This window comes from Engystomops pustulosus, chromosome 3, assembly GCF_040894005.1.
Source record: "Engystomops pustulosus chromosome 3, aEngPut4.maternal, whole genome shotgun sequence".
NCBI lineage: Eukaryota > Metazoa > Chordata > Amphibia > Anura > Leptodactylidae > Engystomops > Engystomops pustulosus.
The window spans coordinates 91945229-92017317 of NC_092413.1; positions in this window are offsets into that span (position 1 = coordinate 91945229).

Genomic DNA, 72089 nt, shown 5'->3' on the forward strand with positions numbered 1-72089 from the left:
ATACTTTTTCATTGGTAAGAAAAGGAAATTTACAGATCAAAGATTGTCAGGGAATTTTACACCTCATATACTTCCTGATGCTTTATTTAAAAAAAAAGTTGTTATAGCAGGTGCTTCCTAAGACTTAGTTAACAACTGTCAGCTATGATTGTTTCCTTATTTTAGTTTTATGTCTTTTAAATGATTCTATCCATAATTGGTGATTATATTTTTGATTACTTTGCTGTATATCATTGCAATGCTGTGTGTGACTTCCAGACTCCAACAATATTTTTAGGACATCGAGCAGATAAAGCATAATCTTAGAGTTTCCCAAACATTACTAAAAATACCTTAATGACAATAATTGACTATAAATAATTTGTGAAACTATAGCCGTAGCTTATTGAAGATGCAAATAGAAATACTGTATCTCCAAATAAGTGCTTCCAGTCCATGCAGACCACAAATTAATCTTAGACTATAATTTTGATACAAAACATATAATAAAAAAAAATTGGGCACACTGTGTGGCTGTGTGAATGTGGAGACAGTCACTGAATAATTTTACCACCAAAAACTGGGAAAACCTTTTGCCTCGCGTAAAAGCCTAGGGTGGGAAATGCATTGGTCACAGCATCCCCAGTATATAGCCAGCCCCATGCAGAATATAGCCTACCAGCCCCTTATAGGAGGCAAGTTGTAGAAATGTATAATTGAAGGGATGCTATATGCTCATTAATAATTTGGAGGGGATTATATGTATAATAATAATTGGGACATGGTATTTAAATCATATTAGTACATTTTGTATAAAATAATTTATGCATCATTGTTATATAACACATTTTTTCACTAGCAGAGATGGAGGGAGAAGGGATTAGCTTATCCTTTGTTTCACTGCCCCCGCTAGTGCTTAGAAATTCCCTTATCCCAAAATATTTCTATGTAGTAGTAGGTGGACCCCCAAAATCAATTTCACTGGTGGGCCCCAGGTACCCCAGTCCGACCCTGCCCAGTGGGGCACATTTACTAACAACAGTGCAAAATGCTGTTTGCCTGTTAAGTGTGAAGGGTGCAGCAGATTCTGAATCCATGGCGCACATTCTTCATGAATCTGGCACCCTCTGCACTGCTCCAACAGAGTGCAACACAATTTTTTTTTTGGGCACCTATAACATGGGGCTTTCAACACCACAAAGTCGGACTTTGCATGTTAAATCTGGCTCATGGTCCAACAGGTAGTGCAGCTGCGACACAAATATGGTGAAGGCACTACTGCAATGCACTTTTAGTGAACTCGAGTGACCTTGTTAGTAAATGTGCCCCATAGTGTTGACAGGCTTGGTGATGGTGGTAGTGCTGGTGGTATAACATCAAGCCTTTGGAGGTGGTAGAACAGGCTGGGCCAACTGAAGTAGCAGTGGGAGGCTCAGTTTTTTTTCAGGCTTTTTTGGTGTCTCAGCCATTACAGCTCATGTTTTCTCTGTAGGTGCCTGGTCATACATGAGGTGCTCAGATTGTTAAGGCTTTGGCCACGCTTTATGGACTGGTGGCACAGTGTGCAAATTACACATGTTTTATCTCCTGCATTCTGTGAGAAAAAATGCCACACTGCAGGCACACTATGCAATGGCCTTTGTTTCAGTGAATAGTGTGCACTTTTTATATTTTTTTGTTTTTCCATCAGTGTCATGTATCTTCCAGTGTGACCTCACTTTCCCTGTCTCTGACTTGTTTATTTTTGTTTTATGCTTTTCTGTGTACTAGTGTGAACACTGATCTAACTCTGATTTCCTCATATGCTCCACCATCCAGTGGCTGCCAGACGACATAAGTTTTCTGTGTCACCTTGCAGGGTCACTTGGGATCTGTTAGTTAGGTTCCTGAGAGCAGGTTTGCCCTTGTCATGGCTGTTTTATCTGCTGAAGGTAGGGTCATAGCCCACAGGGACATCGCAAGGTTAGTTCGCCACCTCTTATCCAGTCTGACAGTATATCTAAAGGGTAAAGGGTAACTATATAAAAGGGTAATTGATGATTTTGAGACGTCCCTGTTGATCTGACTGACTCAATGAAGAGCAGCAACCTCTCCCTTGCTCTGTCTCCTGAGGACATGCCTGTGGTTGGTAAGGTGCTGCAAGCTACTCGACTGGCTTCCTTGCAGTCAATCAAGTGCTTTGGCGTTTTGTTCCAAAGAGGGACCCCGATTCCGAACAGCAGTGCTTGTTCAGGCTCTGGGTTCATGGGTGCAGAACCCACAAAATTCAGTGCAAACCTGAACTTTGTGGTTCTGGTATGCTCATCACTACTCATTAATACAGGCATTAACATCTTCTCTAGACTTCTCAGGTAGACTCCAAAAGGTTGTTTCTGATCTTATTAATGAGGATCAGACAGGGTTTATCTCTAAAAGATATACAGGCAGTCCCCGGGTTACGTACAAGATAGGGACTGGAGGTTTGTTCTTAAGTTGAATTTGTATGTAAGTCGAAACTGTATATTTTATAATTGTAGATCCAGACAAAAAAAAATTTGGCCCAAGGGACAATTGGATTTTAAACATTTTTTGCTGTAATGGGACCAAGGATTATCAATAAAGCTTCATTACAGACACCTTACAGCTGATTATTGCAGTCTGGGACTATAGTAAAGCATTCAGAGACTTCACCAGAGGTCAGAGGGGTCTGTCTGTAACTATGGGTTGTCTGTAAGTCGGGTGTCCTTAAGTAGGGGACCGCCTGTATATTAAAGAACTTTAGGAAGAATTGCCTCGGAAGAAGCTAAGGTGTGAAACCCAGGGTCGGGCAGTGACTTGCACAATTTTATTTGATTTTATGTGAGTAGATTCGATAATAAACTACTGAATTTTTTGGAACTGCCTACACTATGTTCGCATTCTTTTCTCTGTATAGTGGGATACGCTACTAGGAGAATCTTAAGGACTATACACTTGAGCGGTTCCGTGTCTGGATGGTACCTTATTTTCGTCTGGGACATTAATGGTCCAATAAGTCAAGCGATTTTATTGAAAGATATACACATAATACGTATGAATTTGGATTAAAACTAAGTGACTTGACGATTATAGAGAGCTATGGTCACAATACACTTCACAATATACAGAAGGGTAGCTTCTGCTACAGATATCAGAATAAATATCATGGCCTGTTATGCTTTTTTTCTGTTATAAATAATAGAAGCACATACCTAAATGATCAGTACACTGCAGCCAGCAGGTGGTAGATGAATCTTAGCAGGGCCTGAATGATACAGTTGCCTAGAGTTTCCACAATGATAGTTTAAGAATGACTGGCCAAACCTCTCCAGGAGTGGGAGATTAAAGTATGAGGACCAGACCACTCGGCAGTTTTGGGAGCCCCCTTATTGCAAACTGCCTGTAGACAGTGCTTTCCATCCTCCCCATCTCACTGCTAGACATTCATCTTCACACTTGAAAATAAGGTGTCTAATTGACCAAGTTTGAAAAGGGCCCATTATTGGATTAAGGATTCTTTCTCATGACCATATGCTTACATTCAGCTGGAGATGTTGAAGGGTGGGCACTTCTTATGCATCCTCTCTACATAGTGAGGCGTGCTGCTGGGCTGTGCGTACAGCTGGGATCCTGTTCCTTTTTGGAAAAGACAGACACACTGGTTTTGCCAGGGCAGAATGAGGGTCCCTGTAAAGGGCGGCGAAATTCGCCGCTCTAAAGTGGGCGATTCGGGCGTCCATTAACGCCCGAATCGCCCACCAGTTAAATAAATCGCGCCTGTCTCTTTAAGACACAGGCGCGATTTATATGCGGAGTGACGCAGTGCCTTTCCGGCAGCTGCGTCGCTCCGTTCTAATCAGTGACACAGGCGTCATGACGTCATGCGCCTGTGTCACTGTGCGGAGCGGCGGCTGCGAGAAGAGCCGCGTGAAGACTGGACCCGCGCGCCGAGGGAGCAGCTGCCTGCAGGTGAGTATGATTTTATTATTTTTCATTTACTGTCATTTATTTTATGTGGGGGAGTTATATGTGGCCATAATTGATGTATACTGGGGGGGGGGGTATACATCACATGGGGCCAGAATTATTTTATACTGGGGGGGGGGAGTACTGTATATATTGTATAGGTCCAGAATTATTTTATACTGGGGGGGGGGGTACTGTATATATTGTATGGGTCCAGAATTATTTTATACTGGGGGGGGGGTTACTGTATATATTGTATGGGTCCAGAATTATTTTATACTGGGGGGGGGGGGGGTACTGTATATATTGTATGGGTCCAGAATTATTTTATCCTGGGGGGGGGGGGTACTGTATATATTTTATGGGGCCAGAATTGCTTTATACTGGGGGGGGGGGGCACTGTATATATTTTATGGGGCCAGAATTGCTTTATACTGGGGGGGGGGCACTGTATCAGAATTGCTTTATACTGGGGGGATGCAGTATATATTATATGGGGCCAGATTCATTTAAACTGGGGCGGGGGGGGGGGTGCTCTATATATTATATGGGGCCAGAATAATTTTATACCGGGGGGCTGTATATATTGTATGAGGCCAGATTATTCTTTTCCTGGGGGGGTTATATATTTATATGGGTCCAGATTTCAGCTGGGGACTGTATATGGGGTACAGTATATTACTAAGCTGGGGGGATGTATATGGGATACAGTATATTACTAAGCTGGGGGGATGTATATGGGATACAGTATATTACTAAGCTGGGGGGATGTATATGGGATGCAGTATATTACTAAGCTGGGGGGATGTATATGGGGTACAGTATATTACTAAGCTGGGGGGGCTGTATATGGGGTACAGTATATTACTAAGCTGGGGGGGCTGTATATGGGATACAGTATATTACTAAGCTGGGGGGCTGTATATGGGGTACAGTATATTACTAAGCTGGGGGGCTGTATATGGGATACAGTATATTACTAAGCTGGGGGGGCTGTATATGGGGTACAGTATATTACTAAGCTGGGGGGATGTATATGGGATACAGTATATTACTAAGCTGGGGGGATGTATATGGGATGCAGTATATTACTAAGCTGGGGGGATGTATATGGGGTACAGTATATTACTAAGCTGGGGGGGGGCTGTATATGGGGTACAGTATATTACTAAGCTGGGGGGGCTGTATATGGGGTACAGTATATTACTAAGCTGGGGGCTGTATATTAGGGGATGCTATATATTCACATTGGTCAGGGGAGCACTGTATGTAAAATCATGTAACATAATAACAGGGTGGGATATATTAGTTATAGGATACAATAGATTACTTTTCATCATTTAAACTAAATGTTAGGGGTCTGTATTAATAAATTGGGGGTGTTGTATATTGATTGGTGCTGTGTATGCTATAATTCCAGTAGAATATATATAATGAAGGGATGTTTTATATGTGTGGAGAGTGCGGTCAGTTGTGTTGTGAGAGGTATATACTTCATACTGTAAGTGACTGTGGTATTTTTAGGGACGCCGGGTGGAGATGTCCTGCACGGAGCTGAAGACATCCGGCCGTGAGCTCAGCAGTGATACGTCATGGATTGGAGAACCCGGAATAAAGTCTTCCTGATGGAAGAGATTGTCATCTATAAGGTACTAGATGTCACTAATGCCTCTCAGATCCTGTAGTCAGTCACACAGTGTCAGGGAGCTGCCTGTAGGGTTGTTAATTGTTAGTAAAGTTTTCAGCATTTACTTAACAGGGAGCGGGGGGGGGGGCAGCATTTTAATATTCGCCTCAGGCAGCAAATATGCTAGAATCGGCCCTGGGTTTTGCTATTATCCCTCATCGGCTTTATATACGGCTTTATACCTCCTATTTGCACATGCCCCGTGCAGAAAGGATTACCATATATTCCGGCGTATAAGACTTCTCTGGGGTCGTCCTATACGCCGGTAATCCCGACCGCCCGCCGTGTATTCACGGCGGCGGTCGGGTCCCGGTGCATGGAGAGGGCTCATGGGCTGAGCCCTCTCCATAGCCGGTAAATCTTTGCTGCATATTGCAGCAAAGGCTTACCGGTAACACCCGCAATCGGTGCTAGCACAAATTTGTTTATTTTGTGGACTTTTATGAAAAGTAGCGATAATAATTTTTATTATTAAATTATATCTTTTTTATTATTACATTTAAAAATGTGTAAGTTATTTAATGGAGATCACTGGGGTCCTATACTTCTTTCCTGTATAGTGTACAGAGCCATAAACAGAGTGGGACAGTGTAGTGGCATGACTTTGCTATTGCAGGGTTTCTTCTGAGAAGACTCTGCTCCAATAATTTTTACCTGCCCCATGCATAGAACTTAAATGTAATCTGAGACCTAAGATTTTGCATTTATATCCTACATCTTGTGATACACAATTCACAGCAGACTGTGGCAGATTTATAAAATAGAATGTAGAACAGAGTAGAGTTAGACTAGATTTATGCTGTACAAGATTTATCAAAATGCCTGATGCTGGATTATAAGTCTAGCATAGGCTAACTTTATACCTCCTATTATTTGGCTTAGTTTATACCAGAAACATCATTTACTAACCCGTTCGCTGGAGTTCACCAAAAGTGCATTGTCCGACGATAATGCACTGTGCTGCAATTCACTAAGATTGTGCGCTCTGGCAGAGTTCAACCTCTTCTTCCTGGTGTATGTAAGTGCACTAGCTTGTGACACAATTTGAAAGCTAAATTCTGTGCTCAGTCCTGATCAGTCGGAGTGTCCAACGGCACGCCCCCCAATTTGTGTTGCATGGAAGCCAGCGCAGCTGCACCAAAAAACTATTGCGTGTGACATAATCCCAGCGCAGACACTTGTTAAATTCCTGTCCAAGCCTTGCAATCCCCGAAAACGGTGAACAGTCCAACAAAAGTGCGATCCGTGACCCTTAGTAAATGCGTAAAAGGCAATCTACCATCAAAATCCTGTTCAATGCACAAGTGTTGAGGAAGCAGGACATAGATAACAAGTAGAAGCAGATTATCACAGTCACAGTGCCTGGATCTATTGTCCCTGGTTTATCACGCTGGATTTTGTTGGTAGATTTCAGAGTTAAAACATAGAGTTGCCGGCAGTAATTCAACCCTTCATAGAAAAATATAGTGGTCAAGATTTGTACCTTGTAGCCATTATTAAAATTAGAATGTTATTTAAAATACATTTTTTTCCACTTGAAAGTTTTAGACACAAGTCTGGGGGAAACCCTACCATACGTATGTGATAGTTTCATGTTCTTTTAGTGATATTTAATAATGAGGGTTTTCCTTACAATTTGCAGAGTTCTACATGAATCTTTTGATTAAGAAAGGTCAGTGAACTGTAGAACGAAGTAAGAGATAGTCAGCTGACTTCTGTGGCTCTGTACCAGCATCAGGAGGGGAAGTACACAGTATTCTTTTTTCTTTCATTTTTACCACTAGAAACCCATCCTACTTGGTGTCACAAGTTGTAAAGAAAAAACACGCTTATTCCTCTCCGTGTGATCAAGTTATTACGTAGCCCACATTACATCCTATTCTATATCACTTTAGGAAACTACAAAATTAACCCAAGCTTTTGGTGACCTTAAAGTTGACTATGATCTATATCAGGTTCATTAAGTTCAGTGTTTGGGGAATTTTCTTTTAGTAGTTTTTTTGTAGTGGAAATTTACAGTACAACAATACTTTCTATGAAAAGATGAAAATAATGAGGACAGAAAATAGTTATATGCTTGACAAAAAGTACTAGTTATTACTTATGCATTTAATGATATTTATAGTGACTTTCTAACTCCTTTAAAGCAGTTGTCCCATCTCTTCTATTTCTCATTTTACTCGTCCCCTACTGACTTTAGACGTCAGCTGCTGCGAGGCCCGAGTCTGCAGTGACATCTTTCAGCATTGCTGAAGTCTCTCCCACTTTTGTGCAGGTCACAGGAGTGGGTCTGCTTTTGTCAGAGACAAAGACCCTGGAGAGAAGGTAGATGCTCTTTTCTACTGCTTCTACTTTAATAATAAATTATTTTATTACTTTATAAATCATAGGGGACATATACAAATATAATATTACATTACAAAGAACAAACAGTCATATGGAACAATAGGAGTGATGGCCCTGCTCACAAGAGCTTACAAGACTATGAGGATGAGAGGGTGACACGACAGGTAAAAGAGCTTGTATAATGGTCCATCCATTCTTTATAAGGGAACAATATAAAATAATTTAATAAATAAAAATTCTGCTGCTTGAACCAGCCATCAGCCGCCATCTTATTTACAGGGTCCAAGGTGAAAAAGACTGCAGAGAAGCCTGCATGAGTGGTGGGGAAGGGCTGGCTCAAAGGAAGAGGGTGAACAAGGTAAGGTACCAGAGGGAAGGAGATTAGTGGGGTGAGTGGATTGAGCAATTATTTCCTGCCGAATGCAATCAATTTTGTCCTTAAAGTAGGTGGCCAGATCTGCAGCCCCAAGGTCTGTGACAGGTTTGGTGTTAGTAAGGAGTGAAGAGTATCAAAGAGCCTTTGGGGTTGTTAGAGAGAGAGGATATGAGGTTAGTAAAATAGACATGTTTAGCAAGGTGAAGGGCAGTGTTATATTTTTTTAGCATAAATTTGAAGTGTAAAAAGTCTGCAGTTGTGTCAGGACTTGCAAATTGTACTGAATGGATCAGGTTTCAGGCCTTTTGCTGGAAAGCCACACCCAGAGCTGCCTGTGATTGACAGCTGCATTTCTGATCCTGGGAAAGCTGGGTGTGCCTCTGAACTCGTTTTGCCTGCAGCTGCGGTTTGAGTGATGGACGGCTGAGCCAGTCAGAGCTGGAGGCAGTGTCCATTACTGCCTTATATTCTGCTCAGCCCCTTCATTTGGTGCTGGTTATTGCAGTCTATCTGTGTATCTAGTGCTCTTGCGTTTCTGGCTATTCTGTGTACTGACTTCTGCTTTGCCTACTGACCATTCTATTTGCTATATGAATCTGTACCTTTGCCGCCATATTGTTTTTGACCCGGTTTGTTTGACTTCGCTTATCTGTCTGTATCTGTTGTTTGTTCCTCAGCATCGTTCATCTCCTAGTGTGACCCCACCTTCCTGTCTGTCTAGTGTCGGTTTCTGTTACCAGTGGGAACGCTGACCTATATCGTATCCCGGTTACCTGTGCACTCCACCATCCAGCAGCAGCTGCCAGACAAAGTAGGTTTTCCCTGTCATCTTGTAGGGTCACTCAGGGACCGTCAGTTAGGTTCCTGATAGTGGGTTCGCCCTTACCAGGGCGGTTTATCTGCTTTAGGCAGGGCCTTTGCCCGCAGGGACGTCGCAGGGTGAGTTCGCCACCACCTACCTAGTCTGACAGCTAGCGCCAAGCCTGGTTGTGGTTGCACGATTGCTGGACAGGTGCTGACAAGTTGTGTGCGATTTTCTCCACAGACGTTCGGCAATCCTGGAGAACTGCTGCTGCTGAAGGAAACAAGTTTGTTCGGTGTGCCAAGGTTGCCTGCGTGTGTGTTGATAATTTCAAATAGTGAGTGGTGCCATCGCATCTAGCGCACTTGTGACAGTGTGATTATAGTGGTTAGTAGCCAGGTTTGGACAGGTGAAAGAGGAGATGAGGGACAGTGCAGACTGTAAGTTTTCTGTGAGTTGATGAGTATCTATTGCACGTGGGTTCCGCTATGAATGATGGGTGGAAGGATTCTGAGAAGGTGAAGAATTATTGAAAGTAAAAGAAAGAAGGTTATGGTCTGAAAGTGGAAAGAAAGAATTGGTAGAATTATATATTGAAGATAGTCGGGAGAATACCAAATCAAGGATGTTTCCCTCATTGTGAAAGGGGGAATCGCAGAGTTGTGAAAGACCTAGAGAAGTAGTTAGTGCTATGAACTGAGAGGCAGGAGGGGAAATGGGCATGTTAATAGGGATGTTGAAGCCTCCCATGATTATGGTTGGAATGTCACAGGATAGGAAGTAAGAGAGCCAAGAGGCAAAGTGGTTCAAGGAACTGATAGGGTGAGCCAGGAGGACGGCATACAACAGCCACACGAAGAGAGAATGGGCGGAAAAGTCTGAGGGTGTGATCCTCAAAAGATGGGAGAGTGCGAGAGGGTACAGGAGGAATGACCTGGAAGGTGCAATATGGAGAGAGTATCCCTCCTCCTCCCTCCTCCTCCCTCCTCCTCAGGTCTGGAGCAGTGAGAAAAGTGTAAGCCCCCATAAGACAATGCCGCAAGGGAGGTGGAGTCATTCTGCTGGATCCATGTTTTTATGATGGCCTGCAGGTCAAAGGATTTAGAAAGAATGTGGTGAACAGATTCTAGTTTATTACACACAGAGCGAGCATTCCATAGGGCAGTGATGGCGAACCTTTTAGTTGCCGAGTGCACAAACTGCAACACAAAACTCCCCTTATTTATTGCGAGGTGCCAACGAAAAATTAAAGCCAGGGACGGCACTATGGGTATGCAAAGTGGGCAGATGAGAATCCCTTCTTTCAAATGAATCTTGAATTTTGTTTCAAGATGTTATGGATCCAAAGATATTCAGGTTTAAAGTGAGAATATCAGGTGCCATTTAACTGTTAATATCTCAGTTTTCCTGACACTTAGAAACACAAATTTAGAGTAATACAAATGAGGAGACTCTATGGGGCAGATTTATCAAGCTGTCAGAATATGTTGAGTTGCCCATGGCAACCAATCACAGCTCAGCTTTCATTTTACCAGTGCTCACGAATATTTTAAAGGGGAGCTGTGATTGGTTGCCATGGGAAACTAGAAATATTCTGACTTTCAGACAGCTTGATAAATCTGCCCCTAAGTGTCTATGAGGTTCCATGTGTCACAGAGCCAGAGATACAGCCACCTGAATTGTAGCCCCCTCCATATTCTCAGCTACAGGGAGAATTTGCTGCACACAGGAGCTGCTGCACCTCACAGATAATGGAAATATTCACTTTATATGTTACTACATTTTGAGAAGGGTAATATAAACTATATTCATGTTTTTAACCCTTCTCTATGCAAATATATGTAAGTACATACTTTCTCTCTTATTGCCTTTTATTTCGTGAGGTTTTTTTTTGCGAAAATTGACTCATACGATGAACATTTGATCCTCTTCACCTACTGTCACTATTATATATTAACCCCTTAACGACTTGGCCTTTTTTAGTTTTTTCACTTCCATTTTTCACTCACCAACTTCAAAAATCTATAACTTTTTAATTTTTCCACATAAAGAGCTGTGTTATGGCTTATTTTCTGCGTAACAAATTGCACTTCATAGTGACGGTATTTAATATTATATGGCGTGTACTGGGAAGCGGGAAAAAAATTCCAAATGCAGTGAAAATGGTGAAAAACCACATTTGTGACATTTTCTGGGCTTGGATTTTACAGCTTTCACTCTGCGTCCCAAATGACATGTCTACTTTATTCTTTGGGTTGGTACGATCATGTGGATACCAAATTTGTATAGGTTTTATAATGTTTTCATACATTTAAAAAAATTAAAACCTCCTGTACAAAATATTTTTTTTTTATTTTGCCATCTTCTGGGGCCAATAACTTTTTCATACTTTGGTGTACGGAGCTGTGGATAGTGTCATTTTTTGTGAATTTTGATGGCGTTTTCATTATTATAATTTTTGGGACTGTGCAACCTTTTGATCACTTTATTAATTTTTTTATATTTTTCAAAATGGCAAAAAAATGCCATTTTCGACTTTGGATGCTATTTTCCGTTACAGGGTTAAGCGTAGTGAAAAAACATTATCATATTTTGATAGATCGGGCATTTTCGGACGCGGCGATACCTAATGTGTTTATGATTTTTACTGTTTATTTATTTTTATATCAGTTCTAGGGAAAGGGGGGTGATTTGAATTTTTAGGTTTTTTTATTATAATTTTTTTTTTAAACTTTTTTTTATTTTTACTTTTACTATTTTTCAGACTCCCTAGGGTACTCTAACCCTAGGTAGTCTGATCGATCCTATCATATACTGCCATACTACAGTATGGCAGTATATGTGGATTTTACTCCCCATGCATTACAATGTGCAATTAGCACATTCTAATGCATGGGTTAAAACGAAGTAGCCGTCATCGGGGAGCAGCGATCCACGACAAGGTGGCGGCGCCCATGCGGCGCCATCTCTTTGAAGCCGCCGGCAAAATTCCAAATGCAATGAAAACGCATTTGCGCCATTTTCTTGTGGGCTTGGATATTACGTCTTTCACTGAGCGCCCCCAAATGACATGTCTTCTTTATTCTTTGGGTCGGTATGATTAAGGGGATACCAAATTTGTACAGGTTTTATAATGTTTTCATACATTTACAAAAATGAAAACCTCCTGTACAAAAATTATTTGTTTGATTTTGCCAAATTCTGGCGCTAATAACTTTTTTATACTTTTGTGTACGGAGCTGTGGGTGGTGTCATTCTTTGCGAAATTTGATAATATTTTCAATAATATCATTTAGGACTGTACGACCTTTTGATCACTTTTTATAGATTTTTTTATATTTTTCAAAATGGCAAAAAAGTGGCATTTTCGAATTTGGGCGCTATTTTCCATTACGGGGTTAAACGCATTGAAAAAACGTTATCATATTTTGATAGCTCGGGCATTTTCGGACGCGTCGATACCTGATGTGTTTATGATTTTTACTGTTTATTTATATTTATGTCAGTTCTAGGGAAAGGGGGGTGATTTGAAATTTTAGTTTTTTTTTATTATAATTTTTTTTTTAAACTTTTTTTTTTATTTTTATTTTTACTATTTTTCATACTACAGTATGGCAGTATATGGGGATTTTCCTCCTCATTCATTATAATGTGCTATCAACACATTGTAATGAAGGGGTTAAAACAAAATAGCCTCGGGTATTCGGAAGACCCGAGGCTACCATGGAGACGGATCGCCGCCCCGATGACGTCACGGGTAGCGGCGATCCCAGGTAAGATGGCGGCGCCCATGCCGGCAGCCATCGCTGTGAAAACACCGATCGCGGGTGTTACCGGTAAGCCTTTGCTGCAATATGCAGTAAAGACTTACCGGCTATGGAGAGGGCTCGGCCCACTAGTACGGCGCGCGTCGGGAAGGGGTTAACACCGCGACCCAGAATGTGTCCATAAAGTTATATGTAACACCAAAAACACACACATGTTCTGGAATAAAGTTTTTATTTCACACCGTCCTCCATTATTTACACCTATGTTATGACGTTCTCACTCATATTCTTATGAACCGCGGAGGGATCTGTTATTGTGCAGATAATACAATGGCGCACATCTAAACGGGACTTTTATTATCTCATTAGCTTGTTTTATGGATATATAGTTATTTATTTGGGTTACCATTGTGTAAGGGAGCATACAATGATAGATCTGTGTGAAGCTCAGTGCAATTTTCTGTAAAAATAGTTTGGTGTCCCCTGTGGATTTAACTTTCCCTTTGCTGCATATTTTGATGATTACACACATGTGGGGTCTGTATGATCTCCTCACATCTTTATATAATTATTCTGGATTTGTACATATTTTAGAGGAAATTTTGAATGTTAGTTTCCAAAAATGGGGCAAGTGTCTGTTTTCAGAAAATATATGGTTTGTTGGGTTTACCTTAATTCTTTATGCTGTAATTTCGATTTTATTTGTAAACGTCAATATTGTAAAAATTGCTCTGGTCAATAACGTGACAAAATATCCAGAAATGCCCTTGGTTGAATTCTGGGGTGAAGATGCTTATCATCTATCTCCTGTCCATATATCTATCTCATATAATCTGACCATTTATACACCTCACTTTTTCTCTATCTATTTTTCAATCAATCTTCTATTTCTCTTCTACTGTATTTATCTCTCATATCCATCTACTGTATATAATCTACTTTCATCTTTCATATTTATCTTCTATCATAATAATTATAATTAATAATTCCTCTATTTATGTAGCACACACAGACTCCGCAGCGCTGCACAGAGTGGCCAGATCAGTCCCTGTCTCCATGGGGCTCACAATCTAATCAACCTACCAGTCATTTTTTGGACTGTGGGAGGAAACTGGAGGAAACCCACACAAACACAGAGAGAACATACAAATTATTTGCAGATGTTGACCAGTGCTGCAAGGCTGTAGTGCAAACCACTGAGGCACTGTGCTGCCCATCAATCTCCCTATCATCTATCTATCTCCTATAAAATTCTCCCACATTACAGTTTTTTTTACCATACTAAATGGAACCTCTTACTACTACCACAGAAATTCTACCTTGTGTCCTTACTACAGAGCATTTTACATTCACCTACATAAAAAAGCAGCTCAACCTACTGTGCCTGGTGCAGAGTATGTCACCCTGAATTTGTAACTTCTGCAGTGTCCACCCTCAATAAGTTACAACACATCTAAACCTCCTCCTATACCTAGGGCAGTGTTTGATCGATGCAATATAACCATCATACAATATTTCTTAAACTGAGTAAGAAATTAATAAATAGAAAGATGAAATAAAAATAAAGAGAAAAAACATTTTCTGTCCACCTCAACTTGTAATTGCTACAAAGCATCTACCCTCAACTAACCACTATATCATCTCAACCACCTGTGCCTGCTGCAGCATATGTCATCCTATAGCTCAGTGGTGGCGAACCTATGGCACGCGTGCCAGACAGGGCACGCAGAGCCCTCTCTGCTGGCACGCATGCCATCATCCTCCACGTGTGCAGAGGCCCGCAGGTCCACAGTTTAGAAGAACAGCATCTGCACCTTGCGCTCAGATACAGAGCAGGCAGGTCACACTGCACGAGGTAGATGCAGCTCTTCTAAACTGAGGACCTGCGGGCCCCTCAGATGCAGTCCACAGCCGGGTGCAGGATGTCTGTGCTCCTGTCAGAGGAGCCGCTGCTCTATAAGAAGATCCCAGTGCAGCGCTGGGAGCAGGAAGCAGCATGGAGAGCTTGTACCTCCCCCTCCTACTAGGAGACCTGAAGTGGAGCCGGGACAGAGAGAGAGGGGGAGGGGGATGCTGTGACCCGGAACATCCAGAGGCTGCTGTGTGCCTTCCTCATAGATAACTGTAAGTTGTACAGTGTCTACAATTTGTTTATACAGTTCACATATATATATACCTGTGCTATGCATATATGTGTGTGTATATGTGACATTTACACACATATGCATAACACAGATATATAATATGTCTTTGTTATGCACATGTGTGTGTGTGTTTATGTCTGTGTTATGTGTATATAAGTATCTGTGTGTGTCTGTATCTGTGCTGTGCATATTTGTGTGTATATGTGTATATATATGTGCCATGCATACTGTATATATGTGTGTACTGTATGTCTGTGTTGTGCATACTGTATATATGTGTGCACTGTATATGTCTGTGTTATGCATACTGTATATATGGCTGCACTGTATATGTCTGTGTTATGCATATTGTATATATGGCTGCACTGTATATGTCTGTGTTATGCATATTGTATATATGTGTGCACTGTATATGTCTGTGTTGTGCATACTGTATATATGTGTGCACTGTATATGTCTGTGTTATGCATACTGTATATATGGCTGCACTGTATATGTCTGTGTTATGCATATTGTATATATGTCTGCACTGTATATGTCTGTGTTATGCATACTGTATATATGTGTGCACTGTATATGTCTGTGTTATGCATATTGTATATATGTGTGCACTGTATATGTCTGTGTTATGCATACTGTATATATGGCTGCACTGTATATGTCTGTGTTATGCATACTGTATATATGTGTGTACTGTATTTCTGTGTTATGCATACTGTATATATGTGTGTACTGTATATGTCTGTGTTGTGCATACTGTATATATGTGTGTACTGTATTTCTGTGTTATGCATACTGTATATATGTATGTACTGTATGTCTGTGTTATGTGTATATAAGTATCTGTGTGTGTCTGTATCTGTGCTGTGCATATTTTATACTGTATGTCTGTGTTATGCATACTGTATATATGTGTGCACTGTATATGTCTGTGTAATGCATACTGTATATATGTGTGCACTGTATATGTCTGTGTAATGCATACTGTATATATGTGTGCACTGTATATGTCTGTGTTATGCATATTGTATATATGTGTGCACTGTATATGTCTGTGTTATGCATACTGTATATATGTGTGCACTGTATATGTATGTGTTATGCATACTGTATATATGTGTGCACTGTATATGTCTGTGTTATGCATACTGTATATATGGCTGCACTGTATATGTCTGTGTTATGCATACTGTATATATGTGTGTACTGTATTTCTGTGTTATGCATACTGTATATATGTGTGTACTGTATATGTCTGTGTTGTGCATACTGTATATATGTGTGTACTGTATTTCTGTGTTATGCATACTGTATATATGTATGTACTGTATGTCTGTGTTATGTGTATATAAGTATCTGTGTGTGTCTGTATCTGTGCTGTGCATATTTTATACTGTATGTCTGTGTTATGCATACTGTATATATGTGTGCACTGTATATGTCTGTGTAATGCATACTGTATATATGTGTGCACTGTATATGTCTGTGTTATGCATATTGTATATATGTGTGCACTGTATATGTCTGTGTTATGCATACTGTATATATGGCTGCACTGTATATGTCTGTGTTATGCATACTGTATATATGTGTGTACTGTATTTCTGTGTTATGCATACTGTATATATGTGTGTACTGTATATGTCTGTGTTGTGCATACTGTATATATGTGTGTACTGTATTTCTGTGTTATGCATACTGTATATATGTATGTACTGTATGTCTGTGTTATGTGTATATAAGTATCTGTGTGTGTCTGCATCTGTGCTGTGCATATTTTATACTGTATGTCTGTGTTATGCATACTGTATATATGTGTGCACTGTATATGTCTGTGTAATGCATACTGTATATATGTGTGCACTGTATATGTCTGTGTAATGCATACTGTATATATGTGTGCACTGTATATGTCTGTGTTGTGCATACTGTATATATGTGTGCACTGTATATGTCTGTGTTATGCATATTGTATATATGTGTGCACTGTATATGTCTGTGTTATGCATATTGTATATATGTGTGCACTGTATATGTCTGTGTTATGCATACTGTATATATGTGTGTACTGTATTTCTGTGTTATGCATACTGTATATATGTGTGTACTGTATATGTCTGTGTTGTGCATACTGTATATATGTGTGTACTGTATTTCTGTGTTATGCATACTGTATATATGTATGTACTGTATGTCTGTGTTATGTGTATATAAGTATCTGTGTGTGTCTGTATCTGTGCTGTGCATATTTTATACTGTATGTCTGTGTTATGCATACTGTATATATGTGTGCACTGTATATGTCTGTGTTATGCATACTGTATATATGTGTGCACTGTATATGTCTGTGTTATGCATATTGTATATATGTGTGCACTGTATATGTCTGTGTTGTGCATACTGTATATATGTGTGCACTGTATATGTCTGTGTTATGCATATTGTATATATGTCTGCACTGTATATGTCTGTGTTATGCATACTGTATATATGTGTGCACTGTATATGTCTGTGTTGTGCATACTGTATATATGTGTGCACTGTATATGTCTGTGTTGTGCATACTGTATATATGTGTGCACTGTATATGTCTGTGTTGTGCATACTGTATATATGTGCACTGTATATGTCTGTGTTGTGCATACTGTATATATGTGTGTACTGTATGTCTGTGTTATGCATACTGTATATATGTGTGTACTATATATGTCTGTGTTATGCATACTGTATATATGTGTGCACTGTATATGTCTGTGTTATGAATACTGTATATATGTGTGTACTGTATGCCTGTGTTATGCATACTGTATATATGTGCACTGTATATGTCTGTGTTATGCATACTGTATATATGTGTGTACTGTATGTTTGTGTTATGCATACTAATAGTGGTGGTAAACATGTGGCAGTATTATTTGGCCCTTATGTAGGTTATATTGCTCTAAATTACCATGTTGGCACTTTGCGGTAGATAAGTGGGTTTTGGCTTGCAGTTTGGGCACTCGATCGCTAAAAGGTTCGCCATCACTGCTATAGCTGCTGCAGAGCATCTATCCTCGACTAACTACAGAGAATCTCAACCATTTGTGCCTGCTGCAGCATATGTCAATGTCATTCTGTAGCTGCTGCAGAGCATATATCCTCAAATAGCTATAGAGCAGTGATGGCGAACCTATGGCACTGGTGCCAGAGGTGGCACTCAGAGCCCTTTCTGTGGGCACTCAGGCCATCACCAGAGATGACTCCGGGTATCTTCCTGCAGTCCCAGGCAGCCCAGGACTTGCTGTGCACAGAGCTATTTTAAAGTGACATCTCTACCTGGGACTATTTTCTGCTGTATTGGTGTCCTCAGGAGGCTGGTATCAATGAAAACTGTGGCAGAGAAGGGAGTATAAATCACAAATTAAATTTCTATGTTGGCACTTTGCGATAAATAAGCGGGTCTTTGTTGTAGTTTGGGCACTCAGTCTCTAAAAGGTTCGCCATCACTGCTATAGAGCATCTCAACCTCCTCCTGTACCTAGGACTGTGTAAGGTCCATGAAATACAAGAACCATACAATGTTTCATTGGCTTAGAAAATAGTATTTTACTGTAGTAATAGTATATTACTTTCAACTACAAAACATCACAACCTCCTGTACCTGCTGCAGACTATGCCATCCTCCTCCTGCAGCTGGGGCAGGGCTTGGTTCATGAAATACGACCACCATACAATGTTTCTCGAACTGCATAGATAGTAAAAAAGAAGGACAAAAGAAAGAATGAGAGCATAAAAATAAAGAGTAAATAAAAAAAAGAAATCTTTTCTCTAGTACTTGCTGCAGAGTATCTTACTCTTAACTAGCGACAAAGCATCTCAACCATCTGTAGTGCTGCAATGTCTGTCAACCTCATCCTATAGCTGCTGCAGAGCATCCATCCTCAACCATCACCATGAAAAGGAAGAAACAAAGAGAAAAAAGAAAAAGTAGAAAAAAGAAAATGAAAAGACAAATAGCCTTCCTCGTGTACTTACTGCAGAATATCTTACTTTCTTTTAACTGCAAATTATCTCAACCTGCTGTACCTGCTTCAGAGTATTTCATCCTCCTTCTGTAGCTGGGACAGTGTGTGGGTCATGAAATGCAACCACCATACAATGGGGCTCATTTACTAAGGGTCCGCGGACCGCATTTTCATCAGGTTTCCCGACGATTTCCGCGTTGCGCAGCATTTATCAGGTATTATCAGTGCAGGATTTAAAATTCAAATTATGTTGCAAATAGAGATGGGCGATTCTAATGATTCTAACTTCGGTTAGAATTTCAACAAAAATTTGATTCGTCACAAAGCCAAAGTTTATGCCGATTCGAGGGAACGAAGTTGTTTTTTTCCCCTCATGCAGGGGCGGACTCAGTCTGGGGCCGGTGTGGGCTGGTCCGGGGCTGGAGGGGCCGGTCGGAAAAAAACAAACCACGTTCTGTATCCTTTTTGAAGGAGTCGAGATAGGTGTTGACCTTGGTTTTGAGCGAGGTGAAGTCTTCTGTTGTAAGAGTAGTTTGTAATTGAGTTTCGATGTTTTTCACTTTCACTTCTAGATCTCGTATTTCCTTGTGTAGAAAGTCTATGGTGAGGGTTATGAGGTCTAAAGAGCACTTATTCAGAATCTGTTCATATAATGAGCAGTATTCCTTATTCTCCTTGAAGAATGTAGGGCGTAGTGGGACTCTTAGTCCTCTTGGGATGCGTTGAACACGTAGGTATTCCGATAATGTGGCGCAGTGGAGTTGAGAGTTAAGAAGTTGTTTTGATGAACGTTCCAAATCCCTTGATTTAAATTCGTTCGTCGGGATCTGTAAGAAATTGGTTGGTAATTGTGTTTGTGCAAGTATGCCGGCAACCTCTTCTTGATTGTAGGAAAAAGTTGGTAAAGACATAATAGGTGGGTGCTGATACTCGTATGGGTAATCAGATTTTCGTATAGGAGTTGTATCGCACACCTTAGGTTTTGTTGTTCAGGTGCTCTGGATAGGGTCCCAATCCCATTCAAACATCATAGTACGGAATCCAGTCACACTGATTATGAATTTGAATTTTTTATTTTGCACACAGTTAAATTTAAGTGACGTTTCGGTCAATCACTGACCTTCTTCAGACACTGTGAATGTTAAGGTGGGATAACATAAGTATTTATACATGACAGTGGGGAAGGAAACAAAGGGATATGTACAGTGGGCATATTAACATATTTACACAACAAGTATACATGATACATATACAGAGAAGGTCAGGATAATTCCTGTGACAGCAAGGGTAAATCATGTATCAATTAACATAGTATATCAATTCATATGGTAATGGATGAGCAGGGAAACTTTGGGAATGCTATAAGATTCAATAGTAGAAGGCTTGACAGGGTAATCAAGTAGTAATGGTACCTGTAAAGGAAGCATAAGAATATAAGACAGTGCTTACCAGTATGCAAGTTTAGTCAGAGTTCAGAAGCTGCTATGCAGGCTTGGCGCTTAGGGGAAGAGCGGGAGTCCGCTTGTGTGGTAGAAGCGCTGCAGTGGTAAGTGTTGTGAGGCTTTAAATAGAAATATTAGGCGCGCGAGCGCCTGAAAACGTCACTTCCGGTCTGGACCGGAAGTGCGTCATAGCTTACGTTCCACCCGTTGCCGCGAGGTGGAACGCATGGGCTGTTATATGCTGATTGAAGCAGAGATGGTGGGGGAGTGGTTGTAGCAAGAATTAATGTAATGGATGTGCTACACGATAAGAGAAATTAGGAGAATGGCGCAATGATAGTATCAAAGGGAGATACTATTAGTAATATGGGATAATGGGAGTAATTAGGCTAAAAAGTAAATGCCTATATAATAGAATAAATTGAAAAGCGCCAAATATTGAAAGTGATATGTAGTGTATCTCATGCTACAATGGGAGTAGATGCAATAGTATGGAATGGAATGTGAGAATATGGAATGTGAGAAAATATATGGCATATGTAGATGTACAAAGTGATAACTTAGCAATAACACAGATTAGACATATATCTACTATATTGCATATACAATACCATAGCGTTGATGATATGTATTGTTTTCAGCGTCTCTGTAACAAAAATAGAATTGTTCATGTTAATAACAAATCAGCAGAAGCTTTGGATATTATAGTCCCTATTCATTCCTTTAGGTGACAACGTTTGTAGTGTGTGAATCCAAAACGACTCTCTTTTTTTCAGAATTGATACTCGGTCCCCACTGCGTCTCGGGGTCCCTATTTGTTCGATAACCTGGAATTTTAGTTGGTTAATGGAATGCTTTTTTTCAAGGAAGTGGGCAGGTATTGGGAGTAAAGTGTTCTTTAGTCTGATGGTAGATTTGTGTTTGGAAATTCTGTCTTTGATGGGTAGTGTGGTCTCACCGACATATGCGAGGCCACATGGGCATTTGATCATGTAGATCACAAAATCGGAGTTACATGTGAAGAAATCATGTATGGGATAATTTTTCCCGTTAAGGGGGTGTGAAAAAGTCTCGCCTTTTTGTACATTGTTGCATTGTGCACAAGAAAGGCATGGGAAGGTGCCTTTTTTCTGAGTTTTCAGGAATAGTTGTTTTTGTAATTTAATTCCCGAGCCTATGTCAGCTTTAACTAGTCTGTCTCTTAGGTTATCGGGACGTTTGAAGCAGGGTAGAAATGGTTCGTTGAACTCTGGGATATTTGGGTGTCCTTTATGGAGTATGGGCCAGTGTTTCCGTATGATTTTATGGACTTTAAAGGAAAAAGGGTGATAGGTATGGACAAAAGATATGCGACTTTGGGCGGACCTTTTGGGTCTCGAGGGCGTGTTTCTGTATTTTGTGAGTGTGTTGGAAGGGTATCCTCTTTCTGAGAATTTAGCTTGCATCTCCTCTAATCTAGTGTTTAGGATCTCTGGTTTGCTGATGATCCTTTCAAGTCTTTTATACTGGGAGATGGGGAGTGAGTTTTTTGTAGATTTGGGGTGACAGCTAGTAAAGTGAAGGAGGTTGTTACGATCGGTTGGTTTGGTATAGAGATCTGACCATAAGGTCCCATCTGTCTCTTTGGTGATCATGGTATCTAGGAAAGTGACGTTTTCAGGCGCTCGCGCGCCTAATATTTCTATTTGAAGCCTCACAACACTTACCACTACAGCGCTTCTACCACACAAGCGGACTCCCGCTCTTCCCCTAAGCGCCAAGCCTGCATAGCAGCTTCTGAACTCTGACTAAACTTGCATACTGGTAAGCACTGTCTTATATTCTTATGCTTCCTTTACAGGTACCATTACTACTTGATTACCCTGTCAAGCCTTCTACTATTGAATCTTATAGCATTCCCAAAGTTTCCCTGCTCATCCATTACCATATGAATTGATATACTATGTTAATTGATACATGATTTACCCTTGCTGTCACAGGAATTATCCTGACCTTCTCTGTATATGTATCATGTATACTTGTTGTGTAAATATGTTAATATGCCCACTGTACATATCCCTTTGTTTCCTTCCCCACTGTCATGTATAAATACTTATGTTATCCCACCTTAACATTCACAGTGTCTGAAGAAGGTCAGTGATTGACCGAAACGTCACTTAAATTTAACTGTGTGCAAAATAAAAAATTCAAATTCATAATCAGTGTGACTGGATTCCGTACTCTGGTGTATAAGATGACCCCCCTACTTTCCTGTTAAAATATAGAGTTTAAGATATATTCGCCAAATAAGACTACCCCTTTTCCAATGCATACAAAACACCGGTAAATATTTTTAAAAAAACAGATTTGAATTTAACATGGTCCTTTTTTTAATTAAAATTCTTATGACATGCAGGTATATAGCAGGAAAACTGTCGCTCATAAACATAAGGCATACAACAACAACATTACCATCGTCCATTTTACTGTAAATGTTACCATACTGTACCTTAAATTTTTATTTTATTAAATATTCCATTCCATGTACTCAGAAGCGGGAAAAAAATTCCAAATGCAATGAAAACGCATTTGTGCCATTTTCTTGTGGGCTTGGATATTACGTCTTTCACTGAGCTCCCCCAAATGACATGTCTACTTTATTCTTTGGGTCGGTATGATTAAGGGGATACCAAATTTGTACAGGTTTTATAATGTTTTCATACATTTACAAAAATGAAAACCTCCTGTACAAAAATTATTTGTTTGATTTTGCCAAATTCTGGCGCTAATAACTTTTTTTATACTTTGGTGTACGGAGCTGTGGGTGGTGTCATTCTTTGCGAAATTTGATAATATTTTCAATAATATCATTTTTAGGACTGTACAACCTTTTGATCACTTTTTATAGATTTTTTTATATTTTTCAAAATGGCAAAAAAGTGCCATTTTCGAATTTGGGCGCTATTTTCCGTTACGGGGTTAAACGCATTGAAAAACCGTTATCATATTTTGATAGCTCGTCGATACCTGATGTGTTTATGATTTTTACTGTTTATTTATATTTATGTCAGTTCTAGGGAGAGGGGGGTGATTTGAAATTTTAGGTTTTTTTTATTATAATTTTTTTTTTTTACTTTTTTTTATTTTTACTATTTTTCATACTACAGTATGGCAGTATATGGGGAATTTCCTCCTCATTCATTATAATGTGCTATCAGCACATTGTAATGAAGGGGTTAAAACGAAATAGCCTCGGGTATTCGGAAGACCCGAGGTTACCATGGAGACGGATCGCCGCCCCCGATGACGTCACGGGTAGCGGCGATCCCAGGTAAGATGGCGGCGCCCATGCGCCACTATCTTTTGGAGGCTGCCGACAGCCATCGCTGTGAAAACACTGATCGCGGGTGTTACCGGTAAGCCTTTGCTGCAATATGCAGCAGAGACTTACCGGCTATGGAGAGGGCTCAGCCCGTGAGCCCTCTCCATGCAGCGCGACCCGACCGCCGCTGTGAATACACGGCGGGCGGTCGCGATTACCGGTGTATAAGATGACCCCAGACTAGACAGAAGATTTTTCTGTCTTCAAAAGTCATCTTATACGCCGGAATATACGGTAATTTTTGCACTTTATGTAGTATATTTATGAATTTAACTAATGTATTATATGCATTTCCTTAACACTATTCTACAAAACTTTTCTCAATTTTGTATTTTTTATATATTTTTCCATGCAATTGTTTTTATGAATTTATGATAACTGGTTTTTAGCATCCTAATGTAATCAACATTGTATCACTTGTCATTGACTTCATTCATGTATGCACACATTTGGTATATGTGCAATTTTTTTTTTTTACATTATTGTTAATAAGTCATTGGGGCAGATTTATCAAGTGTCTGAATGTCAGAATATTTCTAGTTGCCCATGGCAACCAATCACAGCTCCCCTTTAAACTATTCATAAGCACTGGTAGAATGAAAGCTGAGCTATGATTGGTTGCCATGGGCAACTGGAAATATTCTGACTTTCAGACACTTGATAAATCTGCCCCATTATCTCATATAATATTACCTCTTCGCACTTAGCACTTTCATATGTATGCTGGGTTGGGCGTCCTTGGTTGCTTATGACGCTCTTCCCTTGTCACGCACATAATCTCGCGAGACCTGGGATACCCGATGGCTACGTTAGCAACGTGATCTCGCGTGATGTTACGTCACTATCCCGGGATCTCGATCGGGTCCAAGACCTCATGATGTATGTAGAGCCGCCTGGGAGCATACGTCTGTTTATTAAGTAATTAATATGTGATAGGTTACCCCTCATATAAATAAGAATGGCTTTTAACATTTGGCACTCCCCCAGAAGAAGCCGAGTTGGCGAAACACGTGTCGGGGTCTCTGCTCCTATCTGCGGTTTGTACTCATAACCCCTTTTGCTATTCCTCGGTATTGCACATTCCATTGTGTATTCAGGCCCTATATGTTATTACTGGTTATTACAGGGACATACTGGTATTGTTTGTACCTTTGCATGTGTATGGGGATTATAGTAGCATCTTTTATTAAGGTAGTGAGCTTCATTTTTTGTCTGTCCGTTGTTTTAGAATGGTCTACGATATGTTCCTATTCCTGTCTATAGGGGACATAATTTTTACATATGTACAATAAAGATGATTGCAGTATATTTGGTTTTCATTGTATTTATTCATTTTTTGGTGTGTACCCTTACCACCGAAGCCACTTTTCACCTTCCTGACATGGCCCTTTTTTCAAATCTGCCCTGTGTCACTATTAGAGCTTATAACTTCAGAAAGCTTTAACATATCCAAGTGATTTTGAAATTATCCTCTCGTGACACTTTGTACTTCATATTAGTTGAAAAATTTTGGTGGTATGTTTTATGAAAAAAAAATGATATTTGGTGTAAATTTGGAAAAAGTCTTGATTTTCGAAATTCAAAATGTTCTACTTTTTCAACACATAACAGTCATAACAGCAAAAAAACTTGATAACTAACATTAACCAAATATCTGCTTTTTGTTGACATGGCTTTTTATGCATCCATTCATTTGTGTAGAAGGTTATAGGGCTTTGAACGTTAGGTGCGATATTTCATATTTTCATAAAAAACGCTAAATCCTGCTTTTGAGGGACTTGCTCAGGTTTCAAGTCATTTTGAGAGGCCTAAATAAAAGTAAAACCCCATAAATCACCCCATTATAGAAACTACACCCCTCAATGTATGTAAAACAACTTTTATGAAGTTTGTTAACCCTTTAAATGTGTTTTTCAAAAAAAGTACACATTCTCAGTGAATACCAAAACGCTCCACAAAATTTGATACCCAATTTCTCCTGAGTATAACAATCCCCCATATGTGGTGGTAACCTGCTGTATGGGCACACGCCAGGGCATCGAAGGGAAGATTTGCATTGTCACATTTTAGTTTCAACAAAGTTTTATTCAATGAGAAAACATGAAAGTGCCTTACAATCGAACAGGCTGAACAGAGAGTCTGTTTAGTTGGGTGCAAATTCAAATACGGTCTCATAGTAAACAGTAAAACCAAGGGGAAAGGAAAGACAAGAAAAAAAGGGGAGGGAGGGGGGTACCACAGGGGAGAGAAGTGTATAAAATGTGTCATAATATTGGGATTGCTCTAGTAATTATAGAGAATGGTTGAGGTGGGGAAGGTCCTGTTCGCCTTAAAAGGACTGTTATGGGGATAATGTTAGAGCTCTCTCAAGAGTGGGAGATCTCTGCGAGGTAATCCAAGGTGTCCATATTCCTTCGAATAGTGCATAGTTTTCTGTTCTGGTCGCCTCTATCGCATTGTCACTTTTTACAGCTATACCATTTTTATTTTTTTGGCAACTTGGACATATAAGTTCCACCAAGAAAATGTCCTCTCCCAGACACATACAGAGATTACTCTATACCAGTGGTGGTGAAGTGGTGGTGGCGGCACTCGGAGCCCTCACTGTAGGCACCCAGGCCATCACACCAGAATAAAGTTCACCAGACAGAACTCAAAGAATCTTCCTGCAGAATCTTCCTACAATGATAGATGAATTTGCCCTCCTCCTTTCAACTGGGTTGGTGTCCTTGGGAGGCTGAAGGATTGAAAGTTGTCAAAGAACAAGGAGAAATAAATTACTGCTTAAATTGCTGTGCTGGCACTTTGCAATAAATAAGTGGCTTTTGGTTGAAGTTTGGGCACTGAGGCTCAAAAAGGTTCGCCATCTCTGCTCTATACCACATTTGTCCTCCAAGCTGCACCTACCCTGTTTCCCCGAAAATAAGACAGTGTCTTATATTAATTTTTGCCCCTAAAGAGGCACTAGGTCTTATTTTCAGGGGATGTGTTATTTTCCATGAACAAGAATTTACATTTATTGTTGAACAAAAAATCTACTTCTCTAACATTCCTATAACTCTCCAAAATCTGAATTTCCAGCTGTGTTTCTTGTGACTCCATTTCTATTAGAATCATTGGCCCCAATCTCTCATGTTTAGTAAAAGCACTTTCCATAAATGACCCTTCTTATCCTGGTAGTTGCTGGGATCACATTTGCAGCACAACAGTCAGTGATTTTATCCCATGAATTCTTTCCCATGTCACAACCTTCTGCAGCATCTAAAAGATTTACTAATGTTAATGTATGGCACAGGGGGAGCTGCTGCAATGACTGCCGCTAGGTCTTATTTTCAGGGGAGGCCTTATATTTCTAAGTCTGAACAAAATTCTACTAGGTCTTATTTTCGGGGGATGTCTTATTTTAGGGGAAACAGGGTATTAGACTGAACCACTAGATGGCTATAGAGTACCATAAGAATATACTTATACTTATGAATATTAATTCATTGTAACAAAGTAAAAACATATCTTTGCAATTTCATTTTGGATATAAAATTTACAGAAATACCACTGTATTTGTGAGAAAAGTGAAGAAAGGTACAATGAAAGAATAAGACGAAAGAAAAGTATTTAAAAAATATGCACAGGCCCCACCTGGTGTATGAGAATACTAAGTATTGCACAATTGCAGCTTCGGCAACAGAGGATATTTTGCTAATTAATCTTTACACCAGAAAGTTTGTTACTTCTTTATATCACCCTTAGAATAATCCCTTATATTGGGGTTATATTGTAGCAAGGGTAACGTGCCGACCACCAGAAAGGTCCTAATGCCCAGGAAACTTTTCTGCGACATGAGATGCACTTTACAAATACTTTATTTTAGTGGGATATTAGCTTATTGATAAGATTTTATCAACTCTTGAATGTGTGGAGGAAAAGAAAATTTCGGTTTCCCTTCTTTTTGTATTCTTTTGGGGCCTTTCACCGTACCTTAAAAATAACATATTATCTTTATTGTATAGATCACTTTGATTACGTTGATACCTCATATATGTAGTTTTTAAATATATTTTTACAATTTTAATGAAAAAAACTAATATAGAGAAAATCTAATTTATTTTTGTATCACCATCTTTATGTAGACATAACTTTTATATTTTTTGCTGACATCTGGTTTAGGGCTTATTTTTTATGTGTTGAGTTGTCCTTTTCAGTGGTTCTATTTTGGCAGACATAACTTTTTTTAATCACTTTTTGGAACATTTTTGTAAAGGGATTTATGAAAAATGTATTAGATTGTATAGGGAATGTTGGTGATAAGGGACTTTCACTTTATTTAATTAATTCTTTTTATTAAAAAGTATTTTTACTAAGTGTTTAAACTTTTTTTTTTACTTTTACAGGTTGGCTTGAACAACAGTGTTCTGATCGCTTGCTCAAGCTCTTATTCCTATAACACAGTGTAATTCAGATGTGCATGCTCAGTGTGTTACAGCCAGGTCCTGCTAGAAGGTATACCCCGGGGCTGCCATCGGAGCAGTGGACCTCCCCTCAGCACGCTCCACAGGTACGGGGGGGGGGGGTGGTCCAATCAAGCTTAGAAGCCCCTTATATGTTGTGGTGGGTGTAAGGGTGTTAACGGCAGGTGTCGGCTATAGTATACAGTCTACACCCGCAGATTCTGGCACTGCCGCTGTTCGGCAGCCGATGCCAGAGGCAGGACAGAGTACTACGTCACGATGCGGCAAGTCCCTGCCGTCTGTGACGTAGTACTACGCTCAGTGTCAGAAAGTGGTTAATACATTGTGAATTTAAAATTTACATTTTTAAAAAATTAATGTATTGTCCAAAAAATACATGTTGTTGTATACATGTTCGTTTTTACCCCCGTAAAACACCTAAAAGTTAACAAACTTGTTAAAGTTGGTTTCACATGCACATAGAGCGGTGTAGTTTCTATAATGTTGTAAATTATGGGGTTTTACTATTATTTAGGCCTCTCAAAGTGAGTTGAAAACTGAGGAGGTGTCTGTAAATATAGGTTTTGGTGATTTTCATAAAAATCTGAAAAATTGCATCCACAATTCTAATCCTTCTGGAATAGATATACTGGTTTGGCTTAATCCCACACCATGTTATTAGACTTCTTGTAGGTCATAGTTGGTGTTAAGGGGGCTGCCTTTAAAGGTAGCAAAAAGAGGCATTGTTTTCCATTTAACACCTTGGAAAACTTATTTGCATTCTTTCCAGAATTCCCCAGTGGAGCATCTATGGCTTTAAGTCTCCACATGCCTTTAAGGTGGCCTTAATTGGCAATCTCTCCTTGAGGAGAACACCTACTGTCTGACCCTAGTTTTATTAAGCAGAAATATAAGTGCAGAAGCAGTAGATGGCAGTATAGCCCTAAGTTTTTGATGTCTCCTGATGTCTCAACTTATTATTGCAGCAGTAGTGTCCTAAAGTTGAAAACTGTCTAACCATTGCTGAACTGCTTCAGATTTATTAGCATCCAATGCTGAATGACAAATCTGACATTGCTTAAACCTGTATAAACGTGTTGTAAAAGTGTCTAAAAACTGTCTTATTTAATGTGGCACAAGGTATTTTAGACAGTTTTGTGGCTCAAATTATGACAGATTTAAATGTCTGTTGTTTTCTAACATCTAACCCTTTGCCGCACTGTGGGGTTGGGGACTGTCATGATGTACATATACGTAGCGCACCCCAACATCATGGAGATCTGCTTCTAAGCCTGTGCGATCAGTGCGGGAGCCCACCTATATGTCCAACAGCCGGGTCTCTAACAGCCAGGATCACGATAGGTTCAATCCTGATGCCCTTCATGATTGAAAAGCCTCCATCCCATCCTCCATTCTGGGGGGACCTCGGAGCTTCCTTCAGTAGATGCTTGCTAGATCATTCTCCAAATCTGATACTGTGCTTGTCAGCCTTTGCATCTGCACTGCTATACATGAGTACGGCAGTTTGAACAAGGTGAGTTGGACAGTAAAGACGAAAAGAAAAGTGTTAACAAATAAAAATTAAAACAAATAAAAGTCCCCCAAATGCTCCAAATATTATAAAAGCTAAAATCCCCATACAAACCACAAATATTAGGTATTGTCCTGTCTGCAATGACCCTTCAATGAAATAAAATCATTACTAAACCTGTATGGTGAACACTGTAAAATTATATTTGCGCATCCAACCTAATAAAAAATACAATGGTTTGTCACATTTTGTCTCATTTACCAATCTTGAAAGCAATAAAGATACCAACTAGAGATGAGCGATCACTAAAATGCTCGAGTGCTCGTTATTCGAGACGAACTATCCCGATGCTCGAGTGCTCGTCTCCAATAACAAACCCCATTGAAGTCAATGGGAGACTCGAGCATTTTTCACTGAAAGAACACATTGAAAGAACACTGAAGAACACATTGCAGATGTTTGCAGATGTTTTCACTGAAAGAACACATTGAAAGAACACAGTGAAGAACATATTGCAGATGTTCTGTACATCTGCTAACTTATCCGAAGACACGCGTGCAGTACGGTGTGAAGAACAATATGTGTGAAAAATACATTGCAGATGTATGGAAACATCTGCAATGTGTTCTTCACACATAATGTTCTTCACATACTATTGTGAAGAACAGCGTTCTGCATGCGTGTCTTCGGATACGTTAGCAGATTTACGTGAACATCTGCAATGTGTTCTTCACTTAAATGATCCTGTGTTCACTGTGTTCACTGTTTTAATTGTATTCCTCACTGTTCTTCACTGTCTTTTCTTAATTAAATGCTCGATCTCGGGAAATACTCGGCATCAAGCTCGGATGAGTATACTCGCTCATCTCTAATACCAACTAGTCCTGTACGAAATAAGCTTTAAAACCGGTAAATAACAAGAAGGTGGGGATGCAAAAGCAAGTGATTTTACTCTCTTTATTGAGTTTTTATTGTGTCCACTCAACCATAAAAAACTAGATAAATTGGATCTCACCATAACCATACTGACCCATAGAACATAAGTAGCACAATATCTATGCTATATGGTGTAATTACAGAATAAGTTATTTTTGCATTAACCCCCCCCCCCAAAAAAAAAATAAAATAAATGAAACCAATGGGGTATTGCAGCCCCAAAGATATTTTTACTGTATTCGTTGAGAGGTTAAGTTTCCCAAAATGGGGCCACTCTTTGGTGTCTAGTATCTGAAATGAAAAAAGTTTACATACTTTCTTGTGTAATAACCTGAAGCGCCACTAGATGGCTTTTTAGCACTAGGATTGGGTGAGTTGTGTATTTCTGATGCCACCCTAAATAAGTGAAAACCATATTTCTGTCAAGAGCTGAAGTGTGATAAAATGTGAGCTGTTATAATTCCAATTTAGTTATACTTATTTTTAACTAACAGTTATGTTAATATAATGGTAAAAAAATAAAAGTAACACACAATCCACACCTGAAAATGTCACATAGTGCTCAACCGACTGTTTTGTATCCTAATAATGCTGTGTTTAATACTCACAATAATATTGTATGAGACATGTTCTCATTATCTTAATAAAAATCTCAAACAATGCCTAAATGCCGTCATTTAGTGCTATATACTAACATAAAGTGCTGGAAGTGTAATCATACTGTTTAAAGGTAGGCCACCTAATGCCTCCATAAATTGCCGCAGCGCTCAGCAATTTCTGTCAGCTCCATAGAGATTAATGGAGCAGAACGGTCTCGTGCGGCCGTCTGCTCCATGACTGTCATGGTCGGAACCTCTCGTTTTCGCGATCTGTAGGGGTCTCAGCACTGACTAACTTTGCCTAACTTTTCTTCGTGAGAAAACCCATTTTTCATTTTTGTGTGTTCATTTTTTGCTTCCCGCCTTAATAAAGTTTTTAAAAAAATTTTCCTGAGTAACAAATTGCACTTTCCAGTAATAGTATTTAATATCCAAGGCTGTGTACTGAGAAGCTGGAAAAAAATTCCATATGTGGAAAAAAAAAAACACATGTGCGCCACTTTCTTGTAGGTTCTGTATTTATGACCTTTGACTTTTCATTTCAAAAGACACCTTTCCTTTATTCCTTGGGGATACCAAATGTATATAGGTATTTATATGTTTTATTAGATTAAAAACTTTTGTATGAAAAAATATTTCTTCACTTTGCCATCTTCTGTCACTAACATCTTTTTTTATATTAGAGCCTACAAAATTGTGTATGGTCTTAATTTTTTGCAGGTTAAGACGATATTTTTATTGATAACATTTTGGGGGACTGTGTGACCACTTTTTATTCAAATATTTATGAGTTGCAAAGTGGACGTTCAGACATTTGGGTGGTATTTTCCGTTACATGGTTCAACGTGGGAATAACAATTTTAAATTTTGATAGATTGGGCATATTATGGGGATACCTAATGATTTTTTGCTTATTTTTAGGCAAAGCGGGCTGATTTGAACTTTAAAATGTATATATTTTTTAATTAGTTATTTAAACTTTTTTCTTAATACTTTTTAACAAACACCTTGCACGGAAAGGGCTCTGCCTGTCACTTTGCTGCTTGCCGGCTGCTTTGGCCTAAATGGAAACGGGCGGTCACATGGAAACATCACCAAGAACCAGCAACAGCACTGACCAGGCTTCCACCACTGGATCAAAAGCCTAAGGCCCCTTTCACACTTGCGTTTTTCACGCGCGTTTTCTGCGCGTGCTTTTTGAAATTGCATTGCAATTGCATCAAAAACGTGCGTGAAAAACACTGAACAAACTCTGACTGAAAACTGATTGCACTCTGATGCAAAATGTGTGTTTTTCGCTGACCAAACCCTGATCGCACCCTGATCAAACTCTGACGTAAAATGCAACGCGAGTGTGGAAGGGGCCTAAAGGTTTTAGTAACATCATTTGCATCTTCTAGGATTAATTTTATTATAGTCAGACAACCCCTTTCATTTGTTACTGGACCTGTACTAATAAGAATAGTGTATGCTTTAAATGTCAGCCCCATATTATGCAGTGTCAGAATAGATGCCTGATACTGAATATATACGGCTTGTTTTCCCATAAGATTCTCTAAAGCATTTATGTTTTGTTTTCCAAACCCAATGTTGTAAATATGCTATAATCCTAAAGATTTATATGGAAGTGACTTAATTGTATTGGCAAAGAAAATGACTTACAGCATAATCTTTCAGCTTCCATAAATGCGTTGCTACATATTTTCCCAAGCAAAACTCTAGCTTTCTGTTTTATGCTGCATGTTATGGTGAAAGTAGTAGCTCATAGCTGTTGATCAGTAATAAAAGAAAATATATGAAGCAGTAGGTATGGGGACATAGAAGTACATAAAAATGCTTTGTGTCCTGACCATGACATTACTTTAAAAAAAAAGTTACAATCACGCAATTGTTCATTCCCACTATGAGGACGATAGTAACATTCATTTTAAAAGGGCAGATCAACCATAATTCAGTTTATAAACTGAGAAGCTGGTTGTGAGTGTCTAGATGAATATTCATTAGAATCTCTTAATCTGCCATCGACTGTGATTCATTAGGCATATGTAAATATCACTCACTTTAATTACCCCTAAACTGACTTAACATAATGTTGTCATTAGCAAATTATTAGTTATTTGTGTAACTAATGGTACATTATGGTGTGCGCGTTAAATTGTCAGATATATGATTGCAATTATGACGATGCTTTATGCTAGGTGCCTTTAAACTGTTCTATGAAATATAACAGAGACAAATCAAATCTTGCATGCTAATAATGCAGTTCTTAAAACTCTTAGGACTTTGCTTGCTGTTATACCAAGAGTTCTATTCTGTACTAAAAAGTAACACAGTGCAATATTAAACCAAGATACCCTGGATAAGTACATTGCACAGTTTTCAAGTATTCAAATTACATTTTATAACACTTATATAACATGGGAAAAAAGTTTGTGCCCTAATGCCTTCTTAACCAATTCATTAATAATAGGACACGTTGCAGAAATCCTGTTCTTCTGATCGATGTTAACCGGTTGCCCAAATTAGTGGCCCGTTGCTGCATTTGGATGATCTATTTTGTCCTGCTGATCACATACATACAGCCTGGTCCTTAGCTGCGTCTACCTGGCAGGGAGGTCTCTTCTTGCTGGGCTGTTGAACCCCTTAACCACTACAATCAAACACAATGGCGCCAGCTAAGGAGAGAGACAGAGGGAACAGCTCTCAGCCCCCGGCACCCAGCAGCGTGATCACGGGGTGGCGTGAGTAGCCATGACAGCCAGAGGTCTGGAAGACCTCCATGTCTGCAATATATGGTGGCCTATCAGGCTCAGTCCAAGACTGTGTCTAATAGGCAAACTGTCAGTAAAAGACTGACATATACAATACATTGCAGTTAAGAAAATAAAATAACACCCCTCACCCCACAAAATTTGTACCCCACGTAGTGACCTTGGCCAAACAGATACAATATTATTATACCCGTATTGTGAAGGGTATAAAAAAATTAAAAAACTAATTAAACAATGTTGCCCTTCTGTGCTCATTTTAAAAGAAATCTACCATCAAAACCAAGTGTGATAAGCTAGGGACACTTATGCATACATACATGCACTGTTACTGTGGTAATCTTCTTATATTTGTTATCCATGACTGTCTTCCTTCTTAACCCCTTAACGCTCTGCGCCGTAGCTCTACGGCGCAGAGGTATAGGGGATGTATGAAGGGGGCTCACGGGCTGAGTCCTCTTCATACAGAGGTGGGGGTTGTTGCATATTGCAGCAAACCCCCACTGCTAATAACCGCGGTCGGTGCTTGCACCGATCACGGCTATTAACCCGTCCGTTGCCACCGGCAAAGTCGCCGGCGGCATCTAAAAGGCGGCGGCGCGTGGCGATCGGTTGCCATGGTAGCCTCGGGTCTTCGTTTGACCCAAGGCTTAACGGCTTCTGCAGATTCGTTACAATGAGCCAGTGGCTCATTGTAATGAATGAGCTGCAAAAATGCCATACATTGCAATACAGAAGTATTGCAGTATATGGTAGGAACGATCTGAATATCTAGGGTTAATGTAACCTAGATGGTCTAAGAAATAGTAAAAAAAAAAGTTTAAAAAAGTTTAAAAAATAAAAAAAATTAATAAAATATTAAAAATTCAAATCACCCCCCCTTTCGCTAGAACTGATATAAAACATAATAAACAATAAAAATCACAGACATATTAGGTATCGCCACGTCCCAAGATGCCCGATCTATTAAATATAAAAACGGTTACGGCCGGCGGTGACCTCCGAGATGGGAAATGGCGCCCAAATGTCCGAAATGCGACTTTTACACCTTTTTAGATCACATAAAAAATGGATCAAAAAATGATCAAAATGTCGCACAGACTTCAAAATGGTAGCAATGAAAACGTTGGCTCATTTCACAAAAAATGACACCTCACACATCTCCGTGCACCAAAGTATGAAAAAGTTATTAGCTTCAGAAATGGCAAAAAAATGTTTTTCTTTTTTGTACACATTCGTTTAATTTTTGAAAATGTATTAAAACACAATAAAACCTATATAAATTTGGTATCACCACGATCGCACCGAACCAAAGAATAAAGCTGAGGTGTTATTTGGAGCTCACAGTCAAAGTCGTAAAAACTGAGCCCACAAGAACGTGATGCACGTGCCGTTTTTTTTCAATTTTTCCACATTTGGAATTTCTTTTCAGCTTCGCAGTACACGGCATGTTAAAATAAATAACATTACGGGAAATTAAAATTTGTAATGCACAAAATAAGCCCTCACACAGGTCTGTACACGTAAAATGAAAAAGTTATGGATTTTTGAAGGTGGAGAGCAAGAAATGAGCGAAAAAACCCTGTGTCCTTAAGGGGTTAAGAAAACTTTTTCTAAATGTTACTAATGAACCAGAAGGAAGCAGAGGAAGGGTTACCAGAGGCTGTTTCACTGTCTCCTCCCTCCCTCAGCACTTCCCTGTCCCTCTGCCTGATGTAATCTCACTGCAGAGTAAATTTAAAGGGAACCTGTCATCAGAAATTGGCCTAATAAACCATTACCAGTATATTGTCAAATTGATGAACAGCTTCATTATGATTCTTTCATGACCCAGCTTGGTGACATCACCCAGAAAGTCAACTTTGAAGTTAATGTAAGTTAAATGTATAAAGTCAGGGAGGAAGAGAGTTTAACATTGAAGTCAAGCTCTCCCTGCGCTGAAACCTCCTACCATGTGACATCCATCAATTAAAGTGAAGGGGGTGTTCTAGGGCAGGAAAAGCTTCAGTGTTAAACTCTCCGCCTCCCTGAATTTATAAAAGTAATTAACATCTAACTTCAAAGTTGATTTTCTGGACGATGCCACTGCACTGGGTCATTAACACCTTGCCGACCGAGGACGAACTATATCGTCCTCGCGCGGCAAGGGGTGTATGGAGAGAGCTCACGAGCTGAGCTCTCTCCATACACAGCAGGTAACGGCTGTATAAAACAGCCAACACCCGCCTGTCACTGCCGCGGTCGGTGCTGACACCGATCGCGGCAGTTAACATACAGTTATATGGGCGCCGCCATCTTGGATGGACGATCGCCGCCCCCTGGAATGTCATCGGAGGGCGGCGATTGGTTGCTATGGCAGCCTACAGTCTCATTGAGACTCATAGGCTTGCCATGTGCAATGATTTATAGTAGCCAGCAGAGGGCAGGCTATTAAAAATCATTGTAAAATTGCTATATACTGCAATACAGTAGTATTGCAGTATATAGTATTAGCAATTGGACCCTGCAGGGTTAAATTACCCTGGAGGATCTTAAATAATGGTAAAAAAAATGTAAAAAAAAAATATGAAAAAATTGTAAAAAAAGTAAAAGTTTAAATCACCCCCCTTTCCCTAGAACTGATATAAATATAAATAAGCAGTAAAAATCATAAACACTTTAGGTATCATCGCGTCCCAAAATGTCTGATCTATCAAAATATATTAGCAAATTTTTCCGGCTTTTAACCCCGTAACGGAAATTGGCGCCCAAAGTCAAAAATGCCACTTTTGCCATTTTGAAAAATATGAAAAATTCTATAAAAAGTGATCAAAAGGCCATACAGTCCTCAAAATGATAGCATTAAAAACGTCATCAAAAGTAGCAAAAAATGACACCACCCACAGCTCCGTGCACTGAAGTATGAAAAAGTTATTAGTGCCAGCGGCGCAAATGCGTTTTTTCATAATTTTCACTGCATTCTGAATTTTTTTCCCGCTTCCCAGTACACGGCATGGAATAATAAATACCATCACTATGAAGTGCAATTTGTTATGCAGAAAACAAGCCCAAACAGAGCTTTTTACATGGAGAAATAAAAAAGTTACAGATTTTTGAAGGTGGGGAGTGAAAAATTAAAATGCAAAAACGAAAAAGGGCCACGTCCCTAAGGGGTTAAAGAAACATCATCTAGAAACGTCTCAGCTGCTTGACAACATACTGGTAGGGGTTTATTAGGGCAATTTCTGATGACAGATTCCCTTTAAGCACACGGTGAGTGGGAATGGAAGAAGTGCTCTTTCACAGGGTAAGCTACAGCATGGGGGTTCTCTGGTAATGCCAGTAGGAACCCTTCTGGTTCATTAGCATAATTTTAAAGGAGTTATACCTCTTGATTTATCTGGCTGGATGCACGGAGGGGGGGGCATGGCTACAATCATACGCTGGAGCTTTTGTAGTATAAATGGCCAAGGGGTAATAAATTAATGCAATTACATCTTTTGTGGGTTCTGAAGTTCAGAATCTGTGTCTTAGGACTGGTCTCGGTCCACTCAGTGAGGATTGTTCTCTTGTGATGATTACATGCTTTGTATTAGTATCATAATGGAAAATATTTTGTATAAATTCAATAAAGTGAGTTTTATACTTATACAGTTTGTTTTTCGTATTGTATATAGTTGTATTAGGTTTAACAGGAAAGTACATGGATTGCATAGTTTTGAATACTGAAGCACAAAAGAGGGTAGGTATCATGGCTAATGTAGATGGGCATTTTTGACATCAGAATGCTATTAGTTTCTATTGGTTTATTCACACGACCACGTTTTTCAGTTTTTCTCACTTGCGGACCACGGACCTCCTTTGAAGTCCATGGATCCACAAAAGAAATGAACAGCACACAGATGACATCCATATGCGGTACGATTTTTCTCAAATGGTGCCAGGGAGCCAACAGGGCATGGTAGAAGATACATTAGACGACCATCCTGTTACATTTTATTTTTACAATATACAGGCGGTCCTACTTAAGAACACCTGACTTACATATGACCCCTAGTTACGGACCTCTGGATTTTGGTAATTTGCTGTACTTTAGTTCTAGGCTACAATAAACAGCTATAACAGTTATTAAAGGTATCTGTAATTAATATTTATTGTTAATCCTGGTTCTTATGAAAACCCAACATTTTTAAAATCCAATTGTCACAGAGATAAATGATACCATGTGATTTGATGCATTATGAACCAAATATATCTTGGGAATGCTGTAGATACACTGATGCAGGATCATATCCTGGTTAATCCCTGAGTTGAGAGGCTTTTGCTGAAAAAACAATTATAACATTCAGGACCTTGGGAAAGCTGGGTTAGGCTGGATGCCTACATAAACACATTACAGTGGGAGCTTTTCATTACACATGGAGCTTAGTCAATACATGACTAATCAACCTGAATTGGATCATACACAGCAGCTGGGTGATGGTGCAGCAATTGATTATTCTGCCTTCAGGGACAACCCAGGGATTACATCATCCTCTCCTGCAAGTGAATAACGTGCTAGGAGAATCGTTGAACCAGCCATAGATCGACAGAACTTCATTATCATAATTTTATTTTAATTATCATAATTTTATCATTGTTTTATCAGCAAAACCACTAAGCACAGTGATTAACCAAGATATGATTCTGCATCAGTGTAGCTACAGCAGTCTCAAGGTAAGTTTGGTTCATAATGCACAAAATCAAATGGTAGGTTTCCATTAAGAACCATCAAGATGTGCAAACACTTATTTATATTAATATGTTTTGGGGCTCCTGTATACAGTTTGGACCTCTCCACGCTAAAATAAGATGCTATGAACCCTGCTTTAACACACATAAAACCAGAATTGAAAATCTGTGCATAAAACAGATGCTTTTATGCTTCCTGTATATTTTCCCTTTACAATGATGTGGTTATTCACATCTCACATTGACTTCAGTATTGATTTGCATTATCCATTACAATGGCTACATGCTAAGTGTCCATAGCTACCATTCTTAACTTTAATGAAAGTGACTTAATGAAAGTGCAATGAAAGAAAACATATTTTGGACATAATCTCCTAATGTTAATTTAGTCTACGTGTCTGTGAACAAAATACATAGTTTGATATGTCATCTGGTGCTATGCACCACTCTCTGAGGGTGCAGCCACCCCTTGCGTCTAACACATGAGTTGCAAAACGCATTGCACCAGTGGGAGAAATATTTGCCTAATTAAACAGCTGTTAACTTTTGTGTTTACAAAACACAACAGTTAACACATTTATTAACCCCTTCGTGTCTAAGCCATTTTAGACCTTTAGGACTAGGCCTGATTTTTAAAATTTGCCCTGTGTCATTATAGGAGGTTATAACTTAGTGGCGCTTTAACTTAACCAGGGGATTTTGAGATTGTTTTACCGTGACACATTGTACTTCAAAGTAATAGAAAAATTTTGATGATATCTTTTGTGTTTAGTTATGAAAAAAATTGAAATTTGGCAAAAATTTCTTAAAATTATTCATTTTTAAAGTTCAAAATTTTCTGCTTTTCAGGCGGATAGTCATAGCACCCAAGTAACTTCAGAACTAACATTTCCGGAATGTCTGCTTTATATCGGCATAGGGTTTTATACCTCCCCTCTCTTTAGGAGGTTGTTAGGAGGTTCAGAATTTTGGGTGCAATTTTTCTCATTTTTATGAAAATCGACAAAACCCTTATTTAGAGACACCTGCTCAGCTTTAACTGACTTTGAGAGGCCTAAACAGCAGTAAAACCCCATATATCATGCCATTTTAGAAACTACACCCCTCAATGTGTAAAAAATCAACTTTAAGAAGTGTGTTAACCCTTTAGATGCTTCACATGGGTTAAAACATAATGGAGGTGTAATTTACAAGCTGTAATTTTTTTAGACAATATATTAATTTTGGCCAAAAATTAAACCATTACAAAGTATTAAATGACAAAAAACTCCACAAAGTTTGAGACCCAATTTCTCCCAAGTATGAGGATGCCCCATATGTGGTGGTGACTGCTGTATGGGCGCATGGCTGGGCATAGAAGGGAAGCTGCGCCATTCAGAGCATATCTGCAATGTCACATTTTACAGGCTATAAAATGTTTATTTTTTTGTAATTTGGACATATGGGAGATTATTTTTTTTGTGGATGAGATCCACTTTTCAGGTACATCATTTACGGGGGGCTCAATAGCTAAAAATCAGATTTTATTAACTCTTTCTTGGTGGTGGTTAAAAAAATCATTAGTTCTTGTTTATGGTTTTTAGCATTTTTTCCGCCAGACGTTCACCGTACCATCAAAAATAATGAGTTATCTTTATTCTATGGGTCATCACGATTACGGTGATACCCCATTTATATGGCTTTTTTATGGTTAACTTGTTTTGCAGAGTATCACCATGTAACAATGGGCAGAACATTTATATTTTTTTGTTTACAGAGCTGGTTTATAGCTTATTTTTTGCGGGACAAGCTGTACTTATTTTTGGTATCATGTTGGGTTAAATTTTACCTTTTGATTACTTTTTATGCGCTTTTTATGAGGTCAGATGTGAAAATTTCATAATTTTTGCAAGTTTTTTTGTGTTTTTTTTTTTACGCCGTTCACCGTACGGGTTCAGTGACAATTTTATTTTATTGTGCGGGTTGTAACGGACGTTGTGATGCCCGTTGTGTGTTTTTTGGGTGATTTTCACTTTTTTATGTTTTATTGTATTATTGCATGGGATGGGACTTCAAGGGACTTTTATTCTTTTTTAATAATTTTTTTTAATTGCACTTTTTTTTTTTTACTTTTTTTTTTACTGTTTTACTTTGTCCCAGGGTGGGACATGAACAAGTACCGCGTACCGCCGGGATCCCGCGGCGATCGCCCGGGCTCAGGTTCTGAGCCTAGGTGATCGCCATGACGTGATACTACTTAAAGGTGCGGGAACGACCCGCATCCTATGACGTAGTATCACGTCAAGGTGCAGGAAGGGGTTAATGCATGTGCTAACATTTGCATATTGTTAACCTGTTTAATTAGTTGAATCTCTCTTCAGCTGTTGCAATGTGTTTTTAAACGCATGCATTAGACCCTGAGGGTGCAACCACACAATCAGTTTTTCAGATGCAGTTTTTGAGGGTGCGGTCACATGTACAGCTCTGACTCCATTTAGAAACAGAATCAAAGCGCTGTCACCTAACACTGAGGTATCACATGTAATATATGGTTTGCACTCTATTATACAGTAAACTGAATACATCAAATATTCAATTGTGTAAATGAAGGGCATGACTTCAAAAGTGATTATAAAATGCTTCAGCAGTCTGGCGGATGGTATTTGATACCTATAGCAGAGTGTCTGGTAAGACTATACAATTCAGCCCACAAGTTGCCCTCCTTTCAGTGTTACCGGGCACCATCTCCTCCATCAAAAAAGGACTCCTCCACCATTTTCTCACGGCGGCAAGGACAGTGATCCCTCGACACCTCATCCACCCACGGCTGTGGAGTGGATACAGGAGCTCCGCTACTTACGAAGGATGGAGGAGATGGTGCCCGAGGACATGCCAGACCCGAGTAAAACAGCCATGGTGTGGACTCCATGGGAGAAATACCAGCTAACCCCTGCCTTTCAGGATCTTTTTGCTTAAAATAATAAGATCTTTACTTGAAATCATAAGTTTTCAGGACCCTTGCATTGAAAAAATAGGCGATATGCTCATTGCGTATGGCCAAAGATTGACTCAGAAGCCACCCCTAACCCCAGACACCCCCCCTCCCCACCCAGCTTTCCCCTACTCGTCTATGTCTTGTGCTGTCTGTCCCCTGTTCGTATTTTTGTCTTGTTCTATCATTGAAAAGGGTGGGCTGACCCCCGCAGTCATTACATTACGATCTTTGTCTCAGTACAATTCCAAAGTCTGCTGTCACGCCACTATATGATATTGAATGTATCTTAATGCTGGGGTCATGGGAGACCACTCTTCATGCCTTAAAAATTCTGTTTGTAACTGTTTTTCATTTTTACCAATAAATGTGGATTGGACATAAAATGCTTCAGCAGCAGAGGTCTGTTACATCCTTGCAAGAATTTGTTCTCTATCGGGTCATGCCCATCATCATTACAGCCTGTCTGGTCAGGCCCAATCATGAGTTCAGTCTGTCTATTGAGGCTTCAGTATCAAATAAAGTTATAAAAAACAACCAAACTACTCTTTTGAGAATCAAGTTTTAGGAAAATAATTGCTTGCACTAACCAAACCAGCATGAGATGGAGACACACTCTTTTGGTGCAATGAAGCAGAATATTTGTGTACATTGCAATCAATTAGGTTTCCACTGTCAGGCTCACAATGGACTCAATCTCATTCATGGACATGTAAATCTACACATGGAACATCTCGCTTTTGCTGCCTGAATTCCTTTACAGGAAATTCCTTTTAAACAAAGACTGTTTAGATGTTAAACAAGTGTAATAAATATGTTTCTGCCCAGTTGTCACACTTTGATTATCTTTAATTTCATTATGGGAACAAGCACAAACAGGTTGTATGCAAAAACGATTTTGTATACATAGGTACATCGGACTGGATATGCATGCGCACAGTTGCATTTCCTACAGGTCATGTATGCAGACTATTCTTCTTTCCTTAACTTCTAGTTGATATTTGATTATGGGTCTTAATATGTTTGCATGTTTACTGCTTCCCATGACTGTACAGTACTACACAATATTATTGAAGGCTTTTATCATTAGCTATTCCTATGTGTATTGTAGTCTACATATTGTGTGTGTCCTTGAAGCATCTGCAGGGTAGTATACTCGCCTCGGCTATTCTCCCATCAGTATAGAAATGGTGTGGCCATTTCAGATGTTCAGACAACTCACACACTTTCCCATTACTTAGTATTATAATTGCTGCTGATTAATTCAGCAGGGAATTTAACATGGGCCCAATAGATGACCTTTAGGTGGAAGTGCACTAGCACAATGGTTAGGGACTTGTTACAAATACCTAGTACTATTAAGCTAAAGGATGACACATCTCTGATATGCAAATTTTTACAGCACGACCATAATACAGCTTAGGATTTTACGATGGCATTCTGGGCTGTGTTACAACAGCTAGCACAGAAGAAGGAACCAATAAAAGGGTGGTGATGGATGGTGTGACTCCCAGTGGAAATATACCATGTAATCTTAGGAAGACAATACATTATGGATAGCTTTGTGATGCTTGTGGTTAATCATCTCCCTCACTGACTGACCCAATCTCCCCGGCTTCTGCTAGTCAGATGAAAACTACATGGCAGCCACATTGTGGGGACACGAGCCTTGGCTGCAGATGGGAACACAGGACCATTACAATCTGCTGCGTGCAGAAGAGGACAGTGAAAAGGGGGCTTGCAAGTAGGCAGCTTGTCAGCAGGGGACCGAACTGGGGGCCATATGCCTCTCTTCTATTCCCTTCTGTTGCCAAGTCTGCTGCCTCATCCTTCTGTCAGGGGACACTTCAATGACGAACATTTTTTTAAATCGTTTTGTTTGCTGTGAAGCAGCCTTTCAATGGATTCATGATCATTAGATCCCTTATCATTTTTCTTACATCCCTCACTCTTTGATCCAGATTTCAATATAGAACATTTCTGCCACACTTCATGTACATGACTGTAAAACTATCGTCAGAAAAATTGTGATCATAATACATAATGTACTTTTAGAATTTGTTAAGATTTGTAATCGGTTAATTCGTAACCAGCAATCCGTTCATTGTGTACAACACAGGAACTGCATAAATGTCAAAATCTTGCATAGTTAAGACAAATAATCTACAAAGTGATTAAAATTAGAGAAATGTAGTAAAGATGTATAAAATTCAAGCTGAAATTTCTTGTTAAGTGTTTAGCTTTGCATCATGCTTTATGGATCAAGGCTCCACTAAAGGATACAGCCTAAGGACACGAGTGGGCTATTTTTTTTGCTAAACATTTACTTTTCATACTTAGGAAAATACTCGTGAAAACACCGCGTTAAGAATGCTGAACGTGCCATTTGTGATTTTATGAAAAGGCTGATTGTCATCAAATGTTTGTGACAGGAACAATAAAAAGATATGCTGTTATCAGTCAGGATGGAAAAAGCAAGAACAGCCACTAATTCTTTTTTGGCGCTTCATCCACTCTAAGAGAAACCTCAACATTCTGGTGGACTAATCCCTGGATGAATATTGGAACCTCTGTGCTTTGAGTAGCCTCAGGCTCATATATTATGGAACTCTGGACACGAATGAAACAGGAGTGGTTCATATAACTTTTGGAGGGGTAGTTGAGGAAGTGAACAATTAAAAAGCTAAAACATAAATTGAGAATACAGTAGGAAGTGCTCACTGCACAAGTGCTGAGGAAGCAGCCTGTTAAGCCAGATCACAAAGGTGCAAGGTTAACTCATTAGCATCATTTTAAAAGTTGGTTTTAGAAGGAAGGCGTCAATAGATAATAAATATAAGAACTTTTCTACAGTTACAATTCCTGGATCTATGAGTTTAAGCATGGTTTATCATACTTAATTTTGATGGTAGATTTTATTTAAGAACTTTACTTTACAGATATATTAGAAAATAAGATTTATTTTCCATTTGACAGCTCTTTGTCTATTTCGTCTCACATTATTCAAGCAACATAAACAATAACCACAGCATTGGTTCATCTTATGTGATTTCGGCCTCAGAACCACATTGTCAGATTGTCAAACTTCAGGTGTCAAATAGTGTCTGATAAAGCACCCCATAATGTAATCACTTCCTGTGTCAATGCCACAGTGCTCCCATAACAGCAGATTCTACAGTAGCCCAACATACCTCCCAACATTTGGTGAGAGAAAGAGGGACACAAAGTACCTCCCCTTTTGTCTAAACCACACCCACTGTCCGCCTATTGCCCCACCTGCACACATAGTATAATATCACCTTAATGGCCCCCTTCCTGTGGCCATCCCCCCTATGGACCCATATAATACCCCATAATGCAACTCAGCAATATATAATGCCCCCTCTTTAATTTTATCCTCCCTTTACATTTGGTATCTCCCTTTTATTTATCTTAGAAACTTAGAATGCCCAAGCTTTCTGTACTCCTGCTCCCACCCCTCCTCACATGGTGTTGCCCCTGTCCACCACTCTCTTCTAACTGTGACCCCTCTCCCCTGTTACTGTGATTATTAAAGGAAAAAAAAACTGTTACTTACCTTCCCTTGTTCCCCCACAGCAGAACTGTGACTCAGAGGAGGGTGCCAGCCATGGGGAATAGCTACATGCTCACATGACTCCTTCAGACACATGAGGAGGTAGCAGGGAGCCTATGCTGCCTCCTCCAGGACCCAATACTCTGCAGCTGTAATGTATGGGACCAGGATGGTGGGACAAAATGGGCCATTGTCTCCCTGGATGTCATGACAATAACTGAAAAATCTGTGACTGTCGTGCTGAATCTGGGATGGTTGGGAGCTATGCCCCAAAACAATAAATACCACAATGGTTCAAAACAGTATATCAACCCATTGGGCTTAAAGCACTGAAGTTAATGAAGACAAAAACAAGAGAGAAAGTTTGAAGTAAAATGGCATGCTCAGTTACTATATTTGTGATTCTAGCCTAATAATATTGTCTTGTTTCTATTTCCAGCCAGTAAATGCTAGCCTTAGAGTATCAGTCATATAGCCCTCCACAGAGCCAAACCTGAGTTTTTCTCATAGACACATATTTCTTTTTTTATGTATTTCTTTTTTTCATTAATGTGATGGTGGATTTCCGACATGTCCTTACAAAACATGGCACAGCCGTATCCCACTGCATATTATATATGCCATACTATATATGACACCTCCTGAATGCCATTGGCTGCTGTATGGGGTATTTCCCCAGCGATGTGTGACATCGCCTGTGTCCTCCCTCCTGCTGAGAGATGTATCCATTCATCGAGGCCGGAGAAGTCATGCAATTCGTGGCCCATAGCCTTCTACTGCTTCTTCTGAGCTCAGCAGGACGTAGTAGTATGGAAAGCTTTCTACGTCTGTCCATCCTGTGATTTTCAGCGGGTGCATTGTATACTGTGCAGATGGAGGCAACAACTTTGCCAATATATGTCAATGGGTACGCTCAGTGTATACGCCAGGAGCTTTTCCAACATACCTGCTGACATACCAAAAACTTCATGTGAAGCCAACCTAGGATGGATCTATTTGCAATGTTATTATAATGCTGCGAAGCTTTTTTCAGGATAATGCAGATTTGTTTTTTTAAGTCTTTAGGATGAAAATATGATATTTTAATAAGGGAAAAATATAAAGAAGTCAGCAGCTGCTTCGCATGGTGTGTAATTACAAAGCCCAGCAATTTCTTGGCTATCTTCACAGTTTACTATGTTATAAGTATGAAGCATGGTGACACGATGAGGAATGTTAGAGACTGTATGTGGTCTGATGTTTCTTTGGTTATTGTAACCACTTACTGCCTAAGTAACTTGATTCTGACCTCAGCAGCAGTGCCACTGTAAATTAAGCATGTTGTCAGCTCTCAGTGCGCTCGAACTATATGCCGCACTCACAGTGCCAGCCAAAACATCGAGAGATGATGCCAAGATCTGTATTTTTTCTAGTACCAGTCACCTGATTTCTCTGCACAGTATTCCATGTAAACAGTATATGTTATTAACTCCTTAAAGACACAGCCTGTTTGTAAGTTAATGCTCAGTCCTCAGTCCCAGTTATCCTCAGTAATAACTTTTCAACACTTTAAGATATCCCTGTGATTTTAAGAATGTTTTCTCGTGAGACTTTGTAGTTTATGTTAGCAGTATCATTTCGGTGATCAGTTTCTTTTTGGGGGGCTAAAAATTCAATAATTTAGGAAACACTTGAAAAAAATTACATTTTTCAAAGTTTCAAATGTTTTGTTTTAGACAAAAAGTCATATCACATTTTTTTTGTAGGAACCTTTTGCCATTGGTCTTCTTTTTATTTCCATCATTTGTTTTACGTTTCCATTTTTTTTACGGATCTGAGAAGGTTTCAAGTTTTAGAAGCAACTTCTCAGATTTTCAAGAGATTTGAAAAATGCTAATTTTTTTGTGACCAATTCAGTTTGGAAGTGCCCTACAAAGGCTTATGTACTATATACCCCACAAGTAACACCATTTTATTAACCTAACATGTCAAATTATTCAAATCCGCATTTGAGAAGTCTGTTAACCCTTTAATACTTTTTCTGGAAGCAAACAAAAATGGATTGAAAATTTTTAAATTGCAATTTTTGAATAATATTATTCTCATTTAGCCCTAAAATGGACACATTCAGAAAGAATTTGAGGTAAATACACATCTCAAAATTATTGCCCTGCTTCTTCCGAGTACGACAATACCAGACATGTGGATGTCAACTGCTGCTATGTTCAGAACTGAGTTTGTTGTGGTGCCACAGTGTAATTGAAGAGCCCCTGAAGTAACAGTATAGTAGAAAACCCCCAAAGATTTCATAGCATTTTGGAAACTACACCCCTCAAAGAATTTATCTTGGGTTGTGGCGAGCAACATGCTGGTCAAAATTTAATGCAAAGTAAATGGTGCATAGTAAAAATTGCATTTTTATCTCAAAAATGTCTTTTTAGAGCCTAATAAATATGCCCAACTCATGCCACTTCAGAAAAACACCCCAAAAATCATTCTGTGGGCTGTCCTGAGTACGGAAATACCACACATGTGCCAAAAATTGACAGGCTGGGCACACAGCAGGGCTGAGAAGGGAAGGAGTGAAAGTTTACTTTTGGAGCTCCGTTTTCACCAGTCTGGATTTGTAGTGTCATGTCATGTTGCAGGGCCCGTGAAGTATCAGTGCAATAGAAACCCCACAGGTGGACCCCAAGGATGATTCATGATGGATAGTGCATAGTACAAAATATCCATTATGTCATCTTGTGCCCAGCTCCTGCCACAGAAGACAAACACCTCAAAAATCATGATGCGACCTCTCTCTTGTCCTTAGGCACTTCAGAAGTCCCAGGCACTTCAGCACTACTACTAAAGCGCCTTCTCGGGGGTTCCTCAGAGTCGCTTTGTCAGGACGAGTTGACAAATAAACGTCCCCACACTCGTCACTAGCAGACTCTGTACCAGACGCCATATAATTATAAACCTCCAAGTCAGTGTATGTCTTCTGTGGCATGATGGGGGGGATAACACACAACCTACACAGAACAACACAGAACAACGCATGCTCTTCCACACAACGCCTGCTTCTCCACACAACACCTACTCCTCTACAAAACACCTGTTCCTCCACAAAATGCCTGCTCCTCCACACAACGCCTGCTCCTCTACAAAACGCCTGCTACTCTACAAAACGCCTGCTTCTCCACAAAACAACTGTTCCTCCACACAACGCCCCCTCCTCCACAAAATGCCCGCTCCTCCACACAACGCCTGCTCCTCCACAAAATGGCGATGTTGGAGAGCGTTGGGCTAGTAAGATCTGCCCAAAAATCGTCCCACATCGGTGTCATTGGCCAGTCTGTATTGACTGGCCAATGGTGACGATCAACGTCAATCAGATTGGTCCTGTGATGTCATCGGAGGGCTGTCGGCTGGCGACAGGGTGACATCCAAAATACAAGCTGCGCATGGGTCCGATATATTTGTGTGTGTGTTTTTACTTTATATGTCCCCCATGAGGTCATAAAAGACCCCTGGGGGACGTTTTAACTTTTTTTTTTTACATTTTACTTTTTTTTTTTTGCTTTTACACCCGGAGACCGGGTCCTGCTCCCGTGATTAGTGTGGGAGCAGCAGAAAACTGCTACAGACTCCAGACCTGCGCCGCTGACGTCCAAAGTCAGTGAACGGTCGGAGACAAGTTAACATGTTTGAAGAGGAATTGCAGCAATTCAGGAAAAATTCACATTAACGTTATTTACATCAGTGATGAAGCCATTTTGGCTTATGGACACATAGAGATTTGTTTTGTCTTCCTGGCTTCAGTTATTTTTCACTTGTGTTTTACTGAACAATTCTTTTCTATGGGCTTCTTTCCACTGATCAGTGTCCTTTATGTGTTCACTGACAACATTGGATCTGTTGAATAAAAATGGAGTGTAAAGAAGGGATAATAATGGTTCAGTAAAGAATCAGTGAAAAATAATTCATGCCAAGAAGAGAAATGTGTCCATAAGCCAAAATGGATTCAATGAAACATAAAAAAATGCTAATGTGAAATTCCCCAACTATTGTAGAAGATCTGGAAAATTTGGAAACCCAAATGGAGACTCCAGAAGAGTTTAGTAGAAGAGTAGAGATAAGCGAATTGGTCAAATTAGGGTTCGCCAGGTTCATCCGAATTTTTACAACAAAATTCAGTTTGGGACCTAGACTTAGGCCGTACTCCCATTGTATCTTTTATAGCAGTGTGAGGAAGAATCCGGTGTTTCCCCATTGCATCTTTTATGGCAGTAAGAGTAACGGCCAGGTTTTTCCAATTGCAACTTTTATGGCAGTGAAAGGAAAGGCCCAATGTTTCCCAATGCAACTTTTATGACAGTGAGAGGAAGGGCCAGGTTTTTCCAATAGCCACCAGTGGCCACCCTGCTGGATCTGCACAATAAAGAGAACAGGCACTAATGGTGAAGTTCCCATGTGACATGTGATGGCTCAGTGGCGGTTACAGATGAAAATGCTCCCCTCCTGGAAATTACAGATGCTACATGCAACATTCATTACAGTTTCCCTGCAGTATCTTAAAACCATTGGATACAGAAACCAATACATTTATGCCTCATCGGCATCAAATTAACCCATCATGGGACCTACATAGAGCAGTACCTGCCACACCAGAGAGGAATCAATATACAGTGCCTTGCTAAAGCATTCGGCCGCCTTTAACTTTTGTACCTTTTGCCACATTTCAGGCTTCAAACATAAATATATAAAATTGTAATTTTTTGCTGAGGAACCAACAACAAGTGGGACACAATTATGAAGTGGAACAAAATGTATTGGATATTTTAAACATTTGTAAAAAATAATAATTAAAAATGTATTAAGTTAAATACTTAGTAGCACAACCTTTTGCTGCGATAAGAGCTGTCACAATCTCGGGGGATAAACAGTGGACTCCCTGGACCACCGCGGGAGATAACAACCTTAGCCGCACCCGGGAGCAGAGTCTAAGTGATCTCCTGGTCTTCGCCAGAGCCCGCCGCAAAGCGGGATGGTCTTGCTGCAGCTGGAGTCACCAGGTCGCTCCGCGGGTGCAACTAGGCCCGCGGTGGCAGCCAAGGTAGGGACACGACGACCACGAATGGCAGGCAGGACCACGGATGGCAGGCAGGACCAAGGATGGCTGGCAGGACCTCGGATGGCTGGCAGGACCTCGGATGGCTGCTGGATTACCGGAGCGCCACAGGATACCAGGACCGCCACAGGATACCAGGACCGCCACAGGATACCAGGACCGCCACAGGATAACAGGACCACCACAGGATAACAGGTCCGCCACAGGATAACAGGACCACTATAGGATACCACGGAACAAGGGAACACAGGAAACCAGAAACACGGGAACTCAGAGGCATCTGGAAACGCTCAGGAAGACTTTCTCCTCAGAAGAATGAGCTGAAGATCCGGCAGGGGATGCTGGGAGTAGCCAGGCTATATAGCCGAGCCGGGAATGCCAAAGCGGAGCCAGGAGCCTTGAGAGGTGAGTGAAGAGAAGGGGGTGCAGGGCAGGACAGCAACATGGATCGTGGGGACACCCGTGACAGTACCCCCCCCTTAGGGCCCCTCCTCTCTTCCTTAGGGCCCGCTGCTCTTTCTTCGCCTCCTCCAATTCTTCTTGGTGATGAGACACCTTAGGAGGAGAGCAGGCACAGAGAAGACTTGGGAAGCCACAGGCTGGGTCGGCTCTAGGCATACCGGAGCGGCCTCAGGGGAGGCCGGTGGAGGCTCTGGAGCGGCCTCGGGGGAGGCCGGTGGAGGCTCTGGAGCGGCCTCAGGGGAGGCCGGTGGAGGCTCTTGAGCGGCCTCAGGGGAGGCCGATGTAGGCTCTGGAGCGGCCTCAGGGGAGGACTGTGGAGGCTCTGAATAGGCCTCAGGGGAGGCCTGTGGAGGCTCTGGAGCAAACTCAGGGGAGGCCGGTGGAGGCTCTGGAGAGGCCACAGGGGAGGCCGGTGGAGCCGTGGGAAGCCGCGGAGTCACCGGAACAGAACTGGCAAGCTGCGGAGGCCGAGACGACTGCTGCAGAGCCACGGGAGCAGCACTGGTAGGCTGCGGAGCCACGGGAGCAGCACTGTCAGGCTGCGGAGCCACGGGAGCAGCACTGGCAGGCTGCGGAGCCATGGGAGCAGCAATGGCAGGCTGCGGAGCCACCGGAACAGAACTGGCAAGCTGCGGAGCCACTGTAGCAGCTGCGGGAAGCTGCAGAGCCACGGGAGCAGCTGCGGGAAGCTGTGGAGCCACTAGATCAGCTGCCGGAAGCTGCGGAGCCACTGGAGCAGCTGCGGGAATCTGCGGAGCCACTGGAGCAGCTGCGGGAAGCTGCCGAGACACTGGAGCAGCTGCGGGAAGCTGCGTAGACACTGGAGCAGCTGCGGGAAGCTGCGGAGACACTGGAGCAGCTCTGGGAGGCAGTGGAGACACTGGGGACACCGGGACCAAGCTGGACAGGTGAGGTAGCCGAACTTGAGGTGGTTCAAACCTGGACTGGATTTTAGCCAGGAACTTGGTATGGGAGACCATGTCCGGGTCCCCACTATTCATTAGGGGGCTAGCCCAGGCCAGGGCCTCTCCAGAGAGCAGACAGTAGATGAGCGCCACCTTACAGCATTCGGTGGGGTACTGGGAGGATAACAGTTCGAGGTGCTGCGAGCACTGGGAAATAAATCTCTGGCACAATTTGGGGTTGCCATCAAATTTGTCCGGCAAAAAATTTTCGGGTCCAGTCTCTACTGCCAAAAAACATTGCCGAGTGACTGAAGCAACGGGAGGAGTCGTGGGAGCCTGCTGCTGGGAGGCAATCATCCGAAGAGTGGCAGCAAGTTTGTCCAAGAGTTCCTTTTGGACAGCAATCTCTTGGGACTGCCGGGTGAAGGTGCTAGGGAGGTCACCCAGTAGCAGGTACGGATCCTCTAGACAGTCCATGGCTTTTGCAGGATACAAGACCTTAGCGGAGTCCATGGCCGGATCTTACTGTCACAATCTCGGGGGATAAACAGTGGACTCCCTGGACCACCGCGGGAGATAACAACCTTAGCCGCACCCGGGAGCGGAGTCTAAGTGATCTCCTGGTCTTGCTGCGGCGGGAGTCACCACGTCGCTCCGCGGGTGCGACTAGGCCCGCAGTGGCAGCCAAGGTAGGGACACGGGGACCACGGATGGCAGGCAGGACCATGGATGGCTGGCAGGACCTCGGATGGCTGGCAGGACCTCGGATGGCTGCTGGATTACCGGAGCGTCACAGGATACCAGGACCACCACAGGATACCAGGACCACCACAGGATAACAGGACCGCCACATGATAACAGGACCGCCACAGGATAACAGGACCACTATAGGATACCACGGAACAAGGGAACACAGGAAACCAGGAACTCGGAGGCGTCTGGAAATGCTCAGAAAGGCTTTCTTCTCAGAAGAATGAGCTGAAGATCCGGCAGGGGATGCTTGGAGTAGCCAGGCTATAAAGCCGAGCTGGGAATGCCAGCACCAATAAGGAGGACGCTGGTCCTTTAAATTCTTGAAGAGTCGTGCGTGCGGCCGGGAAGGAAAGAGGCGCGCTGACCACACACCGGGACCCGAGCGGAGCCAGGAGCCTGGAGAGGTGAGTGAAGAGAAGGGGGAGCAGGGCAGGACAACAGAGTATCATAGTTTTAGCAAATTGTCAAATTTTAGCGACTTTTGCAGTTTTTACGCCATTTCTGCGACTTTTAACTCTTTTCTGTTTCAATTATGCCTTGTCTGCACCTTTGTGCAGTGTGCCTTATGTATAATTGTTTTCCAGATGTTCCGTGCACCATTTTGCCGTTTTTGCGCCATTTTTGCACCATTTTTGGCACAATTCTGCACCTGGTCCAGGGCAGGTGCAATGGAATTTTCTTTTTCATGGACCCGATTTTAACGTGTAAATTGGAATTATTTCACATGCTTTAACTTTTTAACATTTTGCACAGTAACCTCTTTTGTCAAAATTCTTACATTTTTGTCATTTTTTTTTAAATTGGTTACTTCTAAGGGCACACGTAGAGGTTTAATTGCGTTTTTAATGCATTTTGAAACTAATTACAACATCTGAGAGGTGATTTGCCTTATTTCATTACTGTTAACATTTGCATTTACAAAACGCAATATAAAGCCATGTTAACGCATGGCATGTAATTAAGAAAATCCACTCTCCTCAGCTATTGTAATAGGTTTCAAAATGCATTAAAAATGCAACATGTTAAATCCCAAATTAACAGTAGTGTTCACTCCTGTATATAACCTCCTCACGTGATTGTGTCCACTCCTGTATATAACCCCCTCACAAGGCTTGTGTCCACTCCTGTATATAACCTCCTCACGTGATTGTGTCCACTCCTGTATATAACCCCCTCACAAGGCTTGTGTCCACTCCTGCATATAACCCCCTCACATGGCTTTTGTCCACTCCTGTATATAACCCCCTCACGTGGCTTGTGTCCATGTGGATTTGGGACATTTGCAACAAAAAGTCTCAAAAAGAAGCACAAATTTGCACTTGCCAGGATAGGAAAACCTGAACATGTATCACAAGTAAAAACACAGGATCATACATAAGGTGCAAAAACTAGCTGCCAAAAGTCTCTAAAATTCACCTCAGAGAGACAAAACTATGATACATATTCCCCAGTGAGGTTGGATGGAGAGCGTTTGTGATCAGCAGTTTTACGCTCCTTCCACAGATTCTCGATTGGCCATTCTAACACCTGGATATGTTTATTTGTGAACCTTCCATTGTAGATTTTGATTTATGTTTGGGATCATTTTCTTGTTGGAAGATAAATCTCAGTCTCAGGTCTTTTGCAAACTCCAACAGGTTTTCTTCCAGAATGGTCGTGTATTTGGTTCCATCCATCTTCCCATCAATTTTAACCATCTTCCTTGTCCCTGCTGAAGAAAAGCTCAAACCATGGTGCTCCCACCACCATGTTTGATAGTGGGGATGGTGTGTTCAGGGTGATGTGCTGTGTTGCTTTTATGCCAAACATATCTGTCAGGCTCCAGGGTTTAGTGGACCCACTGGACCACTCCGGACGATGACGTAAGCTGACACCTGGGACCGTAATGTAAGTGGCACTCAGTTTTCACCAGAGCCTGCCGCAAAGCGGGTTGGACTTGCTGTGGTCATTCCACAGGTGCGACTTTGTCCACAGTGGCAGCCAAGGCGAAGTACAAAATCGTGGTCGGGGACAGGCAAGAGGTCGAAACGGGCAGCACAGGATCAACGTCAGGAACAAAGCAGGAGGTCAGGGAAGGCGGAACAGAATCAAAGTCAAGTACAGAACCAGGGTCACAATGGGAAATCCAAACATAGCACAAGGCAGGGACACAAGCTTTCTCTATGCAATTTTCAGGGGATGGACAGCATCAATCAGCAATGAGCTGGTCTTTAAATTTTCGATCTTCATAGCACAGAGGAATCATGAAGTGTCTCCTTAGACAGTATCTGAGTAAAAACTGAGTAAAATTGTAAAGTAAGTGATTTAAAAATGATCTTGTGTAAATTGTGTAAACATCACTAGGGGATTAAAATTTGAGAACTTTCTTTCATGGACAAACTCCTTTTACCCCGTAACGCAAAAAGATGTTTCAGTATTTCTTGTTGCCTAGGGAGGGGGAATGAAGCAGGCTCACGGGCTGGCAAAGCTGGCAGCAGCACTAACGAGTCTGCGGCGCCATCTTGCCTCAGATCGTCGCTCCCCGTGAAGTCATCGGGGAACAGCATTCCGTTGCCATGACAGCCTCTGGTCACACAGAGATCCGAGGCTATCATGTTTTAGGCTATTTATTACAATGTGCGATTTACAAATTGTAATAGATGGTGTACAAAATCGCCATATACTGCCATACTCTAGTACACAGTACACTGCATGGAAAAATAAATACTGTCACTATGAAGTGCAATTTGTTACACAGAAAACAAGCCCATATACAGCTCTTTATATGGAAAAATAAAAAAGTTATAGATTTTCGAAGGTGGGGAGTGAAAAATGAAAACGCAGAAACGAAAAATGGCCTGGTCCTTAAGGGGTTAAGGCAGGGGTCAGGAACCTTTTTGGCTGAGAGAGCCATGAACGCCGCATATTTTAAAATGTTATTCCATAAGAGCCGTAGCATATGCACATGCCCCACAGTAGATTGCTAGCGGATTGCAGGCACACCTGTGCCCCTCTCCGTGGCGGCGCCCCTTTCCGTGCTCACTCATCCCACCACTTTGCGGCTTCTGTCCCGCTTGGCCAGCACGCGCTCCTGCACTCGCGGATTTAAAGGGCCAGTGCGCTGATTGGTGCCACCCACTTCCCGTGTTCCTATAAAGACTGGCAGCTATTAGATTGGTAGCCATAGCACATGTCCCCCAGTATATAGGTAGCCACAGCACACACCCCAGTATATAGATAGCCATACTCTAATTAGAGAGGTAGCCACAGCACATACTCCCAGTAGGGAGGTAGCCCCAGCAGATACTCCCAGTATATAGGTAACCACAGCACATGCCCCCAAGTAGATAGATAGCCACAGCACATGCCCCCCATTAGATAGGTAGTCACAGCACATGCCCCCCATTAGATAGGTAGTCACAGCACATGCCCCCCATTAGATAGGTAATCACAAAAAAAAAAAAAGAATATTCACTTACCAGCGCTCCCACGCTCTTCTCTTTGACCCAGGCTTAGACGATGGCGGCGATGGCACCTGGGTCGTACAAAGGACGTGGGCAGCGGTAACATTGCTGCCTGTGTCCAGTGATTAGTCTAAGAGACACAGCAGCAGCCGTCGCTATTTATTAAAGATCTGTCTGAGAGCCAGATGCAGCCAACAAGAGAGCCATATCTGGCTCCCGAGCCATAGGTTCCCTACCCCTGGGTTAAGGACATGCTTACATAATGGGGAACATCCAGAATGTCCAATGATAATTAACTCTGCTGCGATTCACTTAGATTGTGCAGCCGATATCATGTGTCGCTTCCCCGCTCAGGTCAGACGGAGTTCACCTTCTTCTTCCTGAAGTTAAATTCCGCTTTCAGTCCAAATTTGACGGGCCACCACCATTTCTGTCACAGGAAAGCCGGCGCAGCTGCGCCACATTCCAATTGCGTGACACAATCCCCTTTTAAATACCTGTCCCAGCCATGCGAAACCCAAAAACATCGAAAGTGCGGTCCGTGGACCCTTAGTAAATAAGCTTCAATATGTTTCTATTACATTTTCAGACTAATTTCAAGCGCATTTCTAATTACTTCTCTAATGCAGATGTGTTTAGACATTATTTGCTCGTTTCTGCTAAGTAGAAAAAGTGTATTTTAACAAGGCAATATGTTGCTACTTACTAAATAAAGGAATTTTGCTCTAAACAAATACTACATACATTCTTATAATGCACTTTAAAATGTAATTCATTGCATCTTGTGAACATGACCTGAGACTGCTTTCACACAATGGGGCACATTTACTAAGGTCCTTGCACCAGTTTTCTGGTAGTAAACTTCTTGCACATGTATAGAAATGCCCACACCACATATGTGTCGCGGCTGCACTATTCTTCATGCAACACAAATTTTGTCACTGAAATTGTTGTCCCTGTACACCGTCGGACCGTGCACCAGATTTAACATGCCAAGTCTTACAGAAGTGTGTGGCGCACACCCCATGTTAAAGGTGCACCAAAAAAAGTTGCACAGTGTCTGAACATTTTAGAAGCGTCAGATTCTTAAAGAAGAGGCACCACAAATCCTGAATCTGCCGCCCTCCGCGCACAACACAGGCAAGCTGCACATAGTGCAGACTGCACTGTTTCTGATAAATGTGCCCCAATGGGGCACATGTACTTACCCGGTCCATTCGCGTTCCAGCGGCGGCTTCTCCAACGAGCGTTCGGGTCTTCCGGCGATTCATGAAGGTCCTGCGCCCGATGTCCACCAGGTGTCGCTGCTGCGCCGAGGTCCGCCGAGTTGCGTTGGAGTTCACTGATCTCTTCCTGGTGCATGTAAGTATGGCGCGTGCGACCAATTTTTTTTTTAAAATGCGGCGGTTTTTCCAAATCCGTCAGGTTTTCGTTCGACCACGCCCCCGATTTCCGCTGCGTGCATGCCAGCGCTGATGCGCCACAATCCGATCGCGTGCGCCAAAATCCCGGGGCATTTCAGGGAAAATCGGCACAAATCGGAAATATTCGGGTAACAAGTCGGGAAAACGCGAATCGGGCCATTAGTAAATGACCCCCAATGTGTTTGCATTGCGTTTTAAATACATTGGGAAAAGTGCAACTCACATTTGCGTTACTACCATCAAAACTCACTGCGAGTAAATGTAAAAAAGTGAAAAAGTACATATAATATTTCTGTGTAGCAGTAGTTGGGCCCCCGAATCAATTTTACTGGTGGGCCCTAGGGCAACCAAGTCTGACCCTCATCATATCTCTTGAGGCCTGAAGAAGGGAAATATATACTAAAGGCCATATTCAGACATATGCCCAATGTCTTTAGTTCCTGCTTTATGCTTTATTTCTTTGACATGTAGTCATTAGATTTGTCGTGCATCTTTGCTCCTTGCACTGTGGTCCGTCTGTGAAACAAAGCACTGCAAGGTTTGTGACTCACGGACTGACCACAGCAGTGTGAAACAACCCAAATACATTACTTTTGGTCCATGTAACATCAAAGTCCTATACCTTTCAATATTATTTACAATGTACAAGTATTAACAGAAATAGACAGAAATAGAGAACCTTTCACCTTCTGCTCGCTCCACAACCACAAAGAGTACCTTGGCCATCAGTTTTCAAGTCTTTAAAAGGTATTCTTTGTTGTTTTGGAGTGGATAGTGGTTCCCTTAAGTAGTAGAAGTTAATATGCCAAGATGTTACAGAGCCGTAACATTTTAGTGGATCCTTTGCCACTGCAGCCTTTTTTCCGTTGTTGCATTTTTTACTACCCTCCGTAATTAATAATAACTCCTTTATTTATATAGGGCACATAGATTTTAGGGCAAAATAGATTTTTCTGTTTATGTAATGCTGCTATCTGGAAACAGACAATAAAATGGAAAATGAAAGGATAATGAGGAGAGTGATCCCTAAAGATGGACCCGCCAATTCTACCCTAGATAAATAGTCAACTGTTCAATGTTCCCTACCTGCACCAAAATAAAAGCAAAGACCTGGACAAAAAACAGGACAAACATAGGGGACATAAAGAAAGACCATAAAGTGGTTTAACCAGCCCCCTGACATTCAAACAAACCAGGCAAGCAGGGGCTGAATGTGAGTGAAGGAGGCATCTGTCTATCTCAGCTAGTTAAACTATCTTCAGCCCATGAACAAGGTTAACAGAATACAGATGGGTGTGATGGAAATATATTAAGACAGCCAGGGATGAAATTAGGCAGTGTTCAGACTAATAGACAGAATGAAAGCTAAGTACAAAATCACAGTCAGCAGTGCATATTCTGCTGTTCCTTACAAGCAGAGGATGGACACAAATGGTACACGTTACAGAGATAAATGAGAGCCTGTTTTCTGCAGGAAAAAAAATTACTTCCTTAAGGCACCATTAAATATTCTGTTAAATTTGTTTTATAATTTTACAAACAAATTACGCCATTTTCTTATAGGCTTTGATTTTACAGGTTGCACTGTGAGGGCCAAATTTAATATCCCTTTATTCTATTTTGATAAATTGGGCATTTGGGATACGGGATACATAACATGCTCATGAATACGTGTATTTTTATTTCCGAGCTAGGGCAAGTGGGTGATTTAAACTTAGAGGTTGTTTGAATTTTTGTAATTTTTTTTACTTTAAAAAAAAAAAAAAATTCTATTTGTTAGGCCCCCTAGGGTGTTTGAAGCCATAGAGTTCTGATGTGACTGCAAATATGACTGTATTCAAGTTTTATTGAAATTGCATAAAATAATACAAGGCTTTTAGAATCATATATGAGGCTATTGGCTACTTTATACCAAGTCTTTGACACCTTTTAGCAGTTTTTTACCACCAACTTCCTCAACCAAAACAGGTGATCCTGCTGTGGGTGAGAAAGGTTGTGGTCCATTATATATGAAATTTCTGTCTGGTTCTTGCTTTTGTAGATGAGTGCTTTTACTCCTGGCGGTATGTACTACATTTTCTCCATGCCATAGGCCACGTTTCCTTCCGGCTTTCCCTTTCAATCTAATTGACTGAAATGTCACACTATTATTGTGGATCTATCTATATGTACTACTATAATTAATTATATGCTATATCATCATATATGAAATAGAGTAGTATGTATGACTGTATGACTGTAATGGACGTGTATACAGACTGAGGAGTAGCTGTTAGATTATGGTCGAGGGACCAAATTTAGAAAGATGTGAGGGAGAGCAACCATATCCTGTTTTGTCCCATTACCCAGGCCATAACTTAAGGTGGTGCAGAGGTTGCGGTCGGACTAGGGTCCAAGAGGTTTAAGGGGCCCTTATGGTGTTACTTTCCCATATGAGAAGACTATTACTATAAACCATACATTCTAGTCGGGGACCTGGCACAGTCTTTGCACTGGGGCCCATCAGCTTCTAATTAAGCCACTGCCGTTTCCAAATAGATGCATGTGGCATATAACAGAAAGATCCAGTGACTTTAATAGGGTTAGGTGCAGTCTGTAAAAAAAAGCACACAGCCAATAAAAATGATTGTGTGAATAAGTACTAAAATTGGCACCTCTTGTTACAGCAGATTTCTCACTTAAACTGGTGTATGAAATGACATTCTTAGTCAATTGGGTCAACATTCTGATATTTAACCAGCAATAAATGGTACGTTTTAACAATATAGGTCAAAACTTAGTAGCCATGTAAAACCATGGGTTTTAGTGGTTGACAGCTGCTTTATGACCTCATTTGTGAATTTCCCCACAGGTCCATCTGAAGGTAATGGATACGCTTTGTTTCAAGATAGACATACCTATGTAGGGCTACTAACAGGTCCACAAACACAACAGAGTTAACTGCAATTAAAATCTGTCTTTGTCATATTTATCCAATCTGTTTCATCTTTAACTAAAAGTTTACCTCTTTCCATGGATCAATTAATTTCTCTTTCACAAGTTCCACTCAGATTTTGTTGCTAATCAAAACAAGGATGTAAATACTATTAAGTACAAAACAGCCTGCTGCCTAATTGTTTCCAAGCAATTACAGATTATATGGAGCCATTCATTGTGCACAAACCAGTTTTTCTAAGACACCAGCTCCCTTTACCTTGCAATTTTATTGGCCCAAGAATTTCATGTACCATATGTTGTGATAGGAGACTAGCTGCAGTTCCGCAAACAACTTTCTGATATATAAGTGAATGATTACCTGATTTTAAATGTGTTTATCTAATGAGACAGTAACAATAATTTACTGGCAACATAAAAACTCCCACTGTTACTCATCGTGCACCTTTGGCTAAAAAAGGTTGATGCACTGAAATATGCTAATGAATATCATCTTGGTTTTTAGCAAGTCAGTAATAAAATTTGCATTTGATATTGTGCACAGTAAACTGGGTTATTAGCCTTGAAAATGAGTCTCATAAAATTTAAATATAGGCTTAAATCATATTAACTGTCTTGTAGATCTTCCAAGAGGCTTTAAAGCATTGTGTTGTGTTTCCATAGTGTTGAGAATGCAGATGTCATTGCGCCTTCAGGGGGTGTCCTGGAATGATCCATGAGAGCCCACAGGGTTTCTTGTGCTTTTTGGAGACCGGTCTTGTTTCCGAGAATGGGATTATAATTCAAGGAGCAAGACATCGAGATGTTGTAGCTAAATATTTAACAAACATGTTGACTCGTCTGCTCTTCATGTGGCGCATTGGGAGTTTTCCATCTGTGATATGTATTAACTGTTTCAAAGTAAAGTAAATATGCATTGCTTTAAAAAAGAACAATCTGCAAGTGGTTCGATATTTACATAGAAAAGTCCTTTCCGCTATGAATTAAATATAAGGCAAGTGTATACATGTGACTATAAATGCTCCATGGTAGCCTTACAAGAATCACCCAGCCATAGTTTCTATATTTTGTAGAGCAGCCGCGCTGCAAAAAAGGACGAGAATAGGTCCTGCTCTATGTTTTACGGTGTAGCTTCCTGGCCTGGACACGATGCGTTGAGACAAAATTAGCCTTGATCTATTACACTGTCTGTCTGACTTTGCACTGAAAAGAACGTCTTTGGAGATTGCACATGTATTTAAGAAGTGTCTGTGCCAGTTTTGTGTCATGGCTGCACTGTGCGGACAAGAAAAAATGAGCGCCAACTCTTAGTCAGAGTTTCTGACACATTTAATACACAATTAATTAAATAAATAATAAATAACAATGATTATGAATAATGAATTAATTTAATACAAAATTGCGTTGCATGCTGTATTTTAAAAGTGCCTCTAAAAAAAGATGGTGGGGCAGGCCTGCCGAGCTTTTGAAGAAGCAATCAAGGGAGGTACAGGGACCACCCAGGAATGATATTTTGCTAATGATGAGCCTCCAGGCCCATCCCACTGCCTCTTCCCCCAGCTCATATGTGGCCTGCAGTCAGGGTAGGTAGGGGGATGGGCCCGGAGGCACGTCATTAATATAGTATAATTATGACGCTCAGTTTGGCCTCCTGCCCTATGTGCGTGATGCTGTCATCACGCACAGCTGGGTCACAGAGAGAGGCCCAGCAGAGCTTTTTGCTGGCGATCTCTGTATAGGTCCTTTTTGAGGTGGCCGGGCGGTGCCGATGCCAACGCCGGGATCACTGCCTCTGTAAGTGCTGCAGACAGCCTGTACCTATCTCAGGAAGATATGGGCCTGGTCACGATCGCACACCCTGCTACTGCGATTGTTACGCCACTGCTTACCCTGTTACAATTGGATTGTGGTTAGAAATCAAATGGGAACGTAGGAATGCAGCTTTAAAGTCACATTTTATAATTGTCCTTTCTCCACTTTTTCTATGAGATCTCACAATGCCTTTTAACCTGCTGCCTTTTCAGTAGCCACTTGACTACAGTAAGTTGAACCTGTGTCAGGGTAAAATAGAGCCTAACTTATATGTTCACCATGTTTAAGAAAGGAATATTGATATGAAATATGCATTATAGAGAGACATAAAAATTGGGTTTTTTTTGGTTCTCATACCTAGAATTTTATTAATCTTATGGCCAAACTAAACATAAGTCTCTAGGAATATTGGAGCATATGCATTAATCTACTGCACACATTACTCAATGGGATGTATTGAGGAGCTTAACCTCTTGCTAACGCGCTATACTATCATCCCGCTAACAAATTAGACCATACACAGGTCTGTGTGCTGTTTAATGAAAAAGTTATTGGTGTCAAAACATGGCAACATGAATGAACTTTTTTTTGTACAAAAGGTTTTCATTTTTAAAAATCTATTAAAACATATTGATACCTATATAAATTTGGTATTCCGTGATCGTACCAACCCAAAGAAAAAAAAGGAGGTGTCATTTGGAACAAAAAACAGCGTAACTTCAGAACCCAAAAGGCCAATTTCTCAACATTTTTTTCTGTACATGGCATGGAATATAAAATATTGTCACTGGAAAGTACAATTTGATACACGGTCATAGCCAGACCCCTGTTCTTGGATCCTGTGGGGGTCCCATTACTTTGATTCCCCCACTGATCCCATGGATAGTGCCTAACTTGCTATGACTGGAAAACCCCTTTAAAGGAAATCAACCATTAAATTGTAGGTGTATTATCCATTAATGCTGCTGGGCAGCTCACAGGAGTGTGATTACAGCAATATGCTTAAACCTGTATTTTTCAGGCTATTTCATGCCCCCCCCCCCCCCAATGCATTTTCCCGCTCCTTCAGTGCTCCCCATTTTGCAGTTTGCTGAAATATTGGGGCACATTTACTTACCCGGTCCAGTCGCGAAGCTGATTAGGGTCTTCCGGGATTCACTAAGGTTGTGCGCCCAATATCCAGCAGCTGTCGCTGCGGCACCGAGGTCCGGTGGAGTTCACCTTATTCTTCCCGGTGCATGTAAGTGCTTGATCTTGCAACACAATTCTTTTTTAAAATTTAGCGTTTTTTACGAATTCGTCGGGTTGTCCGATGGCCACGACCCCCGATTTCTGTCGTGTGAAAGCCAGCACCGATGCGACACAATCCGATCGTGTGCAACAAAATCTGGGGGCAATTCGCCACAAATCGGAAATATTTGGGTAACCGACGAAAGAGTGGGGTTCGGACCCTTAGTAAATGAGGCCCATTGTGTCAAGATCAGGGGTAGTGGACCCACTGTACCACCGTGAGCGATGACGTAAGCCGACACCTGGTCTTAGTGGCACCCGGTTTTCACCAGAGCCCCCTGCAAAGCAGTTTGGACTTGCTGTGGTGGGATACCACCAGTTCGCTCCACAGGTGTGATTTTGCTCATGGTGGTGGCCAAGGCAAGGTACAGAAACAGCAGGCAGAATCAGAGTCGTGGTCAGACAGGAGGTCATGACAGGCAGCACAGGATTGGAGTCGGGGACCTAGCAGGAGGTCAAGACAAGCGGCAGGGAATCAAGGTCAGGAACAGAAGCAGAGTTTTTTCTTAATCAAGTCACTAAGATCCGGCAAGGGTCAAAAGGAAGAGGCAGGCTATATAGCAGGACAGCGACTGAGCAGCGCCAATTAGCTGTGTGCTGGCTATTGAAATTGCCAGCATGCCCACACTAGCGGCTTGGGAAGCGTGCACTGGACCAAAGGAGCCGTTGCTGAAGCGTGGATGGGTGACTATCTCTGCGGCTGCCGAGAGGAGGTACACAGGGGTCCACAGGTGTACTTGCAACCCGAGTGATGGGTTGCAGGAGCACCCTTGACACTGTATGTGCGTGTGTAAATACATATCGATACGTATCATTTGTTTTCCTTTTAAACTTTTTAAAGTTACCAGAAGTCAGCATACTTTAGCAGTACTATGTATATTTTAAAATTTGCCATTGTGATACAGGTCTGCTTTTTTGTTCTTTCGCTACTCCATCGCTCCTAGAGATGACTGGATCAGTCGATAGTGCATACTCGGGCTGCGCTGTACTTCTTAGATGGGACAGCCTCTTTAATTGTGTTGACTAACAATGTCACACACAAGCTGCTACTAAGAAAATGTATTTACTTGTGATGAAGTATTTTGCCCAATGCAAAACGATAGGCAAAAGCTTCATGTGAACCCAGCCTGAAGTGGTTTTTGAATCTCATGTTTACAGTGGATCATTAGAGAGACTCCTCCTGGGTCCAGCGCTGATCTCTTCTAGTAACATGCTGGGGGTTATGGGCAGAGGTGGTGGCTCCAATAGGGGGTGTAAGCACTGAGAGTGTCTGGGGCAGCAACAACACTAAATATGCTCCTGAGTGGAATGGTATTGCCTTGTTCACAATTAGTCATGGGCTACACAGAGGCTTTTGGTTGTGCTACTGATTCTTTTATTAACCATTGTCACGGTTGCTGCTGCGACAATGTCTCTCCCGTGCCCCTTCATGTACCCCAGCCTCCTGTGGCGTCTGCTTACCTGTCCCCGCTCCTGTCTCCACTCTCTCGGTTGTGCATATGCATCCCCGACACCAAGGGTGTGCTTCAGAAGATTTAAAGGGTCAGCGTGCTGTTAATTAGCGCTGACCATTTCCCAGAATACCATTTAAACCTGCCTCTCCCTGTACACCCAGCAGGGTGCTATATGATATATGCCTCTGGGAAAGCCGTATATTGTTGCCCTGTATCTGTTTATTGATTTCTAATTGTGACCACGGACCTGTTCCCGTTCCTCCGCTCCTCCTCTGCCAGCCTTAACCTACTGCTCTGCCTCTGACGTTGATCCCGTGCCGCCTGCCCTGACCTCCTGCCTGTCCATGACCACGAACCTGCCTTCCGTTTTTGTACCTCGACTTGGCTGACACCGCAGACAAGACGCACCTGTGGAACGACCTGGTGCTACCACGCCGCAACAAGTCCAACCCACTTTGCGGCAGGCTCTGGGGAAAACTGGGTGCCACTTAGATTCTGGTCCCATGCATCGCCTTACATCATCATCTGCTGTTGTCCAGGGGGTCCACTACCCCTGGAAACTGACAACCATTGATTTATGGTGTTGATTCACAAGATTCCATGAAACTTTATGTCTCCATTTATTGCTGTGGCCACATTTATGACTGTGTACTTGTGCTGTAGCTCCATGTATGCCGTGTATTGCTTCTGTAGCTCCAGCTCCAGAGGGGTCTCTTTTATTTTCAACTTCATGTCAGCTTCTTCTTACCACAACATTTTATAACACAAACATTTTAGGTTCATTGCTTCTTCACCATCTCCTCTAACTTCTTATAACAGTAACCAAAAGTAACAGAGCCCTCAAACTATTGATTATATTCACAGTGCCTGAACAGTAGACAATAGTCTTAGTGTCCTCACAGTAGCCAACGGTAACAGTGCCCCAGTAGTTAATAGCCATAGTGCCCTAACAGTAGCCAACAGTCACAGAGCCCCCAGTAGCCAACAGTGACCCAGCAATCAATAGTAAAGGAGCCCCATGGTGACCAGAAGTAATAGTACCCCCCAGTAGCCAGTAGTAACAGTGCCCTCAGTGGGCAATAGTAACAGTGCCCCTGCAGTAACCAATAGTAATAGAGCCCTCTATACCCCATAGTAACAGTGCCTTGAATAGTAATAGTGCCCCCAATGACTAATAGTACCACTGCCACTAGTGACTAATAAAAAATTGCCCCCAGTAGTAATAGTGTCCCCAGTGATCTATAGTAACAGTCCCTCCAGTGACTTATAGTTATATTGCCCCCATAGTAGCCATGGTAAAAAAAAGCTAGCACTCCCATCTCCATATATAAACACTGTGGGGATGATCATACTCCTGCGCTCCCAACCCCCCCCCCCCTCCCCACACACACACACACCTTCCTTGTCGACCTAGCATAATTTTGTGAAAAAAAAATAAACAAAAGTTTTCTGGTTTTTCAAAAGAACACAGGGTACCCTGTGCCCTTCCACTCCACCAGCGTCCCTCGATACCCTCTCCAGACTCACATGGTGTGGAGGTGGTGTAGTTACTATTGCAAACATAAATTCTGCACAAGAATTTGGGATTATTTCACTGCTTCTATTCCTTAAAGGAAATCTACCATTTGTTTTTGTGCATCATAACCAAACATACCTTGAAATGCTGTAGCTACACTGATGCAGTGTTTAATTCCTGAACTGAGTGGCTTTGCGATAAAAACAGTGATAAAATTATGATAATGAGACTCTGTCGCTCCTGTGGCTGCCCTGGCATTCTCCTCTTAACCTAATTATGCACTGCTTCAGAGAATGCTGTATTTACTGTGTTGTCCCTGACAGGCAGAAGTAATCAATCACTGCACCATCCCCATGCTGCTGTGTATGAGTCCTCCAGCACACATAGATTAGTCCTGTCTTGGCTGCTCAGAAAGCTTGTGTGTAATGTGTTAGCCAGTATACACCCAACTTTCCCAAGGTCTTGCATTTTATAATAGTTTTTTTGAGCAAAACAACTCGGATCAGGGATTAAACAAGATATGTTTCTGCATCAGTGTAGCTACAGCATTTTAGGGTTAATGTAACCTAGTGGGTCTGAAATATAGTTAAAAAAAAAAAAGTAAAAAAAATTATATTAAAAAACCTAAAACATCAAATCACCCCCCTTTCTCTAGAAGTCATATATATGGACTGTAAAAATCATAAACACATTAGGTATCGCCACATCCAAAAATGCCCGATCTATAAAAATGTTTTCCCCTGTGTTTAACCTCGTAACGGAAAGTGAAAAATGACACTTTTTTGCCATTTTGAAAACTATAAAAATAGAAGCATTGAAAAGGTTTTCAAAAGTTGCAAAAAATGACACCACCCACAGCTCCGTACAACAAAGTATGAAAAATGTATTAGCGCCAGAAGATGGCAAAATTAAAAAAAAAAAAATTGTAAAGGAGGTTTTCATTTTTGTAAATGTATGAAAACATTATAAAATCTAAACAAATTTGGTATCTCTGTGATTGCACCAACCCAAAGAATGAAGGAGATATGTAATTTGGGGTGCATAGTGAAAGCCATAATATCTGTGCGTCCTTGCTTCCCCAGACCTGACTTCTTGATTTTGGTAATGAAGTTATTTGCACTTTAATTCATTGTATTTCCTTTGCTTTGGACCGGATATACTTGCTGGACATTATGTTCTGCTGGATATTATCGAATTGTTTACATATTTATGGTCCACGTTAATCTGTATATGTACTGTGCTTTTACACAATACTGCTTACCCTGATTATCCAATATTAATTGTTGCACTGGGGAGCTCTTTGTGGTGTATACCCCCCTTTGGGGTTTTTTAAGTGTGTTTTTATGCTCTTTTTCAATAAAATTATATGTGTCATAATTACACATCTCTTTTCTTTATTTTTTGCATTCTTATCTTTCAGATGTGTGACATATTACTAATTGTTATAGTAATTCCCCATTTTTTTCAAAAGACTAAAGCCATAATATCTATGCCCACAAGAAAATGGTGCAAATGCGTTTTTTCACCAACTTCACTGCATTTGCATTTTCTTTCCTGCTTCCTAATACCGGCATGAAATATTAAATAGTGTCAATATGAAGTGCAGTTTGTTTCCCAGAAAACACGCCCTCACACAGCTCTTTACATGGAAAAATAAAAATGTTATAGACTTTTGAAGGGGAGTCAAGAATGAAAACGCAAAAACGAAAAAGAGCATCAGTGTTCAGGTGTTAAAACTGGTGTACTGTACAAGCTGTGCTAAATATCCCTTGTCTTAGTGTTTATAATACCATTAAATTAAAGAATAGAGCAAACAGACAATTAGGATTTTTAAACCAAACTTTGCCTCCATCTCATTTAATTTCAGGAAAGTGACTGTGCTTCCTTTTTATCCATCTACAGTATCTTTCAGTGTGTCATTTAACTCTTTAGACCCACTCGATTTGTGCAACGTAATAATTCACTGTATTTATGTCACAGATCAAGTTTACTTTAACAAATAAATTTGAATAGAAAGTTGTAGATACAGATTATCAGCATTTCGTAATGAACTTATAATTCTCCCAAAAGATGGTTACATCATTGAGTCATACATTTAATAATATTTTTTCACCCATCATTAAAACCTATGATTTTCCCTTGGACATATTTAGATCAGATACAGCGCATATTGAAATCTGACAGAAGAGCTACTTGCGGTTATCCCATATTTGTGAAAAGACAAGAGAATGAGAGAGCGGGAGGCTTAACTATACTGCCTGCCACTGTAGGACCATTAGTATGGAAATGAGGCATGTGTGTGACAGGTGGCCTTACAACCAACACAATTAACTTTCTCCATTACCCTGCACGCTGACAAAACAGATGCGGCATCAATAAGCAAAAAATCCACAAACATTGAATAAGAATGACAACTTGCACACCCCTATTATTTTCTAAGGAGGAGAAACATAAATCCTTCAATAAAATGTGTTCCCTTTTTTCCCTTGAAACACAGTTTCTGAGAAGAGGTGATATTTTTGCTGGTATTTACAAAGCAGTTGTTCTTAAATAATTATAGGCTTGGTGTTGCTGAATTAGACTCAGACATTTGCTAGTCATTGAAAAATACTAACTAAATACCTTTCTATCATTACGTTTTTTTAGATATTTAAATACTTCACCTGTTCTTTAGACAAAGACAGTGTCCCACATTTATCATAAACAGTGCAAATCGCACTATGGGGCATATTTATCAGGTCCTCTGCGCCATATCAGTGACGTAGAAGCCCTGATATAATCGCAAATGGTAGCTTATTACTAGCACTTGCGATTATTTAGCCCAATACGCCACCTTCACGCCAGTGGGCATCACTGTTCCTGCACCTGCTCACTCGCTGCAGCTGGCAACTTTTCACATGTGATAAGTCGCCAGCTACGTTTATTGCGTAGAAATAAATACTGCGCAGGACCCTGCCGATACATCAAGAGGCCGTAGCCTCTTGGCATATCGCACTAAGAAAAGGTGGGGCTATCACGAGCGCCGACGTATGATAAATATCCCCCTACGTGCTGTTTGCTTGTGAAGTATGCAGGTTGAATCAGATTCATGAATTGTGGTGCACGGTCTTCAAGAATCTGGCGCCCCCTGCTCTGCTGTGGAAGAGTGTTTTTAGGTGCACTTTGTTCATGCTTCAGAATTGTGGCAGACATAGGATAGAATTGTGGTGCATGGTCCGACTAAGCACTAACACGACCATTTGGGTGCACATTTTTAATGCCGCAGACAGTTTATAAACACATGTACAAACAAATCTGCAAATCTAATGCAAAATCAGACAAAAACTGGTGCAAACACTTAAAAAAATGTGGGCCTTTATTTTGAGACAATGGCCTGCATTCATCAAAAATAGTGCTAGTCTGTTGAGGGTATAGTGTGCAACAGGTTCATGAAATGTGCAACTACTGGGGCACATTTACTAAGAACAGGGCAAACTGCACTAAATGCAGTTTGCCTTGGTATAGTGCAGGGTGCGCCAGATTCAGGATTTCTGCCACACGTTTTTCATGAATATGGCGCCCTCTGCATTGTCCGACAGTGTGCACCAACTTTTTTTTAGTGCACCTCTAACATAGGGCTTGCAATTCTGTCAAGCTTTGCCTGATATAACTGGCACACGGTCCGACTGAGCACCGGAACTCTACTAATTTGTGTCACATGATGCCAGGTGAAGCGTGGAGCGGGCTCTTCTTATACCTGTACAAGCAGTTTGCAAATAAAAGAACACACAAAGTCCGACAAAAAAACTGTCTCACAGCCCTAGTATACAGTATGTGCCCACTATATTCATAAATCTGGAGCCCCCTGCACTGCCCTAGCAGAATTAACCATTTTTTTTTGTGCACTTTGTTCTTGCTGTAGAATTGTGGTGCAGACAGAACTGTGGAGCACCGTCCGACTGTGCACCGGAACGCCCCTTTGGATGCAGTTTTTTTCTGCCTTGCAGCCACAACACAAAACTGCCGCCAACACTTTATAAATACATGTGCAAGCAACATGGTTTTTTTTTCTGTCCGATTAGCATAATTTAAAAAGCTGATTTTAGAAGGAAGCCATAGATAACAAATATAAGAAGATTACCACAGTTTCAGTGCCTGAGTCTATGAGTAAGTGGTTTATCATGCTTAATATTGATAATATATTTCCTTTATGCTTTCCTGTCATATATTTTCCAGTTAGCAGTAATCTGTAATTTTGCAAAATATACCTAATCAATTTTACTTTACTTACTTTATTCCTATATCTACTGTATAGCCCTGACCTCTCAACTGGAGAACCACAAAAAAAACTTTCAGTTATGTACATTTCATCAGCTCTAAGACATTTCATTTCATCAGCACTAAGACATAAATTGTTGAAACGCATCTGCCTGTACAGTATAGCTTGTATGCACGGCTAAGCTAAAGGACAGAGTTATCTGAAGTGGATGGAGCGCCCGATCCCTTTCTTTTGTTTCATGACTTACAATATTTATTAGCAGGTAATTAGTTAAAGTCTGAATGAGAGCTCTACTAGATATCTTTATATACCTCGGCAAGTAGGTGATAATGACATAACCTGCGCCACATGCATGCCTCTAGGGAAAGGACAGTTTTATGCATCATGTGGAAGTTACTAGAGTCCATTAGGTGGTGGTAGGGAGCCATGATGTTACTATGCTAAATCTAATGAGTTTATTCCTTGTAAATGTCTATTTAGTTAGGGTGAATCATGTGTGAATTACTGCCCAGAGCAGCTTTACACATAGCATTAGAAAGCCTCTGCTAAACCATAGTATGTTGGGTGGCTATCACAGCAATCAAATGTGTCTTATGTATACTGATTTTTTCGATAGAACAAAGAGGATCTTTTAATATATTATTTGTAAAATGACTGCACTTTGTAACAAGGTGTGAGTGGATAAGAGAAACATCACCATGATCAGGACATTATTTTGCTTTTATACAAATTCATTAGTCAGACCACACATGAAATATTGCACGCAAATATAGACCAAAATGTAAAAGAAGAAGGTTGAGGCACTAAATGGCTTACAATGGAGGGGGTTCAAGGTAAGTAGGACAGAGTATTAGGTCAAGTTATCATACATGAAGCAAAAGACAGCTACAGAATATTTAAGCCACAATGTACACATACTTGGATAAACAGTAATGAAATCTTTGTAATGATCTCTTTTTGCATTATGTAATGCTTTCATCATTGTTATTGAGAAAGGGCATGCATATGGGAGGAATTCATTGTGGATCATGGACACAATTTTCTACGGAATCATCTGTAGTTATACTGTTGGACACAGGGACAGCCTTACTGTACTATTACAAATGATCTTTTGTATCTTTTAAATGCAAACAGTCTAATGGCAGCTGTAGAAAACCCATTAGAATATGTGAAGCAGTTGTCCAGTAAAATCAGCTAGAAAGAACAGTAAAATTAAACAGAACAATAAAGTAATGCACAACACAAAGGTGGTAAACTACTGGCATATAACTAGTGTTATCTATTGTAATGGGGCTTGTTACACTTGTAGGGATAGTTAGGAGGATGAAAGTCAAA